A 72,089-nucleotide genomic window follows, 5' to 3' on the forward strand; every position below is an offset into this window, starting at 1 on the left:
AATTTCAAAATGGGGGTATTACTTCCTTACAATGTTTTATTGTAGCATAATCAATGATTATAAAATCAAAGTAATAACTAACATTTAAAAAAACCCAATTCTTTTCGGAAAACAGTATACTCTCTAAAGATTGCATATTCTTTTGTAGACACGAATTTTGATATTTTAATGACAGACTATATATTTTAAATCTACAAAAACATATAAAGTTATGTGCAAAAACATATTTCAAGTTAGGAGCTATGACAAAATAACAGGAACAGAAATTTCAAAATGGGGGTTTTACTTCCTTACAATGTTTTATTATAGCATGATCAATGATTATAAAATCAAAGTAATAACTAACATTTAAAAAAACCCAATTCTTTTCGGAAAACAGTATACTCTCTTAAGATTGCATATGTGATCAAATATATCGGAGGAATTTTGTTTATACAGTGATATAATATGTATTTTATATAAACAAACAGCTAGTATGAACAATGACAGGATAATTGGAATGTGTGTGTTAATATAGGAATAACTTGATTTTCACAATTAGGAAAAAGAGAGAAAAGACAATTTTAGCCAAGTCCAAGACAAGTAAAAAAATATGGCCTATACAAAAAATACAACACAGGCAAACATATAAAAAAACATCAGTCATAATATAAAAGAGAAACGAAATACTTCCCTTTAATTTTTTACCTACGGTGGTCTCAGAACAATATATCATTCGAATTTCAAGTAGGAAAAACGGTATTTAAACACTGCCATCATTAAACAGGTTGCGGCTCATTCGTTAATTCATATATCCATTTGAGTATAGTTTCGTATAATTTTTTTTATTTCAATTGAAGGAATATACAAGTCTTTGTATCGTTTTGCAATCGCTTCAAAAAAAAATGCACATTATACAGGTTTATCGTAAAACACCAAAATCATTAACAACGATTTGCAAAAGGTTTGCATTTGTTCGAAAATACTATAGGTAGTAGTCAATTTGATCCTAACATCATCTGTTGAGTCACAACAACAAACATTGAGTCATGTTGAGTGTTATAGTCTATGAATATTGTTTAACAAATTATCCTGAAGTCAGCACATGTTCAGTAGATTTTCAGACAATTCAATATGAAGTTGATACGTACAGATAAAACCCAACTATTATAAAGTTCGAACAGAGACTTACAACATGTACAACATGTACTGTTTTTATTGAATGCCAGCGAAATTAGCGACGGATCTATCCCAATAGATTAAATAAAATTTACTGCAAGATTACAATTAATTTAGTGTGCGGTCTTTAACTACCTTTTCATTTTACTCCACTGTTAGTATTTTTTTACATTTAGCAATTAGGTCATGAAAAATTAAGTCTCTGAATTTAAGTAATATACCGTATTATTCGATATTTGACATGCATAATTAAATTGAACGTTTTTTCTTCTGAAAATCATATTCATTTATAGATACTGAGCAAACAACTACAGATGCAACATCAGTTCCTACTACTGCACAAACCATGACAGATGCAACATCAGTTTTTACTTTTGACCTAACGACAGAGGCAATTTCAGTTACTTCTACTGAGCAGACAACGACAGATGCAACATCAGTTCAAACAACTGAACAGACAAATACAGATGCAACATCAGATCGTATAACTGAACAGACTACTACAGATGCAACATCAATTCCTACTACTCAACAGACAACTTCAGATCCAACATCAGATTCTACTACTAAACAGACAACGAATGATGCAACATCAGATTCTACTACTAAACAGACAACGAATGATGCAACATCAGATCTTACTTTTGAACAGACAACTACGTGTGTAACATCAACCCCTACTTATGAACACACATCTACAAATGCTACATCAGATCTTATTACTGAACAGACAGCTACATATGCAATATCAGACCCTACTACTGAACAGACAACGAAAGATGCAACATCAGTTCCTACTTCTGAACAGAAAACGGCAGATGCAACATCAGATCCTACTACTGAACTGACAACGACAGATGCAACATCAGATCCTACTACTAAACAGACAACGACAAATACAACATCAGATCCTACTACTGAACAAACAACGACAGATACAACATCAGTTCCTATTACTGAACAAACAACGACAAATGCAACATCAGTTCCTACTACTGAACAGACAACGACAGATGCAACATCAGATCCAACTTCTGAACAGACAACGACAGATGCAACATCAGATCCTACTACTAAACAAACAACGACAGATGCAACACCAGTTCCTACTCCTGCACAGACAACAACAGATGCAACATCAGTTCCTTCTACTAAACAGACAACTACATATGCAACATTAATTCATAATACTACACAGACAAAGACAGATGCAACATCAGTTTTTTCTACTGAACAGACAACTACAGATACACCATCAGATCTAACTTCCGAACAGACAACGACAGATGCAACATCAGATCCTACTACTGAACAAACAACAACAGATACAACATCAGTTGCTACTACTGAACAGACAACGACAGATGCAACATCAGATCCAACTTCTGAACAGACAACGACAGATGCAACATCAGTTCCTACTACTGAACAGATAACAACAGATGCAACATCATTTCATACTACTGAACTGACATCGACAGAAGCAACATTAATTCATACTACTGAACTGACAACGACAGATGCAACATCAGTTCCTTCTACTGAGCAGACAACTACAGATACAACATCAGGTCTAACTTCCGAACAGACAACGACAGATGCAACATCAGATCCTACTACTGAACAAACAACAACAGATGCAACATCAGTTCCTACTACTGAACAGACAACGACAGATGCAACATCAGATCCAACTTCTGAACAGACAACGACAGATGCAACATCAGATCCTGCTACTGAACAAACAACAACCGTTGGAACATCAGATCCAACCACTGCACAGACAACCACAGATGCAACATCAGATTTAACTTCCGAACAGAAAACGACAGATTCAACATCAGATCCTACTACTGCACAGACAAAGACAGATGCAACATCAGGTTCTACTACTGAACAAACAACAACAGATGCAACATCAGTTCCTACTACTGAACAGATAACAACAGATGCAACATCAGTTCATACTACTGAACTGACAACGACAGATGCAACATCAGATCCCACTTCTGAACAGACAACGACAGATGCATTATCAGAATCTACCACTGCACAGACAACGACAGATGCAACATCAGATTTAACTTCCGAACAGAAAACGACAGATGCAACATCAGATCCTACTACTGCACAGACAAATACAGATGCAACATCAGCGCCTGCTACTAAACAGACAACGACAGATGCAACATTAGATCCTACTACTGAACAGACAACAACAGATGCAACATCTGCTCATACTACTGAACAGACAAAAACAGATGCAACATCAGTTCCTTCTACTGAACAGACAACTACAGATGCAACATCAGATCTATCTTCCGAACAGACAACGACAGATTTAACATCATATCCTACTACTGAACAAACAACTACAGATGCAACATCAGATCTATCTTCCGAACAGACAACGACAGATGCAACATCAGATCCTACTACTGAACAGACAACGACAGATGCAACATCGGCGCCTTCTACTGAACAGACAACTACAGATGCAACATCAGTTTTTACTACTGATCAGACAACGACGGATGCAGCATCAGATTCTACTACTGAACAAACAACGACAGATGCAACATCATTTCCTACTACTGAACAAACAACGACAGATGCAACATCAGTTCCTACTACTGAACAGACAACGACAGATGCAACATCAGATCCCACTACTGAACAAACAACGACAGATGCAATATCAGAGTCTAACACTGCACAGACAACGACAAATGCAACATCAGATTTAACTTCCGAACAGAAAACGACAGATGCAACATCAGATCCTACTACTGCACAGACAAAGACAGATGCAACATCAGCGCCTACTACTAAACAGACAACGGCAGATGCAACATTAGATCCTACTACTGAACAGACAACAACAGATGCAACATCAGTTCATACTACTGAACAAACAACGACAGATGCAACATCAGTTCCTACTACTGAACAAACAACGAAAGATGCAACATCAGTTCCTACTACTGAACAGAGAACGACAGATGCAACATCAGATCCAACTTCCGAACAGACAATGACAGATGCAACATCAGATCCTACTACTGAACAAACAACAACAGATGCAACATCAGTTCCTACTACTGAACAGACAACGACAGATGCAACATCAGATCCAACTTCTGAACAGACAACGACAGATGCAACATCAGTTCCTACTACAGAACAGATAACAACAGATGCAACATCAGTTCATACTGCTGAACTGACAATGACAGATGCAACATCAGTTCCTTCTACTGAACAGACAACTACAGATACAACATCAGATCTAACTTCCGAACAGACAACGACAGATGCAACATCAGATCCTACTACTGAACAAACAACTACAGATGCAACATCATATCTATCTTCCGAACAGACAGCGACAGATGCAACATCAGATCCTCCTACTGAACAGACAACGACAGATGCAACATCGGCGCCTTCTACTGAACAGACACCTACAGATGCATCATCAGTTTCTACTACTGATCAGACAACGACGGATGCAGCATCAGATCCTACTACTAAACAAACAACGACAGATGCAACATCAGCTCCTACTACTGAACAGAGAACGACAGATGCAACATCAGATCCAACTTCCGAACAGACAACGACAGATGCAACATCAGATCCTACTACTGAACAAACAACAACAGATGCATCATCAGTTCCAACTACTGAACAGACAACGACAGATGCAACATCAGTTCCTACTACTGAACAGATAACAACAGATGCAACATCAGTTCATACTACTGAACTGACAATAACAGATTCAACATCAAATCATACTACTGAACAGACAACTACAGATGCAACATTAATTCATACTACTGAACTGGCAACGACAGATGCAACATCAGTTCCTTCTACTGAACAGACAACTACAGATACAACATCAGATCTAACTTCCGAACAGACAACGACAGATGCAACATCAGATCCTACTACTGAACAAACAACAACAGATACAACATCAGTTCCTACTACTGAACAGACAACGACAGATGCAACATCAGGTCCAACTTCTGAACAGACAACGACAGATGCAACATCAGATCCTGCTACTGAACAAACAACGACAGATGGAACATCAGATCCTACCACTGCACAGACAACGACAGATGCAACATCAGATTTAACTTCCGAACAGAAAACGACAGATGCAACATCAGATCATTCTACTGCACAGACAAAGACAGATGCAACATCAGTTCCTACTACTGAACAAACAACAACAGATGCAACATCAGTTCCTACTACTGAACAGATAACAACAGATGCAACATCAGTTCATACTGCTGAACTGACAACGACAGATGCAACATCAAATCCAACTTCTGAACAGACAACGACAGATGCAATATCAGAGTCTACCACTGCACAGACAACGACAAATGCAACATCAGATTTAACTTCCGAACAGAAAACGACAGATGCAACATCAAATCCTACTACTGCACAGACAAAGACAGATGCAACATCAGCGCCTACTACTAAACAGACAACGGCAGATGCAACATTAGATCCTACTACTGAACAGAAAACAACAGATGCAACATCAGTTCATACTACTGAACAGACAACGACAGATGCAACATCAGTTCCTACTACTGAACAGATAACAACAGATGCAACATCAGTTCATACTGCTGAACTGACAATGACAGATGCAACATCAGTTCCTTCTACTGAACAGACAACTACAGATACAACATCAGATCTAACTTCCGAACAGACAACGACAGATGCAACATCAGATCCTACTACTGAACAAACAACTACAGATGCAACATCATATCTATCTTCCGAACAGACAGCGACAGATGCAACATCAGATCCTCCTACTGAACAGACAACGACAGATGCAACATCGGTGCCTTCTACTGAACAGACACCTACAGATGCATCATCAGTTTCTACTACTGATCAGACAACGACGGATGCAGCATCAGATCCTACTACTAAACAAACAACGACAGATGCAACATCAGCTCCTACTACTGAACAGAGAACGACAGATGCAACATCAGATCCAACTTCCGAACAGACAACGACAGATGCAACATCAGATCCTACTACTGAACAAACAACAACAGATGCATCATCAGTTCCAACTACTGAACAGACAACGACAGATGCAACATCAGTTCCTACTACTGAACAGATAACAACAGATGCAACATCAGTTCATACTACTGAACTGACAATAACAGATTCAACATCAAATCATACTACTGAACAGACAACTACAGATGCAACATTAATTCATACTACTGAACTGGCAACGACAGATGCAACATCAGTTCCTTCTACTGAACAGACAACTACAGATACAACATCAGATCTAACTTCCGAACAGACAACGACAGATGCAACATCAGATCCTACTACTGAACAAACAACAACAGATACAACATCAGTTCCTACTACTGAACAGACAACGACAGATGCAACATCAGGTCCAACTTCTGAACAGACAACGACAGATGCAACATCAGATCCTGCTACTGAACAAACAACGACAGATGGAACATCAGATCCTACCACTGCACAGACAACGACAGATGCAACATCAGATTTAACTTCCGAACAGAAAACGACAGATGCAACATCAGATCATTCTACTGCACAGACAAAGACAGATGCAACATCAGTTCCTACTACTGAACAAACAACAACAGATGCAACATCAGTTCCTACTACTGAACAGATAACAACAGATGCAACATCAGTTCATACTGCTGAACTGACAACGACAGATGCAACATCAAATCCAACTTCTGAACAGACAACGACAGATGCAATATCAGAGTCTACCACTGCACAGACAACGACAAATGCAACATCAGATTTAACTTCCGAACAGAAAACGACAGATGCAACATCAAATCCTACTACTGCACAGACAAAGACAGATGCAACATCAGCGCCTACTACTAAACAGACAACGGCAGATGCAACATTAGATCCTACTACTGAACAGAAAACAACAGATGCAACATCAGTTCATACTACTGAACAAACAACGACAGATGCAACATTAGTTCCTACTACTGAACAGAGAACGACAGATGCAACATCAGATCCAACTTCCGAACAGACAACGACAGATGCAACAACAGATCCTACTACTGAACAAACAACAACAGATGCAACATCAGTTCCTACTACTGAACAGACAACGACAGATGCAACATCAGATCCAACTTCTGAACAGACAACGACAGATGCAACATCAGTTCCTACTACTGAACAGATAACAACAGATGCAACATACTGAACAGACAACTACAGATGCAACATTAATTCATACTACTAAACTGGCAACGACAGATGCAACATCAGTTCCTTCTACTGAACAGACAACTACAGATACAACATCAGATCTAACTTCCGAACAGACAACGACAGATGCAACATCAGATCCTACTACTGAACAAACAACTACAGATGCAACATCATATCTATCTTCCGAACAGACAGCGACAGATGCAACATCAGATCCTCCTACTGAACAGACAACGACAGATGCAACATCGGCGCCTTCTACTGAACAGACACCTACAGATGCATCATCAGTTTCTACTACTGATCAGACAACGACGGATGCAGCATCAGATCCTACTACTGAACAAACAACGACAGATGCAACAACAGTTCCTACTACTGATCAAACAACGACAGATGCAACATCAGTTCCTACTACTGAACAAACAACGACAGATGCAACATCAGTTCCTACTACTGAACAGAGAACGACAGATGCAACATCAGTTCCTAGTACTGAACAGACAACGACAGATGCAACATCAGATCCAACTTCTGAACAGACAACGACAGATGCAACATCAGTTCCTACTACTGAACAGATAACAACAGATGCAACATTAGTTCATACTACTGAACTGACAATGACAGATGCAACATCAGATCATACTACTGAACAGACAACTACAGATGCAACATTAATTCATACTACTGAACTGGCAATGACAGATGCAACATCAGTTCCTTCTACTGAACAGACAACTACAGATACAACATCAGATCTAACTTCCGAACAGACAACTACAGATACAACATCAGATCTAACTTCCGAACAGACAACGACAGATGCAACATCAGATCCTACTACTGAACAAACAACAACAGATGCAACATCAGTTCCTACTACTGAACAGACAACGACAGATACAACATCAGATCCAACTTCTGAACAGACAACGACAGATGCAACATCAGATCCTGCTACTGAACAAACAACGACAGATGGAACATCAGATCCTACCACTGCACAGACAACGACAGATGCAACAACAGATTTAACTTCCGAACAGAAAACGACAGATGCAACATCAGATCCTTCTACTGCACAGACAAAGACAGATGCAACATCAGTTATTACTACTGCACAAACAACAACAGATGCAACATCAGTTCCTACTACTGAACAGATAACAACAGATGTAACATCAGATCCAACTTCTGAACAGACAACGACAGATGCAATATCAGAGTCTACCACTGCACATACAACGACAAATGCAACATCAGATTTAACTTCCGAACAGAAAACGACAGATGCAACATCAGATCCGACTACTGCACAGACAAAGACAGATGCAACATCAGCGCCTACTACTAAACAGACAACGGCAGATGCAACATTAGATCCTACTACTGAACAGACAACAACAGATGCAACATCAGCTCATACTGCTGAACAAACAAAAACAGATGCAACATCAGTTCCTTCTACTGAACAGACAACTACGGATGCAACATCAGATCTACCTTCCGAACAGACAACGACAGATGCAACATCATATCCTACTACTGAACAAACAGCTACAGATGCAACATTAGATCTATCTTCCGAACAGACAACGAGAGATGCAACATTAGATCCTACTACTGAACAAACAACTACAGATGCAACATTTGATCTATCTTTCGAACAGACAACTACGGATGCAACATCAGATCTATCTTCCGAACAGACAACGACAGATGCAACATCATATCCTACTACTGAACAAACAACTACAGATGCAACATCAGATCTATCTTCCGAAGAGACAAAAACAGATGCAACATCAGTTCCTACTACTGAACAGACAATGACAGATGCAACATCAGACCCTACTACTGAACAAACAACTACAGATGCAACATCAGTTTCTACTACTGATCAGACAACGACGGATGCAGCATCAGATCCTACTACTGAACAAACAACCACAGATGCAACATCAGTTCCTACCACTGCACATACAACGACAGATGCAACATCAGATTTAACTAGCAAACAGAAAACGACAGATGCAACATCAGATCCTACTACTGCACAGACAAAGACAGATGCAATATCAGCGCCTACTACTAAACAGACAACGACAGATACAACGTCAGATCCTACCACTGAACAGACAACGACGGATGCAACATTAGTTCATACTATTGAACAGACAAAAACAGATGCAACATCAGTTACGTCTACTGAACAGACAACAACAGATGCAACATCAGATCCAACTTTTGAACAGACAAAGACAGATGCAACATCAGACCCTACTACTGAACAAACAACTACAGATGCAACATCAGTTTCTACTACTGATCAGACAACGACGGATGCAGCATCAGATCCTACTACTGAACAAACAACGACGGATGCAACATCAGTTCCTACCACTGCACAGACAACGACAGATGCAACATCAGATTTAACTTCCGAACAGAAAACGACAGATGCAACATCATATTTAACTTCAGCGCCTACTACTAAACAGACAACGACAGATACAACGTCAGATCATACTACTGAACAGACAACGACAGATGCAACATCAGTTCATACTATTGAACAGACAAAAACAGTTACAACATCAGTTCCTTCTACTGAACAGACAACTAGAGATGCAACATCAGATCTATCTTCCGAACAGACAACGACAGATGCAACATCATATCCTACTACTGAGCAAACAACTACAGATGCAACATCAGATCTATCTTCCGAACAGACAACGACAGATGCAACATCATATTCTACTACTGAACAAACAACTACAGATGCAACATCAGATCTATCTTCCGAACAGACAACGACAGATGCAACATCAGTTCCTACTACTGAACAGACTACGACAGATGCAACATCAGATCCAACTTTTGAACAGACAAAGACAGATGCAACATCAGACCCTACTACTGAACAAACAACTACAGATGCAACATCAGTTTCTACTACTGATCAGACAACGACGGATGCAGCATCAGATCCTACTACTGAACAAACAACGACAGATGCAACAGCAGTTACTACTACTGAACAGACAACGACAAATTCAACATCAGATCCTACTGCTAAACACACAACAAAAAATGCAACATTAGACCCTACTTCTGAACAGTTAACGACAGATGCAACATCAGTTCCTACTACTGAACAGACAACGACAGATCCAACATCAGATCCCAATTCAGAACAGACATCGACAGATGCAACATCAAACCCTACTACTGAAGAAACAACGAGATATGCGACATCAGATCCTACTACTGAACAGACAACGACAGATGCAACATCAGACCATACTACTGAACAAACAACGACAGATGCAATATCAGACCCTACTTCTAAACAGACAACTACAGATGCAACATTAGACCCTACTACTAAACAAACAACGACAGATGCAACATTAGACCCTACTACTGAACAACCAACGACAGATGCAACACCAGATCCTACTTCTGAACAGATAACAACAGATGCAACATCAAACCCTACTACTAAACAGACAACGACAGATGCAACATTAGATCCTAGTTCTGAACAAACAACGACATATGCTACATCAAAGCCTACTACTGAACAGACAACGACAGGTGCAACATCAGACACTACTACTGAACAAACAACGACAGATGCAACATCAGATCCTACTACTGAACAAACAACTCCACATGCTATAACAGTCTTAACTACTGTACAGATAACTCCAGATGCTTCATCAGTTTCTGCTACTGAACAGACAGATAAAGCTGCAACGTCAGATCCTACTACTGAACAGACAGATAAAGCTGCAACATCAGATCCTACTACTGAACAGACAGATAAAGCTGCAACATCAGTCCCTACTACTGAACAAACAACGACAGATGCAACATCAGATCCTACTACTGAACAAACAACTCCACATGCTATAACAGTCTTAACTACTGTACAGATACCTCCAGATGCTTCATCAGTTTCTGCTACTGAACAGACAGATAAAGCTGCAACATCAGATCCTACTACTGAACAGACAGATAAAGCTGCAACATCAGATCCTACTACTGAACAGACAGTTTCAGATGCTACATCAGTCCCTACTTCTGAACAGACAACGACAGATTCAAGATCAGTACCTACTATTAAACAGACAGCGACAGATGTAATATCAAGGCCAACTACTGAACAAATAACTTCAGATGTAAAATCAACGCCTAGTACTGAACATACAAATACAGATGCAAAAGTGACGGCCACAACTGAACAAACAACTTCGGATGTATCATCAACAGCTGCTAACGAAAAGACAACAACTGTATCTGTAACATCATTACATACTATTGAACAAACAAATACAGATGTTACATCAAGACCTACTACTGAACAAACCACTAAAGATGTAACATCATTACATACTACTGAACAGATTACAACATATGAAACGTCATTTCATAATACTGAACAGAAAACAACAGATAAAACATCAATGGATACTACTGAACAGACAACTACAGATGTCACATCAAGGCAAACTAATGAACAGACAACTACAGATGTAACAAGTCATACCACTGAACAGACAACAACAGATGTAACATCAACACCTACTACTGAACAGACAACTACAGATGTAACTTCAACGGCTGCTACTGAACAAACAACTACATCTGTTACATCATTCCATACTTCTAAACAGACAACAACTACAGATGAAACATCAACACATACTACAGAACAGACAACTACAGAGGCAACATCAGATCCTACTACAGATCTGACAAATACAGATACAACATCAGTTCTTTCTACTGATCGGCCATCTACTCTTAAATACACAAAGACTTCGACATTGACTACATTTCAATCTACAAGTACTCTTATCACAACAACAGAAGAATCGTTGGAAAAAGAACCTAATACAGGTTAGTATTTTTAACACTAGTTGTGTTCAATATCATTTCTCCAGGGTTGACCATTTATATAATGTTGGTTTGAACCATTCGAATCCAGCAAAACGTGGAAACAACTGTTTTTATAAAACCCCTTTAGAGTCATTTTGACTGATGATTGTTCGTATTTGTGGGTTTTTTTCTGAACCCGTTTAGGGTTCTAAATGTACAACTTATTTTTTAAATGAGCTTGCCTGCGTCATATTTTCAAATGATAAATTGTGTATTGTTAATGTATTGAGAACCAACAGTTGAGAAAAGTTTCCACATGTTTGATACAGAAATGAAATATTAATGCATTTTGGGGTGATAAAATAATTTTATTAAAATTGATACATTGCAAAGATACATTGGTTGTTTCATGTGTTTAGTGAATTCGGAACATATGAATGGAAAATTGGAATGTATTCATAAAATATGGTGAAGAAACTGTCAACGTCAGGGCAACGTTGAATCGAAAATTTTGGATACATATTCCAATGAACAACGTACAATTGCACATTTGAACCGGTTTACTACTGATATGAACTTAATTGTAAATTGTTCTATTGCTATTTGTTCTTTATTTGTTATTCAACAATACAATGTATCTACAATTGCATACATCGAGAAAAAAAAAAACGTAGTATTTCATTCGAGTCTTTTTTTAGACGCAGAATTTCACGTCGATGTCAGACTTTTTTTAGAAAACGAGACGACCTGATGCACTGAATAATCCAAAATCTGAAGAAGCTTTTAAACTAGCGGGAACACTACATCACCCGGTATGTATAGTGTTATAAAGTGACCGTCAAAATCTATTTTGGTTTATCCACTAACTATATTATTTTAACTGTGTAGTCCTAGTGTTTAAGCACAGTGCCGAAACATTCGTCTGGACGGTACTATATGTAGTTAATATTTATTGTTTACAGATAAACTCATCATAGATACCAGGACTAAATTTAGTATATACGCCAGACGCGCGTTTCGTCTACAAAAGACTCATCAGTGACGCTTGGATTCAAAAAGTTAAACACACACACACACACACACACACAGAGAGAGAGAGAGAGAGAGAGAAAGAGAGAGAGAGAGAGAGAGAGAGAGAGAGAGAGAGAGAGAGAGAGAGAGAGAGAGAGAGAGAGAGAGAGAGAGAGAGAGAGAGAGAGAGAGAGAGAGAGAGAGAGAGAGAGAGAGAGAGAGAGAGAGATTCATCAAAATACTTTCTTACGTTATGAACAAAAACATAGTTATTATAATATTATAAATTATTGTAGCTTATTTGTAAAAAATAATGTTTTCATACTACACTTTTTTGTTATAATTTTTTCTGGTTACCAGACTAATAACTTGCCATAGCAAGTTAAAGTGATTATAGATTAAGAACTATGCAGTATTTACAAAGAGATGCGAAAGTTACCAGAAGGACATTCAAACTCATATACTAGTATCTATCTAAAAATAGACAACGCCACGGCTAGAAAAAAAGGGGGACAAAGGAATTTGATTGCAATTTTATTACAACCATCAACTCGAAATTTTATTTTGAGCTTATAGACTGAAGCAGATAATAGCAATGCTTTCATTATTTTTCTTTTCAAATTTCTTATAGATAACAATTTCTTAATTTAGGTAAGAACTTTAACATCAAAATGTATTATGCCAATTTCAAAAGCAGGAATAATCTGTGTTATAATGCATCTGTGTTGTGATTTGTTCTAGTTGAAACCGTTGCTAGATTTTTCACATTGTCAGCAAAAGCAAACCAATAAAACATTCAAACGGGTAATTGCCTATGACTGTTGATAAACAAGCATTTTCAAAAGTATAGATTCATGATGTGGAAAAAAATGAAACAACATATACACGATATTTATGAATTATATATATAATTAATAGTTCATTATAATACCATAATTGATATCTATCCTAGACAATTATCATACAAGAAATTAACTCAAGCTACCATTCAGTAAACTGATGCTATATTTGTTTTAGCTTGTCGAGCAGTATAAATCTGTTGCTGGTTTCGAAGATATAGACACCTTTTCATTTCGGTAAGTAATGTGGAGCAAAATATTTTCTTTTCTTAAGCCTTAACATTTGATATCACTTTTTAAAAAAGTTATCAGTATTGAAGTAATATACGGTGAAGGGTTAACTGTCAATCATGTTTTCGCCTGTCCCAAGTCATGAGCATTTATCCTGTGTTAGTTTTGAATGTTTTTTTTTAATTATAGTTCAAACTACATCTTTTGGAGTTAAATACGACGTCTTTTTTTTACTTAACTAGTAAAGAATTTTATGTTTGGGTCAACTGAGGTCCACCTCCAGTTGTGGGGTTTTCTTGCTGCGTAGGAGATTTAATAATGGCCTTCCGCTTTCATCTGCTCGTTGGTCGGGTTGTTGTCTCTTTTTCATATTTTCCATCTCCATTCTAAATTTTACCAATGAATATTTTTTTTTCTCATCAAGTTAGTCGGTGTTGAATCAGTCGAAAAATCAAGCTTGTGAACAAATTGAGCAGTAATAAGACTCTTCAGTCATGTCAGTTAGCTATTGACTTTAAAGAAGCTAAATTGAGATGTCATCAGCCTGCAAGTAGAGTTATGTAAATGGATCATAACCCTAACGTACCAATCAATGAGTCAGTTATCTTTGTTTTTTTTTTTTAAAAAACAAGCACTTCCAATCATAATGTCACCTATTTCTACGGAGTTCAAACTATCGTTTACATTAATTTTGTTCTTGTTTCAAGTCTGCTAACTATGATAATTTTATTGATTGTTTGGTTAATGGCGCAGCTCCCTATTCAGTTAAATGCATATCAGAATGTCATAGAAGATCGTCTTATTCCAGAATAAGTAGCAAAAAAGGATCGAATTTGCATTAATTTTCGTACACATTTTAACCGTACAATTAGTTTGATTTGTTTTACATTTGTCATGTCGGGGCCTTTTATTGCTGTCTATACGGTATGGGCTTTGCTCATTGTCGAAGGCATACCGTAACCTATAGTTGTTACTTTCTGTGTCATTTGGTCTCTTTTGAAAAGTTGTGTCATGGGCAATCATACCACATCTTCTCTTTTTATATCAAAGCTATTCGTACGACTAACACTAATAATGGACAATTTACTCATCGAAATATAAAAAAAGCGTGTAAAACCACTTGTTCGTATTTGCTCATTCTTTTGAAGAGACATTTATATTTGATGGCTAATATAAGCTTTATGAAACAAAAAATGAACCAGTGCAGAGTTAAAGTTTTGCTCTAATGGAATGTATTTAAACTACTGGTTCGAAAAGCAAAATTATCAAAACACTGCAGATTTTACACCAGTACGTTTTCAAAATCAAGTAATGAATGATTTTCTGTTTTACTTGTGAAAATCGTTTTATCTATTTCAAAAGTATATGTAGAGAGAACAACGAAGATTGCAGCGAGACTAGGTCAAGATATAGACGATACACAGCCGAGACGTAAGTCAAACAATGTATTTAGAAAACGTATAAATTAACCTTGGCATTAAAATCAATTATTTTAATTTTACTTATATGTTCATTGATAAAAAAGTGAGAAAATATACAATTTAATCATGTGTGGGTTTTGAATGTCCTGATGAGGGTTCCGATTAGGAATATTTTTCTGATGTTCGGACTCCTTCTCTTTTTTTCTTCAATAGAGGGTTGAATTTTTGTCGCCTTAACACCCATTTTTCTTTTTATATAAAATTCAAATAGCTCATTGACGGTCATTTGCGACTTTTTACGCAGATTCTATTTTTCTCTAACTTATTTGAGTTCAGTAAAACATGTGATGTTTATTTATAACTGATTCATGGGTTACTGAAGATACATAGTATGCAAAACACAAGAGGTATGTCATACCCATAATAAAGAGTAGCATCAGCTAAACCAGAACATAGCATTCGAGATCAGCATCGGTTTTTGGTTTTATTTTGTCTTTATTTTAATTATGGTTGTGGATATATGCATACATCAAGAAACAAATAAAAAGTCTTCTTCGTGGTTATAACAGTTTTGATTTTCAAACATTCATATGTCATAATTTCATAGAATATTCGATATGCCATGTCTATATTGATTGCATATTATACTAAATATTTTTATATAGATATAGGAAGATGTGGTGTGAGTGCCAATGAGACAACTCTCCATCCAAATAACAATTTTAAAAAAAGTAAACCATAACAGGTCAATGTATGGCCTTCAACACGGAGCCTTGTTTTTTGGTTGTTAGTGTAATTATTTCCCTATTACCTATCTTCAACGACATGTATGTATGTTTTCAATAAAACAAAATGATACAAACTATATCTCCCAAAACACATAACATATAGTGTGTAACTAGTTTTATTGAAAAGTTTACAGGTGGACTACAACATCAGAATATCCATTTTTAAAGCTCTGAACAAAACTAGATTAATTAGTGATGTATTCAATAGTATATCTGATGCTACGCATGCCATTCTGGAAAATTCTACATTTGATGATCTAACAATTACCAGAGAGAACACAACATTGCGTTTGCTAGATGAAGGTACCTGTTTGATTGAGGGTTATTTCAGCCGTTTTTGTTATATACTACTTTCCACCTTATGATCAACATATTCATAATACTTATTTAAAACTTATTTAAAACAAATTAACAAACAATAGTGCGAAAACAAAAAACAAAAAACTAAAGACTGAGCACCACGAATTTTATAAAAGCTTGAAGTGATCGTATATCATGTAATATATGCTGCTCCGAAAAGAGTTAGCAGATCTTGTTCCACACCTGTACTTTTGCATGTGTTTGTCCCAACACGGTTGTAAGTCTAATTCGGTAGATCATATTCATGGAAATGGGGGCTGAATGGTAATAATGATGATTTGGAATATATCCGATTTCATCTGTGAAATTGATATTCCGTAACATTCAATCTAAATGGGCCTATGTAAATCAAAGAATGAATGATTCAACTTTACCACTTGGAACACCTTGTTTTGATAGTATCCTAGTGAGCAGCAACTCTCATTTGAGGTAATCATGGTAATAAATACATGACCTAAAACATCGTATCAACTGTTAAATAGTTTATCCGTATATTCAAGAACTACTGCAATGTTGCTACACAGACATGATAATTTACAATTGTGAAACTAAAATCATCTGGTAGATTTTGTTTTTAACTGACCCGTATTTTTTCAATTTTAAAACGGTATGAGGCAAATCATCGTTATTTGTTGTATCAATAATTTAATGTTTAACGTTCATCATTCATTGTACCACAATGTGTATTTTTAATTGAGAGAACATCATCTATATAGCAGAAAGTAAAGTAAAGAAAACTGTCATGTTATGTTCTTTCTACCTACGAAATTCATGCATGAAGTCGCCAAACATAATAGAACACATTGGTAAGATGAGGGACAAAAGTGGTTTCCTTTGACATTCCCGTTGCTTGTTGAAAATCATGTGTTCTAAAACTAACACTTATAGTGTCAAAACGAAATCAAGCATCTTGATAATGTAAATTTCAGATACTGTTTCCTTTGAACCATTTTTTGCTAAGTAGGATTTAATCCTTCGCTAGAGAAATTATGCTTGTTTCTACATTTTTTTTTATGAAACAACTCTTTCAATTTTTTTTTTTAAAGTTTTGAATTGGGAATTAAGCAATATACCACGATTTTATGCATACACATTGTACATGTTACAACATTTTTTTTTCAAGTAAAATTATCCTTGCTGTTACTTTTAATCTATTGGTCATATTGCAAAAAAGGTGAGGCTTCGTCTTGGCAATGATAACATTGATTGATTGATATTTTGTAGAAATAAAAGAAAAGAACGAAAGCAACATTTCACAACGACTTTGTACACTAGGATTCTTATTTGACTCCACCAATTTTAAGTGTGTATCAGAATGTAAAGATTTTCGAACTAAATGTAAAAACAATGGGCGGTGTGTATTGAACATTAATGGAAATCCTGAATGCCGGTAAGTTTTCATTTTAAACCAAACTATTTGACAAAACTTAAATTATAAATCATGGGAAGAATCAGTTGTGGATTATAATTAAAAATAAAATATGCAATTAAACATGCAGTGTGTGAAATGAGGAGGGAAACAGTCAAATGCAACCAGTTTGTTATTTGATTAAACAAGAATACATGATAAATAATATAAGATATATTAAATCAAGCGACAATTGACCAATATTCGTATTTCTGTAATTGATTAAGGGGAGATAAACCAAAGTTGGTGTTTCTTGTATTCTATCGTGAGTATTTGTGTGTTTAAAGGTATTACATACTATCATTATCAATATACATTTTACCCCAAAAAGATAAGAAATGAAAAGAATACAGCTTGAAGGAATTTTTAGTGAAATCTGAAATATGACGGATATTATTCTCTCATTCACAAACTATTTGTTCGAAACACATAATCAACAAATCAATACACAATTTATTTGAGAAAAAAACTAAGATATTCACTGAACAGATCAATATTAGTCATGTTAGTGATTCTGTTTATTATAGGATTAAACACATTTTTAATAGAAGTTATTGATGTGTGCAAACCGGGGCGATTTACTCACAAACTGAATAAAAGTACGAAGGACTTTTATGTTTAGTTTGTGAGTAAGAGCCTCGGTTTACACATCAATAACCTCTAGAAGAAATGTGTTTAATCCTTATAATTCTTCAGCCAAACATTTCCGATGTTTAAGAAACAATTTTCGTTTGATGGCTACGATATTTACCATCAAATGCACACTTACATGTTGTAACTAAGGAGTACGCCGCCATCTTTACTTTCTAAAAACCATAAAGGTCCGATAAATGCAGAAGAATCTAAAATGATATAGCACTTACCTCAAAAACTTCATTTTAATTAGTTATTTTCCAAATTTGAAGCGTACGAGTAACGAAACAATCTTTCGTTTGAAAGTTTTCCTTCGTATGACGTCGTATTTTGCCATGACGTGAATTCGCCAAATCATTCGTGAAATTTCCCGGAATTTTATATGAATTCAAATTTTATGTACATTTTTAAAGTTTTAAGGCATTTTTTCTTTTATGTTGAATATGCATTAAATAGAAACAAGTAAACTTTTTTGTTTTTTGGTTTTCAATCTCAATTTGCTGAAAATTCCAGGATTCCTGCATGTATGTGTATTTGGCATTAATATATCACAGTGAAGTTTATGAAAATAGTTTTGGAAACATGGTTTATTGAAGTGTAAACCAAAGGTAAAAATATGTAATTGACCAATCCTGTTCAAGTTTTTATAGATACGCAAATCATATAAGAATTATTTAATAGTTTTCAAATTTTAAATGTTTAACAACACATGAATGTATACAGAAATCATTGGTATTTGGGCATTATTTTGCAGATGTCAAGTAATATTTTGCACAATGATAAACTTTTTCGTGTATGTTTCTAATAATATAATTACGTAAATTAATGTTACAAAAAAGTTATAACAAACCGCTGATCCCTTTTTGTAGTTGCCGAGAGGATGCAGATTTTGTATTTACTGGACAGTACTGTGATATAAAGATAGAAAAACTAGCATTGGAGTCTAAGTATATTATTGCGATTGCTACTTCGATTGGAAGCATACTAAGTGCAGTCATAATAACCACTTGCTTACTGTATCATATAAAGAGAAGGAAGGTGAAGCGTACAAAAACATTGGAACCAGCGTAAGTGAACTCCTGTTATGTCTAAAGTTTTACGTATTGATGTATATATTTTGTATCTTTGTTCGGTGTTTAGTGCATAGCAGATCTATACACACATGAGTTTTTTATATTTATATTTTATTATTTGTCAGCATATATTATTCTACCCTAGACTGCTAGATGTTAGAAATAAAAAAAAAAGAAATGAATACTTGTCTAATGTCTTATAAAAAAAACTTTATATTATCACTAGAAAACAAAAGTATATGTTAATTTTATAAATTTCTTACCAACAATTCCAAAATGAGAAACCAGGGGATACAGAAAAAAACGGATACATGGATCATCATAAAAACAAACATAAAGTTACTATATTTCGGTTTGTTAAATCAAATAGAAATGTTGAAAATACAAATATATTGCAAAGAATTGAAGGTTTCCTAAAACTAGAGGCTCGTAAGAGCCTTTGTCGCTCACCTTGGTCTATGTGCATATTCAACAAAGGACACAGAGATAAATTCATGACAAAATTGTATTTTGGTGATGGTGATGTGTTTGTAGATCTTACTTTACTGAACATTCTTGCTGTTACCATAACCTCTATCTATAATGATTGGCCCAGTAGTTTCAGTGGAAAGTGTAAGTAAAAATTATCAAATTTTATGAAAATTGTTAAAATATTGACTATAAAGGGTAATAATTCCTTAGGGGGGCAATTGACAATTTTGGTCATGGTGACTTATTTTCAGATCTTACTTTGCTGTAAATTTTGCTGTTAATAATATTTAAGATAATAACAAAAAACGGCAAAATTTCCTTAAAATTACCAATTCAGGGGCAGCAACCCAACAACCAATTGTCCAATTCATCTCTAATTTTTTTTAAAGCAGATCGGTCTTGACCTGATTAACAATTTCAACCTGTCAGATTTCCTCTACATGCTTTGGTTTTTGAGTTATAAGCCAAAAACTGCATTTTCCCCCTGTGTTCTATGTTTAGCTATGGCAGCCATCTTGGTTGATTTGCCTGGTCACTGGACACATTTGTTAAACTATATACCCCAATGATGATTGTGGCCAAGTTTGGTTTAATTTGGCCCAGTAGTTTCAGAGGAGATGATTTTTGTAAAAGATAACTAAGATATACGAAAAACGGTTAAAAATTTACTATAAAAGGCAATAACCATTAAAGGGTTCAACTGACCATTTTTGTCCTGTTGACTTATTTGTAAATCTTACTTTGCTAAACATTCTTGCTGTTTACAGTTTATCTCTATCTATAGAAATATTCAAGATGATAACCAAACACAGTAAAATTTCCTTAAAATTCCCAATTCAGGGGCAGCAACCCAACAACAGGTTGTCCGATTCATCTGTAGATTTCAGAGCAGATAGATCTTGAACTGATAAACAAATTTACACAATGTCAGATTTGCTCTAAATGATTTGGTTTTTGATTTATAAGCCAAAAACTGCATTTTATCCCTTTATTCTATTTTTAGCCATGGCGGCAATCTTGATTGGTTGACCGGGTCACCGGACACACTTTCTAAACTAGATACCCTAATTATGATTGTGGCCAAGTTTGTGTTAATTTGGCCCAGGAGTTTCAGAGAAGAAGATTTTTGTAAACGTTAACGACGACGGACGACAGACGACAGACGACAGACGACGGACGACGACAGACGACGGACGCCAAGTGATGAGAAAAGCTCACTTGGCCCGTCGGACTATTTGAGCTAAACAATCTACAGCAAAATTATGTGATTGTTTCCTTGCACATGTCATTTACTCAACTATGTATCTTCAATTTTATTGTCCTGTTTATCTATTTCAATAGTGATGATGAGGATAATATCAGTCAGTACCGTCCAAGTAGTGTTCACAGAAGCATGCATGCATCAGCTGATTTATATTCTTCTGATTATAAAATATACGATGATGATTTTACAGAACAAAAACCCGTAGATCTCAGTAGCACAGTATGTTTATTATTTTTTAGGATGATATAATAGCATCAGCTGTTTGATGCGACCTTACTCTTAGTCTGTTTTTTTCCGTGTTTTATCAATAATGTTTGTAAATTATTTGAAGTGTGCTTGTCCTCCTCCATACATTATTACAATAAAATAATATAAACAAACTATCCCGTCACACTTTGAGACGAGAAAGGTCAGCAGTATAAACATTGATTTTGCACGCATCTAGCACCGTTTTTTTTTATCCAATTATACAAATAACGACATATTTGGATATTTTTTGTTGTTGATTTAACATGATTGTATTCTCATTTGGTAACAACGATTTTGAAGTAAGCTATAGGGACATTTAACTGATCGACATCTCGTTTGTACTTTATTTATCTGTTTTGACCTGAGCGTCACTACTGAGTCTTATGTAGACGAAAAGCGCGTCTGGCGTATTAAATTATAATCCTTGTACCTTTGATAACTATTGTAGTCTGGTACTTGGCAATTTTGACCTTTTGATGATTCGGCTAAAATATCATCCACTAGATCACCATTACACTTATATACGTCATACTTTTATATAAACAAAGATGTTACTTATAATGTGTTTTACAATAGATGGCATTTTCTACTTCTTCTGCAGATGCATACCTATAAACCATGGACGACAACAGAGTGCGATAACAGGTTTTCCCCATGGTATAAAAGTAACGACATTATCAGTGGAAAGGAGGTAAACGTATAAAGAAACCCTTTATACATGTTATATATAATGAAAAGCATTACAAAAAAGATATTTGTGAAAAAGATGTGTGCATCATTTGTAGTCCATAAAATGTTACCTGCTAGTAGTTTCCTTTTTTAAAAAGGAGTAAACTGCCATTATTGCAATTTATAATACGTTTTTGTGGGAAAAATGGCCACATGTATATACGATACACATACTGTTTTGTTCTTTGACGCGTAGGCAATTTTTTAATTGGCGTCAAACTTGCCATGTATCGCAATTTCCATAATATTTTCATTAACAATGACCCATCTAATACGAATAATATTTGTGAACCGTCCCCTTTTTAATCCTAATGGTCAGAAAGTTTTGTCAGCTTGCATAAGAATTGTAAATTCGACCTTATTTTGGTGTACCTGGACACAGTTTTTTAACAAACCTCCTCCAATTACATGAAGCATGTGTATATCCACTGAAAGCACTATAATTATATTTCTTTTAAAAATATACGTTATATGTTGATCCTATAATAATCTACAACGTCCTCTACTGTATTGTTTGAATGTGCATCATGGAAATCTGTAAGACAATGATACTTAGCCAACTTCTATAAGTATTATGGCTTTAAAGTATTTTAACAAAGAAAGAAACATGTTACGGTTTCCGAAAAAAAAACTCCCATAGAAACAACTTTTCCTCACCACAAAATTAGAGGTTGATAAGGTATCACTTTTACACATGTTGTACAGTTTTCCTTTGTTTCTCTCTTTTCAGTTTACAATTAAAAGACCAAAGATCATTCTATACAGAGCATCAATGTATGATTGCTGATTTGTTATTGTGGACGTAACGAATTCGCGAGAAAAAATGCGTCTCAACATCAAAGGACATATGTTTTAACATTTCTCATAATTCATCAATTCATCACCTAGATAATTATTTACGCGTTATACATACAGATTATGTTTGCATACATCGGACTAATGATAAACAGAACATTACATTGTGTGCATTACGCAGCTGTCTGTTGCTATTGATATTTCATTGACTCAACCATATTAAAAACAAGTACATTTTTGTCATGATATCTCAAGTTGGTTTGTTCTCACTTATACAGGATTTGTTATAGGTATGCAGTTTATATCCACCCTGAATAACATAAGACAACAGAAAATAAAAAAAATAAATGAGGTTAAACTCTTAAATGCCCATGATTCGTTTGTGTTCTTTTGAATAAACAAAAGAACAGGAAATTATATATAAAACAATGTTCTTTCTTCTTGATCTTATTAGATTCGTGTATATCATATATTGCATTCATACAAGCCTTACTAAGCCATGAATAGTTGATATATTGTGTATTAAAGTACATGATTTGTTCATAATACTCTAACATCCCGATTTCCAGCTTTCTCTCCTTTCACACTATATATCTCGATGTAATATTGAAAGTGTACTTCGTTATCATATGTTTATCATATGTACATGTACAGTAACATTGTAAATCTACCAATATATCAGTATAGGCATAACAGGAAAGACAATGCAGCTGTTATTGATAATCATAAAACAAAAGATGCTGTATGACTGCCAATGAGACAACTTTCCACAAGATACCAAATGACACAGAAATGAACAAGTATAGATCGCCGTGCAGTCATTAACAATAAGCAAAGCCCATATCGCATAGTCAGCTATAAACATATTTTACATTTACATCATGTTTGTATTACACTCTTGAATATACAACAATGAGCAAATGGTCAACATAACGTATTGCAATTTATCTGTTAATCAATGAACTCCGATTTATATATAGTTGTAACAGAAACTATCCAACTGTGATCAATGGAGATCTTTAAAAACATTGGACTTTTGCTGTAATATTATCTATAATAATTGCATCAGTGACGTCAATTTATCATATTTTGATCTAGTCATGCAACAACGTTCGTTTTTATATTCAAAATTGTATTACGGATGACTATACCTTATACAGCGGTTCTTTGTTCGGACTTACACGTCCTTTAAGATCGGCATGAAGAGTATTTAAAAAAAAAACAATAATATTTTCACTTTTTTAGCAAATATACAGGTACTACATTGTCATCGTGAAAATTGAAAGGCAATCAAAGGTGTAGAATTCAAACTTAATCTTTTGCAGTAGACATCAATTTGACAATAGTTTATACAAGTTAATCATGTTAATTCTCGTAAATTATAATTATGGTTTTTATGAAAACAATGCAGATGAAAAAATATATTTATAAACCAAAACATGACTTTACTGACACCATTCAAATACATGATTATATTTAATGCCATCATAATTTGTAACGTTTAAGTGACGGCTTTTTTTTTAAATAAAAAAAAAACAAAACAATTGGCAATCATAATGGTATCCAGCTTTGCTCGTCTTCTTGCCGATTTTTTTTTTATTAAAAAAGATTAAAAATAAATTAACATATATTTGACTTCACATTCCACTTTATGTATGATGTTCTATTATTGAATAAATCAATGTTCGGAGAATATGTTTAACGCTTTTATTAATTCTAATTTGATATAAATGATATTACAGATTTAAATAATGTTCCCTCATATCCTAACTTTCATCTCGAAATGGACAACAACGGGGGTCAGTGAAGAACAAACAATTACGACAGATAGGATGAATTGAGTTTCAAAATTGTTAACCCCTTAACATTTCTATGTATAACGAAGAAGCATTTCGTTACTCTTGCATATAAGATATTGGTTTCCTAATTCAAACAATATCCGAGTGTTGTGTTATCCTATCAAGAGCATAGGATGCTGCTAACAGAACATGATAAAAAGACTATCCAATAAACTCATCTTTATTTACTAGAACTTACATTGTGTACGCAAAGCGCGTTGCATCTACATAGTCGTTGCTAAAGTAAAACTTTTAACCGGTATCAAGTATTATTTATCCCATTGAACAATTTCGAATTCATTGACTATCATGTAATACATTTGTAACAATTAAGCAGAACCCCATTCTGCTACTCGAAGGTAAATAAGGCAAAACGAGACGGCATGTCGTTTGAATTGTATATTCAAAATAAAGTTAGTCCTTGGTTAATAGTACATGTACTGTTTTTCTTTAAAAAATGCAAAGTATACGTATGATTATTCAAACACAGTCTTATCAACAATAAAAACACTTTACCACAGCAGTCATCTTAAATCAATTTAAATTTTAAATTTCTGAGATGTTAATAAGCATTTATAAGGGTGCAATGTACTGTTTTAAAAAATATACAAAATACAGAGCTATAATTATTGATTTCTTATCTAAGCATGTTTTTTTTTCTTCTATATATCCTCAAATATCTGCCGTTTTAACTATCACACAATGGCGCTGTGTCTTGATCTTTAAAGCCCGTAACGGTTTCCCCCGTGACGGCTTCCCCTTTGTTCTCTGAATCAGTTGAGGTGCAATCAGTTTCCATAGTAACTATTAAGATAAACAAGAAGACAATTTTGCAAAACAACACAGAAAAGTATCGCTATGGCCGATACATAAATATATATAAAAATTTTCGTTGTTGACTAAGTCCCTTTTTAAGGGATGAGAAGGACTTCGAAAATTACCTTTACCACATTGCAGTTGTACGCACAATATTGCAGAAAAAAAACGTATCGTTTACATTATAACAATGTATTGTCATGTATTGTGTAATCTGCATTCGATTGTGTTCTTATTCTATGTATTATTTAAATTACTATTGCTGTATCTGAACAATATGTATACACAACAAAAGTCAATTTTTGACAATTATAGCTTCCTATGGTATTTGTTTGGAATATTTTGAGAATCATGAATCGACTAGATACATTTTGTAAGTCTCTGTTCGGTGATATAACAGTTTATAAGTTTATGGAAATGATGAACACAAACATATTTTCATGAAAATACATTTCTTATAACTTATTATAACAATTCTAAAGACCTTATGCGTATTACTGCCATTATTTGCTTTTCATAGATGTTCGATGCCAAATCATTTCAAAATCTAAGTCCTTGTACATACATGTACAACATATCTAACATTCTTGTAAGTTTGTACTTATATCTTTCTGCAAACTGAAGTTTGAAAGAATTGTGTTTGATACCAGAGTCAAAATTACGTATCCCCGACATATCATTATTCATGTTATTCTCTATTCGCTTTGTATAATTCGAATTGTACTTTGTTGGTGTAAATTTCCCGTTAACACTTTTACTCATATATCTTAACGGAATATTACACCATTCAAGGCCTGTGTACCTTTTTCGCACTGATCTTGTTCCTGTTGTGTACAATTTTGTCGTCTACAAATTACACAGGAACACAACAATATACCAGCTCCAGCTAATTCTGCTGAGAAACCTTGTGCTATTCCCTCTTTCATGGACTCTGAAAATATGATAAAAAATATCAAATCACAACAGTACTGAAATTTACGGAAAGTTCCTAATCAACTTGCAAGGAACAGTTGTATATTTTTGACGATAATTAAGATCTGTGTAGCTAATGCTTACAATAAACATAAATTCAAGCATACATTGCTGTTAAGCATTGTCACTAATACGATACAATTGGGTTTAGGTTATTTCTGACATATGCAGAAACACATACTACGCTTTTCAATGTTAACGATGTACAAAAATGGTGTCAAACATTGTCTTTATTACGATACAATTGAGTTTAGGTAATTTCTGACATATACAGCAAAACATACTACGCTTTTCAATGATTAACACTATATAAAATCGTTTGCCACAAATATGTTTGGGATTCAAACATTGCACATTTTCGAAAAAAAAAGCTTCGTTTGAATGTAAAAGTGTAAGTTATACTCTGAGCGCAATGATTCAATTTAGATTCAGATGTTTTCAGTCTTTGCTGTAGATACCACATAATGATGCATTTTTCAAGGGGACCACGTTATTGCACGTCAACTGATAGTTATACTCTTATTTTAATTCAAACAGGAGAATTTGATAATGTAAGTCTAACATTATTAACAGTGCAATTTCTGTATTGATATATGCCTTCTTTTTTTGGATGCATAAATATATTTTGTAAAGGTCATTAAGGTGTTTGCCTTTGTTTTGGCTTGTTAAGTGACCTATCATTATATAAATCTAGTCATCTGGTCTCCTGTCTTCTAGTTAGATTTTCAACATCACATTGATTGTAACATTAGGGAGATGATATGAGATTGGATCAGAAAAACTCTTTGAGTAAAGCAATACATTATTATATGTGTCTGTAAACCTAGTGTCATGTTAATGAATTCTGACAATTCGTTTTACTGTGCTGGTCCTAGCAATATATATATATATATATATACACATAAAATGAAAGAAATACACGAAAACGGAAATTAGTTTAATTGTTAGTAGAACTCTTGCATTGATTGATTGGATAATGTTTGTTATCGTTCACTTGCATTGTCAGAATCCAAATGATATCACAAAACTTACTCGAGCAACTGAGTACATATGTGGGACATGTGCAGCAGTATGTTCCTGTTACTCGTTTCCTGCGGCGACAATTAATACACACATAGATTCCTACTCCAGTGAATATACACATCCCAACAATGCCACCGGATATTCCTCCAATCATTTCATCTAAAATATAAGTAGGTGAAAATGATATATATAATTCCTCTGAACAATCAATAACAGTAAAGTAACTCAAAACCATCAGCACTTGTACTTGTGCGAATGCAATAAAATATGACAGGGAAACTTGCTTGCAAGATGAGCTGATAAACGAAATTATTAAATTTAATGAAGTTATAAGAAGGCAAATTAAAGGGAATGTTTTGTTTATAATTTGTAGTGAATGTATTGTGCAGTTGACACATTTTAAATACCTAAAGTGTGCTAAACTTGTCTATGGTATTCTGATATTTAAAGTGTCAAGTGTTATATCTTAATTTTCTTCATATTTTCAATTTCTATGTTGTGGTGTGTTGCCTTAAAGGCAAAACATACCGAAAGATTTAAATATTTCGCATTGTCCAGTTTAATTGCAATAATTTCATTGTATAAATATGTGTGTACCTAATTGTATCTGAATTTTAAAAATAGAAGTAGTTGTAACAGTAGTCGTAATAGTAGCAGTAGTAGTAGTTTTAGTAGTAGTAGTAGTAGTAGTAGTAGTAGTAGTAGTAGTAGTAGTAGTAGAAGTAGTAGTAGTAGTACCCGAGGGTATTACCAGCCCAAGTAGACAACACTTCGGTGTTGACATGAATATCAATAATGTGGTCATTTTTTTATAAATTTCCTGTGTACAAAACTTTGATTTTTTCGAAACACCTAAGGATTGTCTTTATAAATATTTTGATATCAGCGTCACTGATGAGACTTATGTAGACAAAACGCGCGTCTGGTGTACACAATTAAAACCCTGGTACCTTTGATAACTATTCACACCAGTGGGTTGATGTTTGATGCCACTGCTAGTGGACGTTTCGTTCCCGAGGATATCACCAGCCCAGTAGTCAACACTTTGGTGTCGACATGGATATGAATAATCTGGTCATTTCTATAAATTTCCTGCTTACAAAACTTTGAATATTTCGATACAACTAAGGATTTTCTTATAAGGGCATAGATTACCGTAGCCGTATTTAAAACAACTTTTTGAAATTTTGAATACTCAATGTTCTTCAACTTTGTACTTGTTTGGCTTTACAATTATTTTGATATGAACGTCACTGATGAATCTTATGTAGACGAAACGCCCGTCTGGCGTAATAAATTATAATCCTGGTACCTTTGATAACTATTCTACAGTTATAGTGTGAACAGACATTTAAAAAATAAATCACTCCTGCGATTGTGAAATGTATATTGATGTCATGTATGTGTATGGTTTACTGTATCAGCGATGTTTAGTCTAAATATTAGTTAGATAACCAGATTTCCAGCAAAACAATCACTTTTATTACTATCACTGGGTCGATGCCTCTGCTGGTGGACTATTAGTCCCCGAGGGTATCACCAGCCCAGTAGCCAGTACTTCGGTACTGGCATGAAAATACGGATTTTTTTTTTTTGTGTTATTAAAATTTGCTGTTACAAAATGATAGAAATTATTATAAATTAAGGAATGTATCTCCCTCATGCAAAGCTCTGATTCCTTTCACGGATTTGGCTATACTTTTTGGACCTTTTGGATTATAGCTCTTCATCTTTTATATAAGCTTTGGATTTCAAATATTTTGGCCACGAGCATCACTGGAGAGACATGTATTGTCGAAATGCGCATCTGGTGCAAGAAAATTGATATCGTTAATTTTATCACTTACAATTGAAATCCCATTTTGTTTCAATTTGAAACTTGAAAGTGTCATTTACATTGTCTGGAACCACTTTCTCTGATTTTCTCAGCTCAAATGAAACATGACTACCATCATATAAACACCGTGAGAACATTCGGATTGTTTCATATGAGCAGCCAACTCCTGATATCTTAAAAGGAAAAGAAATGTAAAAGACAGTGTAATCATTGAGTACAAACGCCTAATTGCAGAAGTTAACAAATGGCTCAATTTCTATTATAATAGGGTCACAAATCACATTTTCAGTTTATGTCATACTTACATTATTTTTTTGTAGGTTGTTATGAAAGTGTAATTGTTATTTCCTACGTTTTTTTGTGTATTTATCAAGAACAATTAGCATGTTCAGACGTGTTAACAGAAGCGTACTTTTGGTCTTCAAAGTTGATTTTTTTTAGTGTAATAAATACATATTGCATGTATCTAGAAACAAAATTAACATAGCGGGAAGATCTCGCACCAAAAATTTGGCTTCAATTCGCCCCTATTTCAAAACGTGTACTAGTTCAGTAAAATTAAAGGTACCGTTAAACTGTTAAACATAAAATCGAGCTAACATTGAAAACAACATGAGAAAAAAAAAAGATAAACAAAGTCCATCAGCAGGAGGCATTGATAGTTGGCTGGCGATGGATATGAGTCTTTGAATTGATATTTGAAAAGAGGGGTGAAAGATTCAAAAGATAGATTTGAAATTTCTAATTATCATTTGCCGATACAGAAGGATTAAAAAATTAAATTTTTATAAAGGATTTGAAAGGATTTAAGAAAAAAATAAATTATTAAATTAAAGACCAATAACATCTTAAAAACTAGAATCACTTAGATTTTACAGTAGTTGGTATACTTAGGGACTTTTTTGTAGATAAAACTAAATATCACGGAAATGATTTGGCAAAATGGGATATCTGGTGATTTTAAGACATAGAGCACGAATGTTAGTATACATGAAAATGACATGTATGCTGTTCTAATGCACTGTTTCAAAGATTCAAAATGTATCATCTCTATATCTTATTTTGAAGTGGTGGTACTTATACAGACTCTTTTTTAAAGTGAAGCCCTTCTCATATTAAGGGACATACTTTGGATTTATTAAAGACGATAAGAGGAGGTATTTAGATTAAATAAATTAAATATCGCCTTTTGTTACTAGTATTGTGCTATAGTCTTTTTAGTATTGTTGCCCATCAATTTTGCATATGTGCTTTTTCTATATGCCATTTATTTTTCTTTGTTGACCCAGTTGTCTGTTTTGATAGTGATAAATATTATGCCTCTATGTAGGTTGCTGTTCCACTATTTGAGTTTTTCTTTTTTTTAAGCCATGATGTTGTCAGTTTATTTTCGATTTATGCGTTTGATTTTCCTTTTCGTTTCTTTTGCCTCTTTTATGACATATATTGGCACTTTATACATGTATGTAAACACTTCCATTATGTCAATAAACGAACATATCATTTTTTCCGTCTCAAAGACACAAACAAAAAGATGTATGTCAACTGCTTTACAAAACAAGTGCACATTTGGGTTTTCATTAAAATATGTTAATTTGATAATAAAAGTAAGACTTCTTTTAAAAAAAAACATTGTTTTTTTTATAGCTATGTTGTTTCTTAAATTGTTCTGGTTTTTGTTTTCTTATTCATTTCCCGTATCTGTATAATATACAATATATATACATGGTATATTACCTCTTTGCTATTATAATAATCATAACTGTCGATGTAGTCGTAGTCGTAGTAAGACCAATACCAACGAAAGTAAACTTTACTCTGACATTTTGGACTACTGTAGTAAAGTTCTTTCATACACATTGTATATGAATAAAAGGCAGATTTTGGAGTTGTGAACGACATTTGTCTACATTCTTGGCTGCCTATATCGCCTTCAAACTTCATGATAACCATGGTGTCTTCGTCAACAAGATACGGATCAGAGACACAAGAATCAGTTGGAAAAGCATCTGATAACATATAAAAAGGTTTATTTTATGACTATACATTTATTGTGTTCTCATAGGTTTATAGCATAAGAAATAATCTTTGAAAAATCGGTATATTCACCACAGCTACGACAGGTAAGTATAAGTTTTGAAACAACATCATTTCACCAAAATAAAAAATTTCCAAAGTAACGTTTTAACGTCATGTAGATTTTTTTTTCGTTTTTCTTTTCTTGATATCGGTGTAATTTTCTCCTCTTAAGATCTTTAGAGGGTTTTTGTTTAGTAAATCAAGATTTCGTCCATATTGGTTTGATTTCAACGAGTATGATACGACCTGAAGCAGAATTGTCATTTGTTTATTTGTTAATTCTTAATTTCTGTTGAAATAAATACAAACTATATTATGTACCCCGGCGGCCGCTTCTGCATGAGGCTAGACGTGACAAAAACAGTTGCAGACTATAACACACCACAGATTTGTGATATTAAATTTCTGATTGGCGTCTGATAATTTCTTTGAAATTTTGAGATAGCACAGGAATACTTGTTTGGGTTCATGAGAGAATGTTAATAAAATGATTCCCCCCCCCCCCCCAGATTTCTCTTTCATGTGCCCATTTCCATTTCGTAGAGTAAGGGAGATATTTTTCGTAACTAACGACGCACGTTTTGTCTTCCGATTTCCGCTAGAGGCGTGCAATTACGTATACTTAAATTATAATACGCTGAATAAAATATCCTTACAAATAACCAGCAAGTAGAATACATATATACATACATGTCACTGAAATCTTTCCATGGCAAATATGGACTGATACCATAAGCATAATGGCCAATGTAGCAGCTGACATTTTCAATACCGCCTTATCTATAAGTAGATGATACCGCACACAAATAATTAACAATAAAATAACAGAAAAACAAACTTGTACTTCACAACCCCTCCTACTTGGCATGTGAAATCATGTAAACGTTTAAGTTCCGTGTTTATGCACTGCCTTTAACATTTACTATTCATTTTAGTTTTATATTTAAATATATTATATTAGGTTGATAAATGACTGTTCTGAGTGACCGTGTAATACGACCTTTTTTCGCTAGAAGCATTTAAATTTTAAATCTTTAAGGCCATGAATACAACGTTTGTTTTTGTTTATCAATTTTGATTTTAACTTTTAGTTGTAAAGAAAAGTTATCGCATCACTGGAGATACGAGAGTTAAATCTGTTTTGATTTATTGCGCTTATGCATGATTTTGTTTTTCATTTTCAATAATCTCCAGAATAATATGTTCTATACATGTATATATATGAGCTTTGGGCACGATTGCCTTGTATCGTGGCATCAACATCGGTATACAAAGGGGTGCAATAAAATGTACGAGGTAATTGAATTTTTATCATCAGAGAACTGAAATCAAACAAACCACAACCTTAGTTTACGTACATGAATCATCTGGTAACAGTATAGAAGCAAACATATACAACGGCATCTGCGAAATATAATTGTCTATATATGCACACTTTTTTTCTACTCTTTCCTTATACTTTTTCTATATATGCACATACTTTTTCTTCAAACTTTTTCTAAATATGCACATATTTTTTCTTCAAACTTTTTCTAAATATGCACATACTTTTTCTTTATATTTTTCCTTATATGCACATACTTTTTCTATATATGCACCTACTTTTTCTTTATAACTTTTCTATATATGCATATACTTTTGCTTTCTACTTTTTTCTATATATAGATATATTGTTTTAAATGATCATAAACCCTCCCCATTCACGTAAAGATCTCAATTTTGACCGTACATTGTGTTTTGTATTACATGTATTTTGTAGAAGAAGAAAGTGCATGTTTAGAAATAAATACATATAAGGCAGCTATGGTGTTTTATATGGACCTCTTAAGAAAAATATATGGACGGAACCTGTTTTTTTATAGGCTAACCTCCCACTCGTGCACCTTCAACACAGAAAATAAAACATATACACCATGTAAATAATATAATAGTTCATTACAACATGTAATATGCAGACATCATAAATACAACGGACATCAAGTAAATAACCTTATTTTAGTTACCAGGATTATAATACGGAAGGCACGTGTATCGTCAGAAACGGACAAATCGACAATCATATCATGTGGGTGGTGGAAGGGGGAGGACTGATCACTTATACATTCATAATTAGTTTCATATTTGGAAAGTTTTTTTGAGGTAAAACAATATGAAAATTTCAAATAAAAATATCTCAGATCACATTTTGTATAGTATTTTTTGTGTAGCAATTCTATAACCTAATGAGGGTTAACAACTCTGAGGAAAATTATTAATTATGACAAGAAAACACAAATAACAAATTACTGAAGCTCCCTTACCTTTTACTGTATTTAAAATCTAATGCTTCACTTCTGTATGTACCTTTAGAATAGTAATGCGTACAATGTAAACCTGTAACAATCAATACTTCGAAACGTAAATACCAAATAACGAATCAGCTACTGCTATTTGATAGTACCCGTATAGTTGTTTATTGGTCGTTAAAAATAAATATCATAAAAGGTAACAGTCACTAAAAGGAACCATATTCAATTTGATTACAATGATTCGTCTATATTTCTGAGGACAAGAAAATATCTAAAGAATACGATAAACAAGAGAATCATGTGTGCAATATTTAAATATAACTTATTTCATGTCCATTTTCATTTGTTTACTGTTATACCATCCTTAAAGAAAGGCATATTGTGTAACATTTAATTTATTTCTTTTCATGTCTGTAATCAAATTTTGCTTTAAAATATGTTATACGTTGTCTTATTTCAATTATGTCATATCAAATTTCTCTTGACTCGTGATTTTACAAGAATATCTACTTCTGTCATGTTATTTGTATTGTAAAATTGCCCCAACTACAAGTTTTGCTAAATAAAAATCTTACAATGATTACTATCATATATATATATATATATATATATATGAGTCTAAATTGAAAACTACGTTCAAACCTATGATTGCGTTGGATAAAAACCGCAATTTTTATACGTGTGCATATAAAACAAATTTCGTTGTAGAAGGGTCTATATATATAATAATCTGTCAGATAATAAATAGTGTTTATTCAGAAATTATTGCATACGTTTATCGCTACGATCATTAGACATTTGCGGAAACTGTTACGATTAGTATTACAAATACGCTTACAGGATGCATTTAGATCTTTGGTCGTTTCAAAGTGTAATTATCCACCGTCAGTACAAAACAAAGACTAACTACTGATGTTTTTTCTGTAATTAACAACGGGCTTTCAACGAAATATCGGTAAACGATGGCTTCTTGGCAGCTTGTTGTGGAATCTCGGACAAATTTAAATACAGCTCCGCAAGAGGTGTCAATTATTCAATCATAACCGTTATAATTGGAAAAAATATGTCATGATTCGTCAACATCAGTTGATTTTTGTTAATGTCATCAAGAAATGAACACTATGACCATGTTTACAGTTGTTAAAAAGAAATTAGTCTAATGTAAACGAGAACGATCGATCTTTAGTCTTACATCTCAGCTCATTTGTTATAACAGGGGTGATCTGAGCCGGATTACCACTACCAGATCATCCCAGTTTGGGTTTCTTTGTTATGCATGCTTTCCTTTGTTCTGTAACATTGGGGCGGGGGGAGGTAAAATCCGCTATTAAACTTATAATTAATTATACGGAAAAGACTATCTACCAAAATTCACGTAGTAAATATCTAGTGTACATATGCTGGGATTCGAACTCAAGACCTTAAGCATATCAAGCCACGAATTTTTCTCTTGATAACATTTTATTCAAATATGTACAATGAAACATGCACCAGACAGTACCATGTATCACAAACAGTCAGTTACAAACAAATAGAAATTCAATGTAAGTTCAGATACTAGTATGTTTATAATTAATATAATATTTCTGCATGGTTATCTGTTACTTTGATAACGGGATTGTCCAATATAAAATATTTGTTCTATTACGAAATGTTCTTTTCTCTGATATAAAATATTAAAATAGTGAGAGATGTATTGTTCTTATAATATTTTAAAATAGTGTACTAAATTGAGTTTAGCTTAAGGATTCAACAAAATGACATTACTTCTTTTATAGATACTTAATCTTGCTATACTCATAACAAAAAAGAGAAATGAAAATTAAACCCGTTACTTCTCTTCAAGACACCCATAATCATCGCTTGGTCAAAATCAAGCGTATTTACACGACTCATACCAATACACCAGGATGACTGAATACCAACTATCAGTTATTTAACATACTTAAAGGAAGCAAGATATGTGTATAAGTGGGACGAGTTGGGCGACCTTTATTCAGTCGGGTTTAAACCCTTTTCGTTAATTTGTGAGATTTTACAAATTTTCAAAAATAGGGCGATTCGATAAACAAGAGTAGGGCGATGTTTTTTATTCGGGGTCATAAAGGGTAGATACCATACAGAAATATATAAAGTATATTATAATGGTTGTGTGGATTTTATGAATTGTAAATTTGTTTTCGTCTAATCTAGAACAACTGGTATGTAAAATAGTTATCCCATTCAGACTTGGTGTGTCAGTGTTATATCACCCTCTGGCATCCGGTCTACAAAGGGGAGGGGGTGATCTTATACTGACTCACCGCTTCTTCGTGGGATAACTATTACGGACTAAATGGTGGTTTTAAAAACATAGACCGGTTTGATTTAAGTTGCAGTGTAAACGCATTATACCAAAAAAGATCGATCTCGATCGGTCTTGTTTGTGCATATGTAAACGCGAACTGGTCTTTTTAAGATCGATTCAAATAAAGATCGCTTCAATTTTGTATTGTAAACGGGGTCAGTTTCTCTGTGGAGTTTTATTTGTAATTTCGTCATTTCAATTTTTACCATGGTGGAGTCTTTTTTTCGACTGATGGGTTCTAAATGTCCCTTTTCCTTGTTTCCCCCTTTCAAAAAAATAAAAGTAACTTAAGTGGCATTAAAAAAATACATGCAATACATATTAATTTAAATCCAGCATTTGGAAGAATTTAGTTTAAATATTCTTCTAGCATCCGAATTGTCTTTAAACCCCACGGATGTTTGTGAACCCAATTTAAGATTTATTTCTTACATAAATTCATTAAATGATGATTTTTTTCATTTACTTCTTTAGAAATAAATTTGTTATATGTTATAAAATAAAGTTTTATGTTTGCTTGTCATGTTTTGAGAATTTTGTCAGATTTTCGTAATCCTCTGGTTTTATCCATTTGAAAAGAAATTTGCCCATGGATCCCTATTTTCTTTTTATAAATCTTTTACATGTATAATTATAAGCCATTTTTGAAAGTCTCATAAAATTTCTTTATTTTTTAATAGTATTTGAGAACTTTAACTGGTCAATGATAAAGCAATGAAAGATCAAGTGAGAACATTTTCCCTCCAAAATTCAAATGGCTTATATCTCGAAAACTGGCACATTGTCTTTTTGTGTCGGGATGTTTAATTACCCGGCACGTCCACTTGTATTTTTGTCCATCTGATGAGTTAAGCCCTTTTCAACTGAGTTTTATAGTTCTTATGTTGTAATGTTATACCACTGTCCCAGGTAAGGGGGAGGGGTGGGATCCCGCTAACATGTTTAACATGTTTAACCCCGCCACATTATTTATATATGTGCCTGTCCCAAGTCAGGAGCCTGTCATTCAGTGATTGCCGTATGTTTATGTGTTACATTTTTGTTTTTCGTTCATTTTTTTTATCTAAATAAGGCCGTTAGTTTTCTCGTTTGAATTGTTTTACATTGTCTTATCCAGGCCTTTTATAGCTGACTATGCGGTATGGGCTTTGTTCGTTGTTGAAGGCCGCACGGTGACCTATACTTGTTAAAATGTCTGTGTCACCCTATATTTTTTTTGTTTGCTTTTTTGAATCCTCAATTAAATCCCTATTAATTTAAACAGTTTTTATCTGAAACTGAGCAGCGGAAAAATAAATAAATAATAAGTGTATTTCGCACATTTATTCTATTTTCCTTATTCTAAAGAACATTGATTAACCATGGCAGCACAAACTTGAAAATTTGCATTATAACTGTCCGAAAAACAGCTTTCGGTGTAAGATCAAACGAAAACGATGTACACAATAATGGGTACGAAATTTTCATCGGTGTTGATAAAAATCTATAGTATGTTGCAAGCTCTAATTATACCCAAAACTAAAAGCCATTTTTAAATGCAAAATTTGGTACAATTAAGAGCATTAGCAGACAGAACAGAAACTGTACACAAACATCACAAGAAGCACGTTCTATTTTATGATATTTTGAGAAAATGATCTTACCTCAATGCAATAAATATTTGTTTACTTATGTGTTTTTATTAGTTTATAAATGGAGGACATACGCTGTATTTGAATAAGCCAATCAACACCCATCAGGAACTAAATAACCCTACAATTATAAAAAGGATTTATTTTGTTTAGTTCGTCAGGTCATATGCTTTTCAGAGAGAAGATAAAATAACACATTTATTATTTTGTTTAAGTATAAGTACACACCTATACAGGTAAGTAATGCAGAACATTTACAGAGCCAAATATTTTGGTCTTTTTTTACAAACGACAAGATATAACAGACCACATCAAAATATCGTGTATTCTGTAAAACTAGTTTCGAAAAACTAAGGATTTTCTTATCCCAGGCATAAATTACCTTAGCCGTATTTGGCACAACTTTTTGGAATTTTGGATCCCTAATGCTCTTCAAATTTGTACTTGTTTTGGCTTTATGCATATTTTGATATGATCATCACTGACGAGTCTTATGTAGACGAAACGCGCGTCTGGTGTACTAAATTATAATCCTGGAACCTTTGATAACTATTTACTGTAACGTTTATTATCTCCTTGTTTTTGTGAGGAGACTGAAAATGTCAATAGTGCGAATGGAAATTTCTATTCTTGTTAGAGATACTGATCTCTGACAATGTCTGATGAAACATCAAACACTTGAAAGGGGATTTAATCCTATTTTATAATACCATACAGCGATATAATTTAAGACGAAACATCCTCATTTGCAAAGTTATTGATGGGCTTTTAAAAGTAGGTTCACCAACATCCGTGACTTAAGAATGTTTTAAACATATTGTGACTTTATAAATATTAATGTGTCTATTTTATGCACAGCGTGTACATAATTTTAAACTCTTCAAACTATCCAATAATGTAAGATGAAGAACATATGGACATAAACCGAACATCGAATTTGAATTTTGAAAATCAACTAACAAAACAAAATATCTTTTTAATCAATGTTATTGATAGTTTGATATAGGATCTCAAAACAGAAGAGAACGTGACGTTTATTAACTTTGTGGTATGGGCTTTGCTCATGGTTGAAGTCCGTATGGTGTCATCTTTAGCAGTTAATTCTATATGTTCTTTCTCTCTTTTGGAGAGTTGTTTCAATCATACCACATCTTCTTTTTTATATTGTATTGTATTACGAACTACAAAAAACTAGTAAAGTATATTAGCAAGCAATCATATGTAGGCCTACATAGATACCAATAATAACGTTGCGCGAAAAAAAAATCTGACTCAGATTTAAACTGATACCCCCCCCCCCCCCCCCGTCCCTTTTTGAAGTTAAGTGGTTGCTTCTTTGTGAAAGCCATTTTGATGATTTGCAGTAGTTTAAATATACTAAAGATGTAGTGACTACGCATTAGAAAACGTAGGTTGCACCAGCATGCTTACAGACGGAAAAAAAGGATTGAGATATTAAGGATCACTGCATTTTTATCTTTTCTGTTTGTTTCAAAGGTATGTCTTCTCCAAGGAGTATTTAGCAGTAGTTTAAGGGGGTACCGTACACCTAAGAAAAGATAACTCTTACTAAAATTCTGAGTTAACTAACGTCAATTAAGTGTTTTAAAATACGCCTCATATTACAAGCGTTTTATTGACATGGAATAGTTGTTTACCTGTTGTTATGAAGCAGACGGTACATCACTGTCATAATGGAACAGCGTAAACGTAATACGTTTGGTAAATTTTCAAGATCTAAATCTGCCGATAAGAAATCGAGTCGTTCAGATTACTTCAAATGGTTAAATGATGGCAGGAAATTGGAAGATTCTCCGCAAGTCGGCTTGCGTAATGATCATGGCAATTACGTATACGAGTATCTGGATGTTGGGGCCGAGGCTGAATTGGAAGGTGATAACACGTCTGATGTATCAAAATCTTGGACAATTGGGAGAAGAATTGTAGAGTGGAATATGCTGTCGGAAGGAATGTATTGCTGTACTTGCAAGTGTCCACTTCACCTGTCAGATATTGTAGGAGAACGATTGTTTGGGCTAGGTGGTCTACTGATGGTAGATTGTAAACTGTGTCATACTGTTACTGATGTGCATTTTGGGAAGAGAGGACCATCTGGAAGTTATGACATCAACACAAAAGCTTCCATAGGTATGATTATATCACATGACTGTAAATTATAATACTAATTAGTCTGTATGATGCTAATATTTACAATTTTTGTTTTACTGTTTACAGGGGCGGATCCAGCCATTTTAAGAAGGGGGTTCCTAACCCAGGACAAATGGGTGTTCCAACTACATGTCCCCATTCAAATCCATTGATTGTCCAAAAAAAAGGGGGTATCCGAACGCCCCCCCCCCCCCCCCCCCTGAATCTGTGCCTGGTTTACATTTAACATGTTGCATTGTTTATTTGACATTTGACATAATTATATTTAAATGCATTCATGATTTTTTGTTTAAAAACTAAAAAGAGTCCTTGGGGTCAATTACTACTAATTAATGTGTCTAACTTAAACAGTGCATATATATATATTGCTTGCAAACTTGGGCGAATTGTTGTGTTAATTGTGAAAGCTTTTTAGATTAAACATGATTAAGGCATATAGGAGACAAGTGCCTGTAGATAAATTACATGTTACATGTATAGCAAATTAATTGTTGAAAATATTGTTATTGTTCAATAAACATCAACAACTTTCAACCCCTCCATTCTTATCTTCTTCATAGCCTAATTAGGCTTTGAAAAGAGTTAAAATAACTAATTATAAGCTGTGAAATTTTTTTTAGGGCTTCACCATTAAATGTACAACTACATGTACATCATCATATCATGTTAATATTCTTAGATATTTTGTAAGCCAAGTCAGAGAAATTAGCACAGGACTGACAGCTTGTGTCCTGTAAATTTATCTTCATTTTAGGAAATTTTATAGAATTTTACAATTTAAAGAGAAAAAAATTACCATCTTTACTAAAGTTTATAACACAACTGTTTCTTAGTCTTGAAAATGCAGGTGTGTATATTTTCCATAATTAAGCAATCAATTGTCTTTCTCAATTTTTGATTATACCTCATATTCTATTAAAGGAATGATACATGCAGGGATGGGCCCAACTCATCTGCAGAACTTTCTAGCAGAATGTAACCTGCCATCCATTACAGAGAGCACATTAAGGAAAAAAGAGAAAGAATTAAGTGGACAAATTAAAAATGTAACAATCCAGTCCTGCAATATGGCACAAAGAGAGGAAAAATCACTCAGCACAAATGGCAATGTAAGTATTAAATGTATGCATACAAAGTGGAATATCCAGACAATATGCCTCTTTCTAGAAAACTCAGTCCTTTTTAACCCCCCCCCCCAAAAAAAAAAAATATCCTTATATTGTGTAACTTCATGGAGAATGATCATGTAATGCTTCATTGTTTATTATGGACTATAATAGGACTGTGTGTCTTATGAAAGTAAAAAATGTATATATATAACATCAAACATGTTTTAAAAGCTGATTTTTTATTATTTCATAAACAGAATAAACAACCATACATGTACATGTACATGCATGTACAGATCAAGACTTTTCACCACCTAAAATTGCATAGGACAGCAAAATTTTTATTTGATTTAATAGTGAGGACCAGCAAAATTTCTTTAAGGACCACAAAAACAATAATTTCTAATTTCTTGCAAACATATGCACCCAAAATATTTTTTTGTGTTCTTAATAATGTATTTGCAGCTTACTACACAACTAGGTATCCTAAAGGTTAAGGTACATGTAAGGTCAATTTATAATAAACTTGCTGGGACTTTTTTTTTTATAAGAAATGCAATCTTTTCTAGATTGAAGCAAGTTTTGATGGTGGCTGGCAAAAGAGAGGCTCTGGTTGGAATTATAATAGTAATACAGGTAAATACATAATTATATAATATAATGTCTGACATTCATGATTTACTTACTGTATGTTGTTATATTTTGCTGAATCAATTACTAATATAAATAACTTAATTGGACAAAGCATTAATTTCACTATTTAAATTGATATGAGAAGCTGTAGTTAAAGAAATATTTTCCCATACTTATATTTATTCAATCCCTAGGGTAGATCTCTTTAACTTACCTGGTTCAATTATAGCAAATAGGATTATTTTGTATACATTAAAGAAGTTAGATGTGTTACATTGTACATGATTGTTAGTGACTCGACTGTCCACCAGAGCTCACACGAAAAGTAGACAATTTATAGCTACACAACTATAAAACCTTCAACAATGAGAAAAAGTTATATCCAACATGAAAAATACCAAACAATTCAAATGAAAAAACTAACAGCATAATTAATAACAAAACAATTTATGAAGAAAATATGACAGATATAAACTATCAACCACTGAACTACAGGCTCTTTATTATCAGTATCTGTTCGTCATATTAATCTGTAACATGACATCATTCTGTTAGCATTTCATTAAAATACCCGTTATCTCACACCCCTATTCAAATCATAACAATATTTAATTAACTGTTAATTTATAATTGCATCATGTTAATGTAATACCTTTTTCTTTTTATTCTGGCAGGACATGCAACTTTTATTGGAAAGGAGACAGGAAAGGTGCTGTCATTCGATTTAAGAAGCAAGACATGTAATATTTGTGAGTTCCATCAAAACAAAAAAGAGACAGTTCCGGAGCATGAGTGCCATCTGAATTGGCATGGGTCTAGTAAATCCATGGAGGCAGATATGGCGGTGGCAATGGCCCACAGATTAAAAGATGATGAATGTGAAATTAATGGTATGTTTCATATTCAAAATAGAGAGTTCCCCAAAATGCATTGAAAATATCATATAAAGGGAAATAACTCTTATTTCCACAATTCTTTCAAATTTGAAAGGTGATCATTTTGTAATTTTTACAGGAAACTTGGATTTTGTTCTTACACTTTTATGACATAGAATCAATTGATTTTTTAGTTAATGATATAACATGACCAATGTAATGTAAAAAACGGTTTGTATTTATTTAAGTTGCTTTATTAATACATTAGCTACATGTAATTAAATAAGGCAGAATATAACAGCTATCACTATTTTCCAAATAAAAAAATATGCTTGCCGTTGTATATCTTGACCTTTTTGTAGGTTAATAATTATTCAATCTTCATTTCAGTCATACATGCTGATAATGATGCTTCAACAACAGCAAGACTTGAAGTTGAGTTTGGAAACATACAGAAAAAAGATGACCAGAACCATGTGAAAAAAGGGTTATCAACAAGCTTGTATAATATTTCAAAGAGGTATTTTACAAATTAATTTTAGTGTTACAGATATGTCTATGACAAGGCTAAAGCCCATCCTTAACTAAATCAAATCTTACGTAAAGATCTTATTATATTGATCTGTGAAGACTACTTACTCTTAAAAAAACATTAAAATGAAATTTCAATTTTGTGTTTTTCAAAGACATATATATAAAGATTTTTGTGTTATCTGAATTCACAAACATTACATTGAAAATTAAAAAAACTATTATTATCGCTATTTTGTGCATTTTTCCTTTGATCTTTTTTTGTGATGATTTCTCATATCATGCTACTCGCTTGAGATGGAAAATTATCGCTAGAAAATAAGGAGGCATGTGGCATTGCTAATGAAATTGACAATGTCGCCATACAATGTAGTTAAAATAGTGATAAACAGATTATTTTCTGCTCTATAGTCGGGTTGTTGTCTCTTTGACACATTTCCCCTTTTATTCTCAATTTTATCATTGGTCATCTCAACTCGATTGCTTTTCTCGTTGAAATTATCATCAATGATCTATAAGTATATATATATGAATAATCTTCATTGCTTATGGAAGAACCAAACAGTTTTTAGTGAGGCTATATTAAGTTTAGAATAGAAAAGCATACATTAAAAAAATAGAAACTAGGACCTTTTTTTTCTGAAAATTAAAAGGCAGATGCATGATTCCATGATTGAAGATCTCATCCATGCCCCATAAAAGTCTAAAGATTTAAAAAAAAAATTACATTCATTATTTGTTTCTTATTTTGCAGTTACAAAGAATTGCAAAAGGATGAAACAAAACAATATATATTGAGGTGCTTTATGTATGCCATTAAGGGAGGTGACAATGAAGATGACATTAAGATTGGGCTGCAAAGAATTGTACCACATATTTTTGGATCACATGAAAATTGTAAAGATGCTGACTGGTGTAGCTATCATCAAAATCCAGAAAAATTTATGTAAGATCTTCTATACTGGTATTGACAACATATTATTTTCTGTATTGTCTTGTTTCTTAAAAAAATAATAGATATAAGAAGATGTGGTATGAGTGCCAATGACACCTCTTCCATCCAAGTCATAATTTTTAAAAAGAAACAAATTATACATATGTCAATCTTAAAAATTGATTCTTTAATATGCTGAACCTAACCGTGTATTAAGTTTTTGGATTTATGGCACGGTTTTTAAACTGGTCTACATTGAGGTCCAACAGGTTAAAAATTAAACTTTGTTTGATTTCATAAAAAATTGAATAATAGGGGTTCTTTGATATGCTAAAACTAACAGTGTATTTAGATTCTTAATTTTTGGTCCCGTTTTCAAATTGATCTACATTAAGATCCAAGGGGTCCAAAATTAAACTTTGATTGTTTTTAACAAAATTTGAAATCCTGGGGTTCTTTGATTGGCTGAATCTAAACATGTATTTAGATTTTTGATTATGGGTCCAGTTTTTTAGTTGGTCCAAAATTAAACTTTGACTAAAAATTTAATATATACCATGTATATGGGGTTCTTTGATATGCTGAATCTAACCGTGTATTAAGTTTTTATAATTTTGAGCCCCATTTAAATTGGCTCACATTGAGGTCCAAAGGGTCCAAATTAAAATTTATTTGATTTAAAAAAAAAAGAGGAATATATCGGGTTCTTTTATATGCTGAATTTAACCATTTATTTAGATTTTTGATTTTAGGTCAGATCTCTGCAGTTGTATTAAGCTGCGCCCTCTTTTTTCTAAGACCTCCCCTTTTTCTTAACACCTCCTGGCACTATTTTAAAATTTCTTGATCTGCCCATTTACAGAAATATAGAGCATACATGTATATCTATGCTAACACTAAAGTTTCAGGTTAAGTATTTTGTGCAAATTCAAATTTGAAATGTAAACTTTTTTTTCATTTTATTCATCTCCATTTCAGGTATAAAAGTTTACCAAATGGGAAACCACTCAAGTCTGAGGGATTAAAGGTTGAATTGAATAATTTAGTGACAAAAATGATTGGTAGGAGTAATTCTTTAAATGATCTTGGATCTACACAGTCAAATGAAAGCTTTAACCAGCTTGTATCTGTAAAGGCACCTAAATCAAGGTAATTCATAATTATGTGGTATTAAATTAAATGCATTTCAGTTCCCATTCTTAAGCAATAATGAATATAAGTATAAAAAAATATGTCGTATGATTACTGTACCAAAAAAAACAACTCTATACAATAGACCGAATGACTCAGAAATTAACAGCTATGGTTACAGTAAGGCCTTTAACAATGAGCAATTCTCATATGAAAAAGTTAGCTATAAAAGGCCCCAAATCACAAATTTATATAAGAAGATGTGGTAATAGTGCCAATGAGACACCTCTTCTATCCAAGTCACAATTTGTAAAGAGAAACCAATTATACATATGTCAAAGTACAACAGTCAACACAATTTAAACAAGAAAACTAAAGGCAAAATTAATGTAAAAAATAAAATAAATGAAAAACAAATATGTAACATTGCAATTACTGACAGCTAGTTGAAAGCCAATATCAATAAAAATAAATACATGTAAAACTTAATTTTCTTGTCAGACAGGTTGCAGTTTATTAGTTTTCAATGAAGGGAGTTAATACTATCATAGTAAAACTTTATATGAAAATATTAATCTTTTGCAAAGAGTCTTCATATTTTGTGAGTTGGTATGTTACTGTTACCTGCACCTTTGACATCAAGTTCAAATAAATGAAGAGGGGAATATATTTTAATGTACTTAAATAGTTCTTCATACTCTTTTTTAGACATTATGGTGGATCATGCTCACTTCAGAATAGGCTATCTGCAGCTGTGCTTCAGAAAAATGAAGGATATGGCTACTTATCCAAGGTAACTATGAAAATTTTTACATCTTATTTTTGAATGAAGGATGACATAGTGTTTGAATACGATTTCTTCATTTTCTTCATTTTCTTTCCTTTTCTATTTCTTTCTTCTTCTTCATCTTTTCAGAAAAGCCTGTTCAGACCATAACTTTATTAATCTGATGTAGCATATAATGAATTTAAAGTATGTGGGTATATTACTTGTCTCAAGTTCCAGGATTGGTAACTAAGACCTTGACCTGAAGTTCATGAAAATTAAATTTCTAGTACTCCCTGTATGTCCACTCCATGACTTTTCGTCCGTCTGACCATACTCTCATCCTCTTTCCTTACCTCACTCTAACTGAAGTTTTAACTGAAGTTTGCCTAATCAGGGAAAGTGAGTCACTTAATGTTCTAGAGTCATGCCCCTTTATAACTTGGAAAAATGCAAATTGTTTTGTTTCCTTACTCTAACATTAGTTTGACTTTATATAACTGATACATATAAGAATCACAACACTCAGACAGAGTTCAAATTTGTGTTGTAACTCATTTGTTAATCTATAGTTCTGTCCCTTTTTAACTTGGAAAATTGCAAAGCTACAGCGGAGGCATTTATGACATCTTACACATTCTCCCTTCATAAATTTTATCTTTTTGAAACCATGTTACATGTTGCATCCAATGTTTATATACAAGGAGATTACTGTAACAGTATTGCTTTTTTAGCCCTGCAGATGTAAATTGTCACAAATTATGTTTATCTAGTATGTAACTCAATTATCTTTGACTTTCTTCTCAAATTGTTATCTTTATAAATAAGAAGATGTGGTATGTGTGCTAATGAATCAACTATTTATCCAAGTCACAATAAATAAAGAGTTACAATTATAGGTCAAAATTTGTGTTCAAGATGGAGATTACTGTTTTTTTTCATGATTTTTAATATTTTAATGCATATATGTATTACATTTTAATTATGTTGCAATTTTTGTTTAGATCAATGAAGCAGCAAACCTCTCTCCAGGAGAATTTACGATGGCAATTTCGGCTGTAAGAGATCAAAAAATGGAAAAACGGAAAGAAAAGAAAAATTCAAAGGAATACAAAGTCGACCGTATACAAAAGAAAAGGAACCGCAATACAAATGAGCGTAAACATCTTGTAAGAGAAGGTAAAACCTATGGATCTCAAATGGAGTTTGATCAACAACAGGACCCTGAGCTTACCACAGAAATTCCACTTCCCTTTTATCTTGATGGCACTGAATGCAAAGTTTTTTTTGATTTAGAAACAACAGGCTTGGGAAGGAATAGCGACATCATTCAAATAGCAGCTAAGTCATATTCAAATAGTTTTAATAGGTATGTCATTCCAAGAGTGGACATTCAAATTGAGGCCAGTAAGATAACTGGTATAACTTACAGCCATGGAACGAATAAGATGTATGTTCGAGGACAAATAGTTGAACCGGTGTCACTTCATAAAGCTCTACTTGATTTCATACATTTTTTAAAGGAACAGAATCAGCCAATACTATTAGGTCATAACATTTGTAACTTTGACATTCCTGTAATTGTTAACAAATTGAAAGAATATAATTTGTTTTCTACATTTTGTAAAACAGTGAAAGGTTTTATTGACACAATGAAAGTGGCTAGAAAGTATATTCCCAAACATGATGTAGAAAATTTTAAGCAGCAGACTCTTGTCAAACAGTTTGTAGGAGAAAATTACCTTGCCCACAATGCAATAGAGGATGTGGATTCATTAAAAACATTATATGACAGTAAACTTGCCTTACTTGTGAAATCTGATGATGTATTTGCCATTTCATACCACAATTGCATGGACTCCTACTCTGGCTTACTAAGTAGTAAAATTGTTTCAAGGCCAGTTTGCATCCAACTAGCAAAAGATGGTATATCGTTGAAACACCTCAAACTGGCATCTGTACGAGATGTAAATGGATTGAAATTTGTCTTACAGGACCATAAGATACCACCAAAGAGTGTGAAATGCATTCAGGATTTCTTTCAGACTGAGGAATGAATTTTGTATGGCCAAAAAATAAATATCTGTCTGCGTTTTCTTATAACCTGACTGTGTCAACCCGAATACTTGTTTTATTATTCTCCCAACACAATGAATTTGCCAGGGTTAAGATGTTTCAGTCAGTCAGTTTGTCTGTCCTTTTTTTGTTAGTTAAACTCCTTAAAAACGGCACAACATAATTTAATGAAACTTAGAAGGTGGTAAGAATGCAATTAGTGTGTACATAAAACAAAGTTATATGAAAAATTGATTCCCTGCATTATAATTTTATATTTTGAGTTATTGTCCTAGTTCAATTGACACTGAATAATAAAGAATTTGCCATTTTTCGTCTGCAGAAAAAATGACCGCCAAAGTCAAACATTCTTATTACTAGTGGTTGGATATTGTACCCTATCATATAGATATGCCAAAAACTATTTCTCTTAAGCTACTAAAAAAAATAAGAACCAAACTTTAAAGTCTCATGATGGTCAAAATTGCAAGGAACACACCACTTTATGTTAACCCATCTGATATACCAAAGATGTAAGAACAAGGTCAAAAGTTATGGCTTGGTCATTTTCATGCAAAAAAAAACTACATTAAGTTGACTTTATGGTCAAATTGAGAACACATGAAGGTCATCATGGTGCAACACACATTATCTGATGATGATTCATCTACATACCAAAGATCTAAGGCCAAGGTCAAAAGACAACATGGCATGGTAGAGTGCTTATAGTAAAAAGTAAAATTGACCTTGAGGTCAAATATAAGGTCACATGAAGGTCACCACAACAAAGGACACTCCATCTCATTATTATACATCCTCATACAAAAGATGCAAGACCTATGTCAAAAGACAAAAAAATACATATGGCCTTGTTTTTTTATTCTATCAAAAAATACATTTATTTGACCTTGAGGTCAAAGTACAAGGTCACGTGAAGTCATCATGAAATTTGACATTCTACCTCATGATGATACGTATACATACAAAATATCTAAGCCCTAGGTCAAAAGACAAGAAAACTATGCCCCAAATATACTATCAGAATGAAAATTGCTCTTATTTATTGAGGGTGGTGGTATTATAAAAAAATGAAATTGAAAAAAATCTGGTGGTTAAAAGTTTATAATATTTTACAAATTTAACAAACTAATATAGCAGTACAAATGGTTAGTTTTAAAAAAAAATTAAACGACACATTTTTTTTTTTTTTTAATTTCGTCTTCAAATACTGGACCCAAAAAAGTCACTTTTGCGGGCTGAATTTAAGACCCCCCTTTTTTAATTCGGACAAAAATTTAAATCCAGAACAAAAAAAATACAAGCAAAAGGAACTGGTGAACTAATATTTGCCTTAGTTTTCACTATTAACTATGCTTTTGTCAATTTAGGATCATTTTTATTTTTTTTAACATATATACCCCTATACCCATATTTCTGAAACCTCAAAATTATGCTAATATTAGCATGTAAAATATGTCATATTCGAGTTGCCAAAACTTTTTAACGTATGGTTCAAATCCTTCGAATTTTTTACAAAATGTTTAGCTTAACCAAGTTTATCAATGGGATAAAAACAAGAAAAATTAAACGACAGGTTTTTTTTGGTGTTTAGTGTTGGGTACCCCCTTAAGGATCTGACATACTAGACAAACCTTTACCTCAAACATTTTTTTACTAATGCTTTTATGCGTGAATCGTTGTTTGAGTAAATACCAGTGGCGAATATTTCTGTGTACGTCAAGTCGATTCTGGAAGACCTTTTGCAAATAGATTAGGCAGCAACTATTTAATTTTCGGGGGAGGGGGGTGGGGTTGGTTGGTGCTATAGATTTTTTTAGGACACATTTTGGTGACAAGTCGAAAACAATTTTTTCCTTCAATTTTAGCATTACATATAGTGGCAGCCTCCACCCCCGAAAATCAAATGGTTGCTGCCTTCTGGGTTCGGCAATGATGCTGCTTTGAGTCTTGATCAGGGGTTAATAAAATAAGTTATTATTTCTTAAATAAATAAACATAAATTTTAGACAACAATTTATGTAAAGGAATTTATTAATAAATGTTAAAAATATCATTTTTTTCAAAAATAGTTTCCTCCTTAAATATATACACGATAAAACTAATGTCCGATATGCCTAGTTTTGTATACACTTAACCTACAGAAGGCCTACATTGACTATCGACTGTGTGTAGACAAAACATTACTTAAACTTCATGTAAACATTGAGTTTTATCAATGGGAATTTAATTGTGTTTAGTTTACGTGTGAGTTACACTAATACAAAACCGAATTAAGGTCAATGTGAACACGGCCTAACATATGTATGTTTTAACACCACATTCCTTTTTATGTATGATGTTCTGCCATTAAATAAATCAATGTTCGTGAATATGTTAAACGCTTTTATAAATTCCAAATTGATTTAAATGATATTATAGATTCAATTGATTTTGCCTCATATCTTGACTTTCATCTAAAAATGAACAATGAGGGTCAGTGGAGAACACAAAATTACGACAAAAAGGATGATTTTAGTTTCAAATTGTTAACTCCTTATTTATATGTATGTTTTAGTAGCACTCTATTACTCCTGCATGTAAAATATTCATTTCCTGTTTGAAACAATATTCAAAAGTTCTGTTTCCTTTTCATGAATAATGGATGTTGATTAATGGACATGATGAAAACACTATCAAATAAACTAAATTTCATTTTTCACTAGAGCTAAAATTGTATACGCGAGGCATGTTGTATCTACAGAAGATTTCATCGATGGTTATGTCATGTAAGTCCAAACAGTTAACTAGTGCCCAACTAAGTAAAGTATAATTTATCCCAATTGATTGAAAAGCGTGTAATATATTTGTAACAGTTAAGTAGAATTCCATTCTCTTCACCTCGAAGGTAAATCAAGCAACATGAGAATGACGTTTAAATTGTATATTCGAAATAAATTTCGTCCTTGGTATACTGTACAGTTTTCTTCTTACAAACTATATAAGGTATACATATTATTATTCAAACACAGTTTTATCAACAATAAAAAAAAAAACACTTTGCCACATTAATTATCGTAAATCAATTCAAATTTCTAAAATGTTGATAGAGGTGCATTGTACTGTTTATAAAATATATATATAATACAGAGCTATAATTATTTATTTCTTATCTAAGCATGTTTTTTTTCATTATCCTAAAATGTTTGCAATTTTAACTGTCACACAATGGAGCTGTGTCTTGATCTTTAAAGCCCGTGACGGTTTCCCATTTGGTCTCTGAATCAGTTGAGGTGTCAACAGTTTCAATAGTAACTATAAAGAAAACAAAGGAGAACTTAACAACTATCAAAATAACATGAATCAATAATTTGTTTATTAACGAATGTTGTGTATTGTCATGGATGCAATTTTGGAATGAATTAAACTAACCAGTTAACTGCAATACATCTGGTATGGAAGTAGATACAGAAATTTTGTTTATGTTGAATGGGTTACGTTTTGGGATAAGATAAGGACTTCATCAATTACGTTCACCTAATTGCCGTTTGTACGCGCAGTATTACAGAAAAGAATATCTTTGACAATAAATCGTCTTGTATTGTGGAATCTGCATTTGATCGTGTTCTTATTGTAAGTATTTTTAAATTACAATATATTCCTATTACTTTATCACTTTTAGACGGTTTTAGCTTTCTTTGTTATGTGTTTTCTATATTTCGCAGTATGTAAGTCTACTACATAAGTCTCCGTTTGGTGATACAGTGATTTCATTTATTTTTGTGGGTATTAATTTTTGTTGAATGAGGAAAACTTGCAGTTTCGTGGGTATTTGACTTCATGGTTTTGTCAATATCTAACACAAAACCTATAAAAATTTTGGCATTCGTTTCATATTTCTTTTTGTTTTCACCTGCACCCACGAAACTCACGAAAATCGGTTTCCAACGAATATTTATGAATCCACAGTATACGACTGTTAAAATTGGTGGAAAAGATGAAAGAGAACAACAGTTCGTAATACAAAATTCTGATATCTTATAATAACATTACACTTTTTTGCGTATTACTTACATTACTTGCTGTTATTAGAGATAATCGAGGCCTTACTATTTATAAACTAAAAATCAATGTTGTTGAACAAATCCAACTCTTTTGTAAGTCTCTCTATTAGAAAATTGTCTTTGTAACAGTTGTGTTTGTCACATCATAAAAACCTATTTCCCCCATATTAATAATTATTATTCGTATAACCCGTATGGTAATTCAGTGGTGTAAATTTCCTTTACACTTTGGACTCATATGTGTCTGTAAAGAATATTACACCATTCAAGGGCTGTGTACCTTTTTCACATTGATCTTGTTCCTGTTGTTTATAATTTTGTCGTCTACAAATTACACAGGAACATAACAATATACCAGCTGCAGCCAATTCTCCTGAGATGCCTTGTGCTAACCCTTCTTTCATGAACTCTGAAATTATGTTCGAATTATAAGTTTATGACGATAATTCAATCGTTTTCAGTTTTAGCCTACAATTTAGAGAAATTGAAAAAAAGTAAAATCACAAAAATACTGAACTTAGAGGAAAATCAATTCGGAAAGTCCATAATCACATGGCAAAATCAAATAACAATTATGAATGCCAGACTACTGTAGACATTCATAATTGTCAACTATTTTCTTTATTACAATACATTTGATTCTAGGTAATTTCGTATCATCACAGCACAATGTACTACGCTTTTCAATGTGCGATGTATTTGCGTTCAATAACTTTGCGATTGAGGCATTTTCTATTGCAGTTCCAATTTCTTATACAATTGTTTTTTGTTTTGTTTTTTCAACCTGCGAAATATTTTGCTACGTATATGGTATTATTTATAAGAGCAATCACATGTAAAGGGGAAAGTAATAGTGTAACTTATTTTCTTAGCGCAATAATGCAATTTACATTCAGCAGTTTCAGTCTTTGATAAAGTGCACGATGATGCGTTTTTGAAGGAGACGACAGCACTGCAACAAACTAGTGCAACCAACTAATCATAATACTACGGTTACAAGTAAATTTTATAATTTAAATCTAAGATTAAAACCGGTACATTTTCGTAATAACCATATTCCTTCTTCTTTCATAGGTCAATAAACATATTTTGTTTCTCTTTGTTATCATTCGTTAAAACATGTTAAATAGCCTACAGCTACAGTATATATATATAGTCCGACAGTCGGTCTCCTACATAAGTTGTCTTTTATTCTATTATCAACGTTTCATAAATTGTATAGTTATACCGATGATACAAAGTGCGATCTGTGAAACTGTATATTTGTGGCATTATTACTATGACTGTAAACCTACATGTAGTTAGCTGTAATACAATGCATACAGCTCGTGTGACTTTTTTTGACTCCCGCAATTTGTTAATTCGAAGATTCGGATAGAGAGATATACCAGAAAGAGCAAATTCGTTTATTTCTTAGTAAAATTGCATCGATTGATTGAATAATATGTGTTCATCGTTTACTGAAACCTTAAAAGATCAAGAAAGATAACAAAACTTACTCCGGCAACTGTGTATGTATGTGGGACATGTGCCGCAGTATCTTCCTGTTACTCGTTTTCTACGGCGACAATTGATACACAAGCAAATTCCTATTCCAGTGAAAATACACAGCCCAACAATGCTACCGGCTAGTACACCAATCATGTCATCTAAATGAGTTTTATATAATATAGTATGCAAATAATTTGAATAATCAGTAATTTGAGGTAACGTGTCTTCTAATTGGCTGACAGTGTTTTTACTTGAAGCCTATAACATTATTGTATCGTGTACGTAATCAACGTTCTTCATGATTTTCTCTGATTTTAATTGGAATTTAGAATTACATTATTAGAAATGTCTGTAATATGTTTTTTGGGCTTGAAGGAAGGTTTGTTTTTAATCACTGTATACGGAATTGACGTGTTTTAATTAACAATGTTTTGCCTACCCTGTCTACAGCAGTCTGATATTTATAGTGTATCGTATGATATTTTGTGTTAATTTCGTATTGTGCAGTTTAATTGAAATATTTTCATTTGAAAACAATGTGTTTATCTAAATGTGTTGAATTTTAATTTAATGAATTACGTCTTAGAGAGAGGTAGAGAAAGAAGAAGAAGAAGTAGTAGTAGTAGTAGTAGTATTTGTAAGCAGTAGTGGTATTGGTTGTAGTAGCGGTTGTAGAAGTAGAAGCACATCATCTGCAGTTACTGTGCCTTAATTTATTTTCCGTATAGTTATTAAGTATTAGAAAAAGATCACGTCTGCAATTGGAAAATATATATTTTGATGTCATTTGTGTGCATGGTTCACTTTTTCAATGATGTATAGTTTGAATATTTTATAGATAATTAGAGTTACAGCTATAAAATTACTCACAATTGTAATCCCATTTTGTTTCAATTTGAAACTTAAAAGTGTCATTTACATTGTCTTGGACCACTCTCTCTGATTTCGTTAGCTTAAATACAATTTGATCAGAACTGTATAAACACCGTGAGAACATTCTGTTTGAACCATACGAGTTTCTTGAGCAGCCTTCCCCAGATATCTAGAAAGAAAGAAATGGTTATAGACAGTGTATTCATTGAGGACAAATAACTAATTACAGCAAAAAGCAAAACGTACAAGTTTGTCCCAAGTCAGGAAAATGTCAGTTTTCATCAAATTGTTCGTTTCTATGTTTGGTGATCTTTGATTTTGTTGCATTTATGTGTTCCTGTAGTTCCTTAGTTTTCGTCTTATTGCTAATAGTTTATGTGATTCCCTCGATTTTAGTTTGTAGCCCGTATTTGTTTTCTCTCAATCGATCTATGACTATTTAACAACAATATACCTCTGTTGCCTTTATATGTATGTTTGTCCTTCATGTTTGCCTATGAGCAATGTCTATAAGTCATTTTGTTATTCCTTGTTGACATAGTTGTTTGTTTGATAGAGATTGAACTTATGACAATCAATGTAGCCTGTTGTAACCCAATTTATATTGTTCTTTTTAAGATTTGACGTTGTCAGTTTTTTTTTCGATTTAAGGTAGCACAATATAAAGATTTTTTTTCACCTCCAGATTTTCATCATTTGTATTAGGCTTTTCCAAAAATGATGTTCGCGTAACCACTAAAGATTGCTTTCATTTCATGTTTAATAAAAACTATTTACATAGCAAATATACAGTATATGTTAAACATACATGAAATGTATCAGAGAAATAAAACAATAAAATTAAATATGGTCCTTTATATGGGATGGGAAAACAAACCAAGTCGCTAGAACAGTGTGCTGTTTACCGAAAGAAAAAGGGGGGATAGGAATGATAAACTTAAGGGACTTTATTAAATCAAAACAAGTGAAAAGTATGTACAGTATTGTCAACTTAAAAACACAAAAATGGAATGCAATAGGAAAATACTGGTTAACGTCACTAGACGAAAAATATGATACAGACTTTTTTATATGTTCTTGTTCGGACACTACATGTTTTAAGCAAATACAAATGTCCAAATATTATAAAGTACTTTTAATTTCCTGGACTGACTTACAGAAAATCCAAAAATCGGTCACGAAAGAGGACCTTTTAGAAGAAAATATTTTCGGCAATTGTAAATTGAAGTTCAAGGGACATGCATTATATTATGCAAATTTTGCCTCCAGTGGAATAAAAAAAATTAAAGATATATGGGACTTAAACAATAAATCCTTTAAAACATCCCTTGATATTTTTAACTGTCTTAAAGATAAAAGGAATTGGATTGCACAATATAGCCGCATTAAATCTTCGTTAACACCTCAACAAATTGACGTTTTAAAAACAGACTCTAGACTAAGTATACATAGTAATTCTGATGGACCTATAAAAATAATAAATTCTTGTCAATTTATAAAAAAAAAGAGTTGTCGTTGATGCCAAAAAAGTATGCCTTAAAGATATTAGATACTTTTATGAGAATAAAACAGCTCCAATAAGTCAGTTGAAGTGGAATTTACATTTTGGGAATGAACTACCATGGGATTACATTTGGGAAACTTTGAATAAGAATTTAGCTAACAGGAAAATTAAACAATTTCAATGGAAGTTACTACATAATATAATTTACACTGAAGAAAAGTTACAAAAAATGAATCGCTCAAACGGGAAGTGTCACTTTTGCAATGAAAAAGAATCACTACATGTGTATTTCATCTTTTTATTTATTGTAAACTGGTGGAAGACGTTTGGCGGGAAATTTTTGAGAAAATAAGGGAATTTTGTTCAAAATTAAATATCCAAAAATTACAAAAATCGGAAACAAGTATAATTTTTGGGGTCATTAATGCAGATGCATCTTATACCCAAATTTTAAATACGGTGCTTTTAATCACGAAATGGGTTATCTGGAAAACTAGAAATATCGCAAAATATCAAAAGAAAGGGATAAGTAAATTGGTGATTTTAAATATGATAAAACATGAAATGCAATTTCTGCTCAAATATTTTAAACCGAATACGAAAATCGAAGCCTTTTCTACTATGTGTGACATTTTTTGTATATAAATTTAATTTTGCATGGTCAGGTCAGTTCAATGACCTCTTTGATACTGATTGAATAATAATATGTACACTGCTCGCAACTCCCTACATGTAATTTCTGTTGTGTATATATTCATGTATATCATCTAATTGTAACAAGACATGTTGTATCAACATGTTCATATTATAAACAAATATTTACTCACCATATCTTTGATATTAATCCTTATTGGGAATCAAAATCATTAATCCATTTTTTTTATGAATGAACTACACATCCCTTTAACAAATCGCACGTGGTAAATGATTACTCGACCAGAAATTTAATGTAATCGAAATTAACATAACAAAAGACTTGATGTACGATAAAATTGAAACTGCTTAATAAATACAGGTAGCCTTTGTGAGAAATAAATGAAGATAAAAAACAAACTTTATTCAAATAATTATATATGGTGAGATGTATAGATATATAGATCGATATTGATTGCAGGTACATTTGTACAAGGATAGATAATATTTATAAAGGTTGATGTTAATAATTTATAGTGGGAGTTTTTTTCTCATTTGCTTTTCCCCGACAAATGAGACTGTAAAAATTGGGGCCCCCTTAGTTGCTTCCCTGGGCAACTGAGGGTTGATGTAACAGGTGATTGTTAATAAAATATGTTTAATATTAAAAAAAAAAAATTAAAAAAAATTAAATAAACATTTCTAAAAGCATTAATTGATTTCTTGTTTAATACTTTTTTTAATTTTTCGTATACAGTACAATACACAATATAAATTACCTGTTCCTCATTATAAGCAGTATTGTCGTAGTCGGAGTTGACCCAAGACCAAAGTTTACTCTGACATTTTAGGCTACTATAGTATAGCTCCGTCGCGCACAATTTATATGAATAAAAGGCAGATTTTGGAAATGTGAATGACATTTGTCTACATTCCTGGCTGCCGAAATCACCTTCAAACTTCATGTAAACCATGGTATTACCGTCAACAAGATATGGATCCGAGAAACACGAATCAGTTGGAAATGAATCTAATAAAAGGTAAAAACAAATGAAAAAGGCTTATTCAATAATATACATGTTTTGATAAAACAAAGGCAAATCCTTAAGAAGAGAAAAACAAATCAATTCAAATCTGTAATTTCGTTCCACCAAAAATCAATTAAAGGTACTTTTCTTAAATTTAGTTAGAAACAAATTATTAAACGTCTAGTAGGTAACGATTGATAAAAAAAAGTTTACTACTGTAATCACTAGCCATTTAATACTGAGGTTGTGAGTTCAAACCTCGCTCTTTTTGTTGTACTCGACTCTCATCTTAATTAACACGGGTTACCAGTTTTCCTATCGAAGGTCGATAGTTTTCTCCATGCACTCTTGTTTCATCTACCAGTACAACACTGGCTCCACGAAAAGAGTCTAAATGCAGTGCTTAAAAGTGGCGTTAAAACATAAACAATCAAAATCAATAAGCGTCTTATCATACTATCAGTGTTGAATCTCTCAGATATCTAAAGATCCATTGAATCATATTGAATTGAATATTAAATAATTACAAATAACCAGTAAGTTCAATATCTATAAACATACATGTCACTGAGAATTTTCCTTGACAGATCTGGACTGATACCAAAATCATTATGACAATAGCTTCAGCCGACATTTTCAATGCCATGATCTCTATAAGTAAAAAAGACACAGACAACTTACAATAGTATCATATTAGAACAACAAAAACGGGTTATGCATAACATCTTCTAATTTGCTTAAGTAATAATACAATTCTTTAAGTTCTATGTCAATTACATTATCCAATTCATTTTACTATATGAATAAAATACATTCAGTCTTTAAACCGCTGTATCGAGTGACCGTGTGATACTATGTTCTTTTGCTATAGAAATATAAATTTTGATATTTTAAAGGCGATGACTACAATGTTTTTTTTGCCCCATTGATGGGCATTATGTTTTCTAGTATGTGTGTTAGTTCGTCCGTTTATATATTTGTTCGTCCGTCTGTCCCTCTCCAGGTTAAAGTTTTTGGTCGTGGTAATTTATCATGAAGCAGAAGTTCAATCAACTTGAAACTTAGTACACTGGTCCCCTATAATATTGTTGTTCTAAATGTAATACCAAATTTGAATTTTTTCCACATTTTGATAGTCCAACGAACATAGAAAAGTGCGGATGAGGTATCCATGTACTAGGGACACATGCTTGTTTTATTGATTTTGACTTTCAGGTTGAAAGAAAAGATATTACAACACCGGAGATACGACAGTTACAACTAAGTTTGATTTATTTTCTCTTCTGCATGATTTTTTTTCATTTTGAATTATCTTTAAAAAAAAAAATTCTATAAATGTATATGTGTGGGATTTGTGCATGGTCGCCTTTTATCGTGACATCAAAATGTGTTTAATTGGGATGTAAGACAATTTATGTTGTAACTGAATTTTGCTCATCTGACCTGATATCAAACAAACAAAACGTTAAGTATACGAAACTAAATCGGATACATTTTGTAACACTAAAGACGCGAAAATAAACAAAGACATATGTTAATCATAATAACGATTTGTAAAACAGATGCACTGAACAATTGTATTTTATCGTTCTTTGTGTTTTCTATATAATCCTGTGTGAATTTAAAATACTGAAAACACATCCAATCAGTATTTAACAGGAAGAACATCAACAGATTTAATGATTAGGTTATTTGTTTTGTTATAGACTATAAAAGACGTCGTTGAAATAAATGTAAGTAAATATACCGAATTGAAAGGTAAATTTACAAAGAAGGAAGTTCATAACACATGATAAAATCATACGTTCGACTTTATTAACCAACAAATAAAAAAGAATAAAAAAACAACCCTCATATTTCTGACTTGATATGTGCATTTTCTTATTACATTGCTGGGACTAGTCTTGTTAAGCATGTTGATATGGCTAGATTCATGTATATAAAAGTTTTAATGAAATAGGATGAAGTAAGTGAGCAATTAATACAATATGTTTTTCCTATAATAAAAGTTTTTTTCCGGGATATTTGGCTGGAATTGGGGAATTGCACTATATACAACTAGGTATATTACAGAAGGGCAAAATTAGGCCTATTTTTAACAGATTTACGATACCCTTAAAAGTTATTACAAGGAACGAAAACGTAAGGAGTTTTTGACATTTCATTCTTAATGATACAAGTTGTCTCATTGGCAATCATACCACAGTCATATTTCGATAAACAGAATATGGGTAACAAACTTAAAGCAACTATTCAAAGAAACAGAAGAAACAATAGAACCACTGAGCTACTCAAAAATGAAAACGCAGATAGTCATCAAGATGGAATGTCAAACTGCCTTATCTCTGAATTTGTAAGGACCTCCCAACAGAAAAGTTGTCGGTGGAACCTGGTTTTACGTCTAGGCAAACCTCCAACGCCAGGCATTCAGCACAGACAAATGCAAACATACATGTAAATAGTTTATCAGTTTATTACAATATGCGGAATAACAATGGACAAAAAGTAAATACTACGGAAAATGATCAATACTGACAATAAAACATTTAGAACAAAAAACTAAAAAAATCCTTACCTGTAACTGTATATCAAATCTAAATCTTAACTTCTGTCTGTACCTTTAGTAAATTTGTTATTTTTAAAATATCATCCTGCAAAAGAGGGACAAAAGATACAAGAGGGAGAGTCAAACTCATATATTGTAACAAATCAATACATAGAAATATAAAAATTAGATAACGAATAAGCTAATGCTATTTTATAGTACTCGTATAGTTGTTTATTGAAAGTTAAAAATAAATATCATAAAAGGTAACAGTCACTAAAAGGAGATCATATTCAATATTTATCGAGTATTAAAGGCAATGATGATTGTTATGTTTCGTTTATGTATATTGGGTAAAAAAAATGTCAAAACAAAATAGTCCAAATAAGCACTGGTGGTAAGCGGATGGTCGTAACTAAAAGTTACGACCATCCGGAGATGGGAGACAACTCTAGGCATAAGTTTTTCTTTCCCGATTTTTGTGCACTAAAAGGTTCATTTGAACCAAACCGCTTGTCTCGTACATACTATTCGACAGTCCGGTGATATTAAAACCAAATTTGATGCATTAAAACATTCCAATTTTCGTAAAATAGTCATTCAAAAATTCAAGCATGATGGTCGTAACTAAAAAAAACAAAATATTGAGGATGGTCGTAACTTAAATTTGTGATGGTCGTAACTCTGTTTTAAATAAGACCGAATAAGGCAAGTCAAGAGTTTTAAACGTGTCTTTTAGTATATGCATACTAGTATTTCATATGATGTACTTCTGAAGATTTTTTTTTCATTTTTTACATACAATGTAAAATAAAGCAATGTCAATGCGTGTAACACTTATCAATTCAGAAATTTTAAAAGTTTTCAAATATTAGTTTTGGGGAATTTTGATTAAAGTTCGATTTAAAATTCCAAATTTTTCAAATGTAACCGAACCAGTCAAGAGTTCTAAACGTGTCTTCTGTTATATGAATATATCATATATCATATTATATATTTGTGAAGTTGTTTTCACCAAATAATAAAAACTAGATGGAGAGAGGGATACCTGTAAAGAAGAAAATTGGAACGAATCGAACGAAACAATACAAAATGAAATGAACAGTCATATATTCTAAAAATATAATGTATAAAATTAATAAAGAGGCAAATAGTTGAATTAATGTAAGCGGTTAAATTCATTAACAATGTAAATTTCTCAAAAGTGGAGAAATCATTTTAAAACAAGAAACACAGCTCTGGTTATGATCATTCTTTGTTAGAAATAAAAAGCACAAAATGTATCAAATATATGTAATTGTTTTAATTACAAAATAAATGAGTTTAAGGTTTATGTACCCTTCTGTAGCCATTTTTGTACGAACTTTTCAAACTGCAATTGTATCAAAACTACAGATATTATGAATAATAGAGATAGGCCATTTTGTACATATTCCAAGGGGAAACTTGATGCAAAGCATTATTTTTTACTGTTCCATTGCATTTAATAGAAAAAGAGGACTTTGTGGCAAATAAATCAAGATTTTTATAGAAAATCCACAGCCTTTATCCTTGTACTCTCATATTTGGCAATTTGATGACTGATAGATATAGGATTATTGCATGCAGTGCTAGCATTGATTTCTTTAAAACAAGTTTATAAATGTAGTTATTGGTTAAGACGAGTATAAATATGGCCAAAATCAAGTACACCTTTAAGGGTGCGCTCGACTTTAGTGACTCAGCACGAGGTGTTTTGGAATTTACAGGTTACTTAGAACTTTTTGTAAAAAATAAACACTAGCACATCATAGAAAATCAAGTGAGTAATTTATGTTTCAAATTTTATAACAAAAATCTCTGTATTAAAGGCTGTGGATTTTCTATAAAAATCTTGATTTATTTGCCACAAAGTCCTCTTTTTCTATCAAATGCAATGAAACAGTAAAAAATAATGCTTTGCATCAAGTTTCCCCTTGGAACATGTACTAAATGATCTATCTCTATTATTTATTATATCTTTAGTTTTGATACAACTGAGGTTTGAAAAATTCGTACAAAAATGGCTACAGAAGGGTACACAAACCTTAAGAAACAAATTAACAAAATGGACATCACATGAAATAGCAGTATTCTAAATTTTTTTCCGATTGGAATTCGCATCTATTGCAAACATAAACTTTTTGAGGATGTACTTACTAGTTGATTTTTTTAAATCTTCAAATGAAGAATGATACATTAAGTCGAAAGAGTATTAATAAGGAGTCAAAATAAGCTTAACATATTGATAGGTTATGAAGGTCGTTATCGAGACTAGAGCATACCCGCAAATTCGCAGGTCTGTACCTGAGTTTTAAAAAGAACATACGCTTTATTCTTAGCCTGGATGCTTAGACGTCATATTGTTGTTTGGTGAAATCAAGCTGATAATCAGGTGCACAGTAATGCCCAATGACGAAGTCCATGAGTAGCTTGTAGCCATTCATACAATGTAAACATATAACTTACACATGATTTTCAACCTGCATACCGGGATTTGTATGTAATAATTGCCGCAGTACATTTAGTTTGACCTAAGTCTTTGTAACATTATCCTGGCTACAAACAAGTATTTTATTTTACTCTTAAATTCAGTGCATGTAGCAGTGTAAAATATATATCAACAATTTTCCTACTTTCGAAGTTAACACAATGATTATTGCGACACCATGGATTCAGTTTTCATTCCGTACCAATACTTAGAACTAATATCAATACTATACAGCAATATATAATCGTTATGTAATCGATAAAAAATAACGACAACACGTAATAAAATCCTGGGTTGAGTTTAATATCGTAGCGGCTACGTAGCTGCTATCAATATCTATGTAACAACTAGTCTATAGCTGCATGTTCAATCGTCAAGATCTACGTAGCACTACGTAGCAGCTACGATATTGAACTCAACCCTGACTCAGAAGTGCATTTGTGGATTCTATTTCCTCATGAACGATCAAAAGACGAATATTTGAAGGCCAATAGTTTATAAGACAATAACAATTTAAAAAAAGTCAAGGAGTAAACAAAGACTCAAAAACTCTAAGACATAAGAGCTGCAATAAATGATTTAAATATGATTGTTCAGACTGTACGTTTAATAATTTCATCTGCCGACATGATTGCAGATAAAAAAAAAAGTCGTAAATAAAAAATACTGAAAACAAATATAAGGGAATACACGTGCATTTAATAATTTAATGCCTTAACGTACAGTAAAAAATATATCAATTCTCAACCCTAACATACTTTTTGGCTTAATGCGAGTTGATTAAATTGATGCACTTAATAAATTTGTAAAATCAAAGTTACAAAGGGGTAGTGAAAAATTCATTATACCAGAAATGAGCATTTTAGATGTAAATATGTATTTTAAAAAACTTGACAAGTCGAAAGCAACTGGTTTAGATGATGTCGGACCAATTATTTTGAGTATGTGCAGCAATGTCATTTTACCAGCTTTGACATATATCTAAACATCAATTATGGTAAATTTCCAAGTATTTTTAAAACTTCAAGAGTATGCCCAATTTTAAAAGTGGCAATGCCTGTAATCCTGATAATTATAGACCAATAGCAGTTTTGGCTTGTCTATCTAAAATCATAGAACGACATATAGCTAATAGTTTGTATATATTTTTAAATAGTAATGACCTTCTTAATACTACACAGTCAGGTTTCAGAACTAAACATTCGTATACTACTGCACATACTTAATTAGTAGATGAATGGTTAGCAAAAAAAGATAATGGAGAGATAAATGGAGTTATATTTTTAGATTTAAAGAAAGCTTTTGATCTGGTTAATCATATAATTTTATTGAAAAAACTTGAATATTATAATGTTTCTAATAGATATAGGAAGATGTGGTGTGAGTGCCAATGAGACAACTCTCCATACAAATAACAATTTAAAAAGTAAACCATTATAGGTTAAAGTACGGCCTTCAACACGGAGCCTTGGCTCACACCGAACAACAAGCTATAAAGGGCCCCAAAATTACTAGTGTAAAACCATTCAAACGGGAAAACCAACGGTCTAATAGTACACTTGACTGGTTTAAGTCATACTTGTTTGAACGAAGCCAACAAGTTAAGGTCAATAACGTCATGTCTAATACTAAATGCAGAAACACTGGTGGATCACAAGGTTCTATCCTGGGCCCTTTGTTATTTATTTTATGTATCAATGATTTACCACTTAATATAGAACATTCATTAATAGATTTATATGCAGACGATTCTACATTACATTGTAAAGGTAATGATGTAATTCAGTTAGCTTCTAACCTTCAAAATGATATTCATGTAATTGAAAACTGGTGCTCGCAAAATTGTATGAAATTAAATGCCAAAAAAGAGTAAATCAATGATTATTGGTTCAAAACAATGGCTTTGTTTAACTGGAAACAGTTTTGATATCAATATTTCAAATGAACAAATAGAAAATGTAGATTGTGAAAAACTACTTGGTTTATATATTGACAAAAACTTTAATTGGAGTCAGCAAAAAGATAAAATGTCAATTACTATATCAAATAGAATCAACTTATTACAAAAGATAAGAAAATATTTACCTATGCATATACGTATTATCTATTTTAATGCTTATATTCTGCCATTATTTGATTATTGTTGCAATATATGGGGAAGTTGTTGTGAGAGTGGAATAGATAAACTTAATAAATTATTAAAGAAATCTGCTAGGGTTATAGTAGAAGCTGACATAATGACATCATCCAGTTTATTGTTTAATAGTTTACACTGGTTAAATGTGGAAAAACGAATTCAATACTAAAAGGCAATACTTGTATTTAAATCAATTAATGGTATGGTTCCTAACTATTTAGAATAAAATTTTCATTTTACTGATAATCAAAACTATAACTTACGTTCAGCTGATAAAAAACTATTAAATCTTCCAAAACCAAAAACAATTTTTTTTAAAGAAAACATTTACATATTCAGGTTCTCAAATATGGAACAGTTTACCAAATGAAATCAAAATGAGTGATACACTTGTATCTTTTTAAACAAAATGTTACAAATTTTTCATCAATTGTGCAAATTAATATGCATTTTCATTATTATTTCAATAATAATTGTATATTGTGTATAACATAACTTTATAATACTGTGTGTACTTATAACTATGTTATTATTATTTTGAGGACTCGCAGGAAGGTTAGTTTTAACTAATGGGATCATCCTCTTGAAATAAAGATTATTTATTTATTTATTTATTTATTTTTATTTATTAGTTTTCACTGTTTCTCCTAAAAGATGAGCGTTTGAAATCCATCAGAAATGTGTATGTTTAATAATTCTCTAGCTTGATTTCTGCATATCATTACCAGAGTTACAAATAGTATTGTTTGTAGCAAATCATATATTACATCTGAGTCTATTACTTTAACAATTAAAATACATTAATACAAGTTTGTCTAAATACTCGAGTTACGGTCATCTTTCAAAGTTACGACCATCTTGTGTCGGTTACGACCATCATCCAAAATACTATAGTTGAAGTTACGACCATCACACATTTAAAGTTACGACCATCATGCTTGAATTTTTGAATGACTATTTTACGAAAATTGGAATGTTTTAATGCATCAAATTTGGGTTTAATATCACCGGACTGCCGAATAGTATGTACGAGACAAGCGGTTTGGTTCAAATGAACCTTTTAGTGCACGAAAATCGGAAAGGAAAAACTTATGCCTAGAGTTGTCTCCCCTCTCCGGATGGTCGTAACTTTTAGTTACGACCATCCGCTTACCACCAGTGAATAAGAGAACAAATATTTGCAAAATTTTTTTTTAATGTATGTCATGTCCATGTTCGTATTATCTGCATATGCTTGTGTACACTGTTTATAGACATGCATAACAATATATAACATTCTTTCATTCTCATTCCGTCATGTTTGTATTCTTTTTGCCAAAACAATAATTTCACACAAGAACTTTGTTATGTTCATTTGCACATATTCATAGGATTTTGATAAGTACATATCGGGGTATGTATTAGATTGAATGTGTAAAGCTATATTAAAACTGACCATCAAATAGGTATCTACAAACTATCAAACGGAGTGATGTCAACAGTACAGGTTACAAACCATATCGTAAGCTCTATTCGGACCTCACATACAAACCAAGTATTACAAATGTAATTTTAGTACTCGATTTAGGTCAGAACATTGACACTCATTGGCAACATAACCTGTAGACAATATGTTTGTGAGAAAATCATATCATGCACATAATATTTTAAAACATTTATAAAATTTGATCTTACCTCAAGCAATAAACATTTATTTATTTCCACTGTTTTGGGGGGTTTACATACGTACGGCATAGACTTTATTTATTTAAGCCAATCAACACCGATCAGGAACAAAATAAATGTACAAATATAAAAATAATTTATTTTGTTTATTTCGTCATGTCATGTGATCTTCAGGAAGAAGTTATGCGTATCAAGTACATACTGTGGTTATATTCTTAATGTTGTCTAATTTAACTAATTGAAATTATAGAAATAGGTAAACAGTAACTTAAGACCTGGTTAATTAGAAATACTTATATCTGAATATTGAATTGTCAGTTTATTTGTGACAAGCGTTTACCAACGATAGTATTTTCAACAATAATATTATTGTAATGAAGTTAGTAATAATACGTTTAACTACATTAAAAAATATGCTATAAAAGGAAAAATTAAAATCACAAAAATACTGAACTCAGAGGAAAATCAATTCGGAAAGTCCATAATCACATGATAAAATCAAATAACAAAACGCATCAAAAACGAATGGACAAGAACTGTTATATTCCTGACTTGGTACAGACATTTTCAAATGTAGAAAATGGTGGATTAAACCTGGTTTTATAGCTAGCTAAACCTTTCACTTGTATGACAGTCGCATTAAATTCCATTATATTGTCACCGATATACATTTTCAAGTTTGCTTTTAAAGTTACAATTAAGGTGGTACCTAACACTCCAGGGAAATAACTTTGTAACCTCAGCTACACAATTTAACTATGTTGTGTTATTAAAGGGATATTTAGATTCTCATTAGTCAAAATTAGTGTTTGTCAAACTGCTATATAACCAGTGTAATTATTCTGATAAAATGGTGGTTCAAAATTCTGGAAATTTTTATATTTTTGTCATAGGGTCAAAGTATATCATTTGTTAAAATTTTATGAAAATTAAACAGGGCAAATAAATTTTAGTGAAGGTGTTGGGTACCACCTCAAATTTGAAAAGAAAGCAAACGTTGAAGACAATGCTGTATATTCACGATACATATATATATATATGTGACCAGCCACGACATATCCAGGCTTATGGAGGTAGAACGTCATTGTGAGAAAATCGCCGTTAATTATATGTGACTAGCCACTTCCAGGCTTAGGAGGGTACATTGTCTAAAATTTGCTTTTTGTATATTTATCTAGAATATTCCGAAAAAAAACTCTCTGTCGTGTTATAATGACATATTTGTTGTAATAGCAATGACACGAGTCATTTCGAATATCGGTATGAAAATGAGACTGTTCTATGACGGCTTGTATTTATTGAAGGCACTAATTTATAAAATACAAAATTATTGTATTTACTGGCTCTAAGTAATGTTCAATAGCGTATTTGAATAAGATTTCAAAGACTTAAAATTACTAAAATACAAACAATTCTTAGCTCTATTTTAGAACATGTAATTTAAACTTGTTGAAATGAAGTTAGTTAAACAAATTACAAAGTAAGCTTTAAGAATTCCTTTTTTTAATTCGTCTTTTAATTTAAATTTATCATGCATGTCTCTAAACATAGTATGCGACGCGTAACAGTTTATAAGTAGGTGTTCTCATATATGCATTTGATACGGTACATTTATTATGTATATATTTTAGAATCCATTTATGAAAGAAAATTTATAAAGCAGAGCATTATTTTTTTTTTTGTAGCTCTATTTTAGAACATGTAATTTAAACTTGTTGAAATGAAGTTCGTTAAAAATGTGTCAAAGTAAGCTTTAAGAATTCCTTTTTTTAATTTAGATTTATTATGCATGTCTCTATACTTAGTATGCGACGCGTAACAGTTTATAAGTGGGTGCTCTCTTATATTCATTTGATACGGTGCATTTGTTAGGGACATATTTCAGATTTCATTTATGAAAGGAAATCTATAGAGCAGAAATTTGATTTTTTTTTGTATCAATTTAAAATGTAGATTCAAATATTTTTCATTTCAAACGATAAAGTAAAACTTCTTCAAAACTTATATATATAATGTATAGTTCGGAGTCAGCAAAAAAAGAAGCCAAGGAAAGTGTTTATCTCTTCTTCACAAATACGTATTTCATTGAATCTCGATATTTATCATGTTTATAATTTTTCTAACAATGACGTTCTACCTCCATAAGCCTGCAAATGTCATGGCGGGTCACAATTATATATATATATATATATATCATACTAACATTGCAAAAACGAAAGAACGACAGTAGTTGTCGACAAAATACACTGCATGAAAAATCGTCTTTTGATTGACTTTTGGATATAATGAAATACAATCAAAAGACTACCTTCTTCTACAGATACTATTTCGTCGCCTTTTTATTGACAAAATACCATCTTTGACATTTTGATATGTTGAAATGTATACAAAAGACCATCTTTGACATTTCGTGAACCTTGAAATGTAATCGACAGAAAACCTTTGACATTTTGTGCATATCAAAAGGTATAGAACAGACAACCTTTGACATTTTGTGCTTATCAAAAGGTATAAAACAGACAAAATTTGACATTTTGTGCAAGTCAAAGGGTATAGAACAGACAACCTTTTACATTTTGTGCAAGTCAAAAGGTAAAGAACAGACAACCTTTGACATTTTGTGCATATCAAAGGTATAGAACTGACAACCTCTGACATGTTGTGCAAGTCAAAAGGTATAGGACAGACAACCTTTGACATTTTGTGCATATCATAAGGTATAGGACAGACAACCTTTGACATTTTGTGCATATCAAAAGGTATAGAACAGACAACCTTTGACATTTTATGCAAGTCAAAAGGTATAGGACAGATAACCTTTGACATTTTGTGGTATGTCAAAATGTGTAGGAAAGACTTTCTGTGACATTTTATGCATGTTGAAAGGTATAGAACAGACAACCTTTCACATTGTGCGTGTCAAAAGATATAGAACAGATAATCTTGGATATTTTTTGAATGTCAAAATGTATAGGACAGACTATCTGTGACATTTAATGCACGTCAAAAGGTATAGGTAAACTATGTAGGCACCCCTGCATCCCCCCCCCTTCCCCCAAACTGTAAACTGAATGTAAAACCTGAGCGGGAAGTAATCGGTAACTTTTTGTACATGTAAATACAGAGGACAAGAACATTATACCCCACATTGTTTTCATTTATATGGGATGACATACAAACGTGGCACTGTGTGCATGTTGAAATATATAACAAGGAACATGACTGGTTCACTCTGTATTCCTTTTGTAAATAGTCGTGTCTATAAACCAATCTCTCACTACTACTATTGTCTACATGATGTTTCGCTGAAAGAGTATATATCTACTTCACTGTCTTAAACTGTTGAGAAAACATTTGACCTTTTTGCGATACTTTGTTTTGTGATAAAATTTACACATCTTTATATATTTAAAAGATTTTCGCTAAGGAATGATATGCAGTGACCAAATAGTTTATGAAAATTTTGTATGATTCGATGATACATGTACATGTATAACACCTGGTTATTAGAACCATAAATGAACTCAACCTTTTTTGCAATTTGTTAAGCAAACATAAATAATTAGCAGTGGTATATAAATAACAACAATAATTGTAACGAAATTGTTTATTTTATAATAAACTTAATGTTTAATGTGTTTACATTTTACTGTTTCAAAGCAAGTACTGGCATGTAAGTTTAGTTTAACACACTACATTAAGACACATCTTAATATTAAATACAAAAAGAATACTCATAACATCATAAATATCTACAATAATCAAATACACTCCATAGGAAGTACTTCCTTCAAAAAACACATACAAAGTCATGACACATTCATGAAATTTAATAAAGGAATCATGACAAGAAAATATTGTAATTTTGACGTTGTCAAATAATCAATTTTTTAATAGTTGTATTTTTTTGTATGAAGTAAAACAATATGATTACAGATTGTATCCTTATAACTGGATCCAGATTTATAAAATATGACGCTCTCTTGGTGCAACAATTATTACATCTCTGCAGTAAAATTTTGCTTTCGAATGAACAAACCTACATTTAATTCTGTGGACTGGTATAAATAATGCAGGCCTTTCTTGAACAAATAAGTCTGAAGACCGTATTTCAATCGGTTTACCATAATAGTGCTGTACAGAAGCAGGTAAATTCTTGTACCAATTGACTTTTGCTAAAAAATGTGTCTGTGTTTTTCCATTTACAATAATACTATGCATATACATTTGTACAATTTGTCCTGGATGAGGAGATAAATCGAAATTGTCAGTGTCAATTGTCCCTTCGTTATTACACCAATAAGCTGTAATATAGGATGATCTAACACTTCTGCTCATTTTGCAACCAAGCATTGTTCGATTTAAATACAAGCTTTTGCACACTTTGACTTTGACTCTTCATAAGAAACCAGTTTACTCAGGAGTAAACAACTACAGGTCACTGTACTGTCTTCAATAATTAGCAAAGACCCTACCGCATACTCAGCAATAAAAGGCCTTGAACACGTTGAACAAACAACAAGGCGTTTAAAGTAAAATTAATCACCATATTCAAGGAGACCCCAGTTAAGATTATTCAGATGCAACAATATATTAAAAACTTGCCAATTGACAGGTGATTACGCAAAAGAAACGTAATTCCAATGCTTCATTGAGGGTTAATTCCTGAACACATTAAAACAGGTAAACAAAAACAGTACACACATTTTACTACATTTTACTATTTCTTCCGCGGAATACTGAGTAATTCGGTTTTCGGACTTTATATACTGTTTTACGCGCCCTTTTCATTTCATCGAGATTTCACACACCAAACTGGTTCGACAACTTTATTACATTTAGATTGTAATATTATGCTTTGTATAAATCATAATTCTTTGTATTTTATTTTTGTAGATATTAGTATGAACACAGTTGAGATGATTATATAGATAATATAATGACGCATGATGTATGGACTTTAATATTCGATTGCACGATATACAT

The 72,089-nt window shown here is 32.5% G+C and overlaps 4 protein-coding genes and 1 long non-coding RNA gene across 5 annotated transcripts; 3 read left to right on the forward strand and 2 right to left on the reverse strand.

Moving 5' to 3' along the window:
- The first annotated feature begins 1,456 nt into the window (after window positions 1-1,456).
- LOC143058092 (uncharacterized) lies at window positions 1,457-15,863 on the forward strand. Its single transcript, XM_076231557.1, has 5 exons — window positions 1,457-7,408; window positions 7,455-12,372; window positions 13,050-13,163; window positions 14,380-14,438; window positions 15,795-15,863. Exons 1-3 carry the CDS (start codon window positions 1,505-1,507, stop codon window positions 13,100-13,102), a joined length of 10,875 nt encoding a protein of 3,624 aa, XP_076087672.1. The 5' UTR covers window positions 1,457-1,504; the 3' UTR covers window positions 13,103-13,163; window positions 14,380-14,438; window positions 15,795-15,863.
- A 381-nt stretch (window positions 15,864-16,244) lies between these two features.
- Window positions 16,245-24,063, forward strand: LOC143058095 (uncharacterized). The gene is made up of 7 exons (XM_076231558.1): window positions 16,245-16,260; window positions 16,756-16,944; window positions 18,226-18,391; window positions 19,912-20,109; window positions 21,928-22,069; window positions 22,701-22,790; window positions 23,559-24,063. Exons 1-7 carry the CDS (start codon window positions 16,245-16,247, stop codon window positions 23,613-23,615), a joined length of 858 nt encoding a protein of 285 aa, XP_076087673.1. The 3' UTR covers window positions 23,616-24,063.
- Window positions 24,064-25,623: 1,560 nt separating this feature from the next.
- Window positions 25,624-34,597, reverse strand: LOC143059625 (uncharacterized). Its single transcript, XM_076233140.1, has 7 exons — window positions 34,489-34,597; window positions 32,879-32,968; window positions 31,847-32,118; window positions 30,120-30,282; window positions 28,282-28,431; window positions 27,080-27,208; window positions 25,624-26,265 (listed from the first exon to the last, which is right to left on the reverse strand). Exons 2-7 carry the CDS (start codon window positions 32,949-32,951, stop codon window positions 26,150-26,152), a joined length of 903 nt encoding a protein of 300 aa, XP_076089255.1. The 5' UTR covers window positions 32,952-32,968; window positions 34,489-34,597; the 3' UTR covers window positions 25,624-26,149.
- A 5,390-nt stretch (window positions 34,598-39,987) lies between these two features.
- LOC143058391 (uncharacterized) lies at window positions 39,988-48,725 on the forward strand. Its single transcript, XM_076231892.1, has 9 exons — window positions 39,988-40,602; window positions 41,545-41,732; window positions 42,302-42,368; window positions 43,040-43,255; window positions 43,631-43,760; window positions 44,526-44,717; window positions 45,684-45,854; window positions 46,545-46,629; window positions 47,607-48,725. The coding sequence occupies exons 1-9, from the start codon at window positions 40,149-40,151 to the stop codon at window positions 48,657-48,659; spliced, it is 2,556 nt and encodes an 851-aa protein (XP_076088007.1). The 5' UTR covers window positions 39,988-40,148; the 3' UTR covers window positions 48,660-48,725.
- Window positions 48,726-51,583: 2,858 nt separating this feature from the next.
- LOC143059626 (uncharacterized) lies at window positions 51,584-67,171 on the reverse strand. The gene is made up of 8 exons (XR_012973541.1): window positions 67,113-67,171; window positions 60,823-60,898; window positions 58,809-58,898; window positions 57,999-58,249; window positions 55,080-55,251; window positions 54,218-54,367; window positions 52,999-53,127; window positions 51,584-51,969 (listed from the first exon to the last, which is right to left on the reverse strand). It is a non-coding gene; the product is annotated as an uncharacterized LOC143059626 (long non-coding RNA).
- Between the last annotated feature and the right edge of the window lie 4,918 nt (window positions 67,172-72,089).

Source organism: Mytilus galloprovincialis, chromosome 14, assembly GCF_965363235.1.
Source record: "Mytilus galloprovincialis chromosome 14, xbMytGall1.hap1.1, whole genome shotgun sequence".
In the NCBI taxonomy this organism is placed as follows: domain Eukaryota; kingdom Metazoa; phylum Mollusca; class Bivalvia; order Mytilida; family Mytilidae; genus Mytilus; species Mytilus galloprovincialis.

Excerpts from the sequence above, each read along its gene's own strand:
- LOC143058092 (XM_076231557.1), top strand. The coding sequence starts at position 1,505 with ATGACAGATGCAACATCAGTTTTTACTTTTGACCTAACGACAGAGGCA. Across the intron at positions 7,409-7,454 it reads CAACGACAGATGCAACATCA|ACAACTACAGATGCAACATT; the intron begins GTTCCTACTACT and ends CATACTGAACAG. Across the intron at positions 12,373-13,049 it reads GGAAAAAGAACCTAATACAG|ACGCAGAATTTCACGTCGAT; the intron begins GTTAGTATTTTT and ends GTCTTTTTTTAG.
- LOC143058095 (XM_076231558.1), top strand. Across the intron at positions 22,070-22,700 it reads CCGTAGATCTCAGTAGCACA|ATGCATACCTATAAACCATG; the intron begins GTATGTTTATTA and ends CTTCTTCTGCAG. Across the intron at positions 22,791-23,558 it reads ACATTATCAGTGGAAAGGAG|TTTACAATTAAAAGACCAAA; the intron begins GTAAACGTATAA and ends CTCTCTTTTCAG.
- LOC143059625 (XM_076233140.1), bottom strand. The coding sequence starts at position 32,951 with ATGTCAGCTGCTACATTGGCCATTATGCTTATGGTATCAGTCCATATT. Across the intron at positions 32,119-32,878 it reads TGGAAAGATTTCAGTGACAT|ATGCTTTTCCAACTGATTCT; the intron begins GTATGTATATAT and ends ATATGTTATCAG. Across the intron at positions 26,266-27,079 it reads ACAAGATCAGTGCGAAAAAG|TTACTATGGAAACTGATTGC; the intron begins GTACACAGGCCT and ends TTATCTTAATAG.
- LOC143058391 (XM_076231892.1), top strand. The coding sequence starts at position 40,149 with ATGGAACAGCGTAAACGTAATACGTTTGGTAAATTTTCAAGATCTAAA. Across the intron at positions 44,718-45,683 it reads CAAAATCCAGAAAAATTTAT|GTATAAAAGTTTACCAAATG; the intron begins GTAAGATCTTCT and ends TCTCCATTTCAG. Across the intron at positions 46,630-47,606 it reads GATATGGCTACTTATCCAAG|ATCAATGAAGCAGCAAACCT; the intron begins GTAACTATGAAA and ends ATTTTTGTTTAG.